The sequence below is a fragment of the Equus quagga genome, chromosome 3, assembly GCF_021613505.1.
Source record: "Equus quagga isolate Etosha38 chromosome 3, UCLA_HA_Equagga_1.0, whole genome shotgun sequence".
NCBI lineage: Eukaryota > Metazoa > Chordata > Mammalia > Perissodactyla > Equidae > Equus > Equus quagga.
The window spans coordinates 76,223,379-76,291,565 of record NC_060269.1 but is presented as its reverse complement, the minus strand read 5'-3'; the positions used below and the strand labels follow the sequence as shown (position 1 = coordinate 76,291,565).

General features: G+C 40.1%; 1 protein-coding gene across 1 annotated transcript; it reads right to left on the bottom strand.

Annotated features, from left to right (window-relative positions):
* Nucleotides 1-16,131: 16,131 nt before the first annotated feature.
* Nucleotides 16,132-33,003, bottom strand: LOC124237657 (alcohol dehydrogenase E chain). Its single transcript, XM_046657588.1, has 10 exons — nucleotides 32,825-33,003; nucleotides 31,648-31,837; nucleotides 28,905-29,006; nucleotides 27,890-28,028; nucleotides 25,790-25,877; nucleotides 25,476-25,695; nucleotides 23,288-23,548; nucleotides 20,029-20,164; nucleotides 19,300-19,438; nucleotides 16,132-16,865 (listed from the first exon to the last, which is right to left on the bottom strand). The coding sequence occupies exons 2-10, from the start codon at nucleotides 31,789-31,791 to the stop codon at nucleotides 16,841-16,843; spliced, it is 1,254 nt and encodes a 417-aa protein (XP_046513544.1). The 5' UTR covers nucleotides 31,792-31,837; nucleotides 32,825-33,003; the 3' UTR covers nucleotides 16,132-16,840.
* Nucleotides 33,004-68,187: the final 35,184 nt, after the last annotated feature.

Below are 68,187 nucleotides of genomic sequence, written 5' to 3'. Positions count from 1 at the left end.
AAAGACCTATACAATGAAAATTACAAGGCCTTTCTGAGAGAATTGGAGGATGACATAAGGAGATGGAAAGACATTCCATGCACGTGGACTGGAAGAATAAACATAGTTAAAATGTCCGTTCTACCTAAAGCAATTTACAGATTCAATGTTATCCCAGTCAGAATCCCAATGACATTCTTTACAGAATTAGAACAAAGAATCCTAAAATCCATATGGGGCAACAAAAGACCCCGAATTGCTAAAGCAATCCTGAGAAAAAAGAACAAAACGGGAGGCATCACAATCCCTGACTTCAAACATACTACAAAGCTACAGTAATCAAAACAACATGGTACTGGTACAAAAACAGGTGCACAGATCAATGGAACAGAATTGAAAGCCCAGACATAAAACCACACATCTATGGACAGCTTATCTTCGACAAAGGAGCTGAGGGCATACAATGGAGAAAAGAAAGTCTGTTCAAGAAACGGTGCTGGGAAAACTGGAAAGCCTTATGTAAAAGAATGAAAATTGACCATTCTTTCTCACCATTCACCAAAATAAACTCAAAATGGATCACAGACCTACAGGTGAGACCTGAAACCATAAGGCTTTTAGAAGAAAACGTAGGCAGTACACTCTTTGACATCAGTATTAAAAGGATCTTTTCGGACACCATGCCTTCTCAGAGAAGGGAAACAATAGAAAGAACAAACAAATGGGACTTCATCAGACTAAAGAGCTCCTTCAAGGCAAATGAAAACAGGATTGAAACAAAAAAACAACCCACTAACTGGGAAAAAATATTAGCAAGTCCTATATCTGACAAAGGCTTAATATCCAAAATATATAAAGAACTCACACAACTCAACAACAAAACATCAAACAACCCAATCAAAAAATGGGCTGAGACATGAACACACATTTCTCCAAAGAAGATATATGGATGGCCAATAGGCACATGAAAAGATGTTCCTCATCGCTGATCATCAGGGAAATGCAAATCAAAACTACACTAAGATATCACCTTTTAGAATGACACCTTTTATAATATCACCCATTAGAATGACAAAAATATCTAAAACTAATAGTAACAAATCTTGGAGAGGTTGTGGAGAAAAAGGAACCCTCATACACTGCTGGTGGGAATGCAAACTGGTGCAGACACTATGGAAAACAGTATGGGGATTCCTCAAAAAATCAAAAATAGAACTACCATAAGACCCAGCTATCCCACTACTGGGTATCTACCCAAAGAGCTTGAAGTCAGCAATTCCAAAAGTACCATGCACCCCAATGTTCATTGCAGCATTATTTACAATAGCCAAGACATGGAAGCAACCAAAGTGCCCATCAACAGATGACTGGATAAAGAAGATGTGGTATACATATACAATGGAATACTACTCTGCCATAAAACAGAACAAAATCGTCCCATTTGCAACAACATGGATGGACCTTGAGGGAACTATGTTAAGTGAAATAAGCCAGTTAGAGAAAGACAACCTCTGCATGACTCCACTCATATGAGGAATTTAAAAATGTAGACAAGAGAACAGATTAGTGGCTACCAGGGGAAAGGGGGGTGGGGGGTGGGCACAAAGGGAGAAGTAGTGCACCTACAACACGACTGACAAACAATAAGGTACTACTGAAATTTCACAAGATGGTAACCTATCATTAACTCAATAAAAAAATACTAATAATAATAAAAAAAGCACCTAATGATAACAACAAGACTAACAGCTAATACCTTTGCTGCTTTCACTATGTTCCAGGTACTTCTAAACGCTTTGCATTTGTCAATCGTTGAAGTCTCAAAATACCTCTGTGGTAGGTTCACTATTATCCCCATTTTCAAGCTGCATATTTTTCATTAAAGACACTTTTTGGGTTTCGTAGTACAGTTTTCTAGAAGACGTCAAATTTCCTTCCGTCACGTTGCTTGAGAGAAGCGTGTTTTCCAGCCAGAGCTGAGGCAGTCCTGGACATCATTGCCAGACGCACTTCCTCCTGGAGTCTTTGGCTTACTCCGTGTGGGCTGGCGCACTGCCCTCCAGGAGCTTCCCCACCCTTGCCCTGGGAATCCCTCAAGCTCTGCAGGGTGACAGCATCAGCTTCCTAGACCCTATGTCTTCCTCTTGAATAATTTATCGCTTTGGGGGAACTTCATCAGGTAGCTTCCTGAGGAAAGGGAAACTTGGGGGGGTAAGTTTCTTGAGATCTTTTAAGTTTCTGTTGGATTTCCATTCCTGCTATGATAACTTTTAATTCTCAAGACCTCTTTTTTTATTACAAACTGTCCTTATTTCATGCATGCAATATCTTTTTCTCACTTTTAGGATAATAACAACTTTTTTGAAGATGTTTAAATTTTTTGTTTGCATGGATCATTTCTTTCGATTTCTTCCCTCTCGGCTTGCTTTGTCCTCCCTTACTTTAGAAAGCTAGACTCACTTCCGATGCCTGGTGGTTCTGGGTTGTCTGCTTCTGTTGAGGAACGGGACACAACCACGCTGTGGGGAGCTCTGAACACATGGATGGTACTTTTGACTGTGGGATTTGCTGTGGAACTATCTGGTGGGTTTTATTCTTAGGGAATATGCTGTGTCAGTTTGTTGAGCTCTTTTCTCTTTGGGCTGGTCAGATTTTTCAGAGAAGGGTTTTCTGATTTTCTGTGTGCAAGGTACATGCCCAGCAGCCACCATTCTGGAGTCCAAGAGGCAACTGAAGGTCCAAATAGAAGCCCCTTGAGAGAGAAAGGGCAGAATCCAGGACCATGCAGGTACCTCCAGAAAGTTTGTTTACATTAATCTCGTATGACTAGAAGCCAAACTTCTGTTAGACCTTATAATCTCATGTTTAATACCTCTAAATGGTTTCTTTTAAGGCCGGTGAAAATTTTCAAATATCTAACCTTATGTATCTGATAATCTCAGGTTCCTAAATGATCCAGTAAGAAAAACATGTCTATGACCCTATGAGTAATGTGCAAAACGGACAAAGAGTTTTGAAACCTTCTAAAGGTTTTAGAGACATCTCAATATAGTTCATAATATTTTGACAATTATTTGGCCAGAGCGTTTTTTCTTAAGCGAGAACAAAAATCACAGTAACCTCAAGTTATTTCAAAATTACACAGGACTGTGGGCAGCTGAAATCTTTATTTCATTTCTTTGCAGTTTCTTTGGGGGTCATACAGTCCTAAACCTCACTGTAACAAGTGAAACCAAACGGCGGCAGTGAGAAATTTGACCTAGTTCTCCAGCGACCTTCAGTCCCAGGTTTCTGAGGGAAACGGCCTGTTTTGGACATTTCCTCATCGTTCCCCAGGCTCATACCAACCTATACGCCAATAAATGCGAGTTGTTTTGCTTTGTTTTGGTCTTTCACAAAAATGGGATCATACAACACACGTTACTCTGCTTTTTACATGTAAAGATATATCATATTCACCCCACTTCAAAGATATAATGTGTTCTTTTAAATATTCACTTAACATTCAAAATAAAGATTTATCATTCTTTATTCTGTCTGTTCGATTGTTCAAAGATATTTTATTTATTTTTTCTTCTAAAAGCAAGGCTGCACTAAATAACCTTTTCTTTATATCCGTGCTCCCAGACACTGTTATTTCCATGGCGTGGGTTTCCAAGTGTAGTACTCCTGGGGAGAGGACACTTATGTTTTAAAATTTTGATGAACAGTACCAATTGCTTTTCAGGAACCCACAGCAATTCACATTTTGTCAGTAGTGTAAACTAGTAGGTGAGTACGATGTCTCATTTGTTTAGTTTTCTCATTTGCTGACCATTATGAAGGTTCAGAACCATCTCATATGCCTGTTGGCCATCTGTATTTCCTCTGCTATGAATTCCCATTATTACCCACCTACCTATTGAGCTGTTTGTCTTCTTTTTAATATACTCACGCACTTGGATAGTAGAGATATTAGTTCTTTGTCAATCATATGCATTGCAAATATTTTCCTTGTATATTATTTCATTTTTGACTTTATTTCTTTACACCAAAATTTCAATTTTTCTCTATGCTCAGAATTTGATTTTAAACACTTTCATGAAATTATTGAAGTAGATCTCCCATTTTATTTGAATTTATATACCTCATGAGAAAGCAAAGATTCAAAGCAATATATTCTCACCTACCATGCACATTTCTCCTCTATCCTCTTTGCCCCATGCCTCTGTTACTCCTATAATCCTCTGTTTAATACCCATGACACCTGCCTACATCTGCTCCCTTTCTGTGGGAATACTCAATTATAGACCTAGCCAATAACTTTTGTACTGGAATTCATATTTATATGTAAATATAATCTCTTGAACTATTTAATCAGTTAGCCCCATAGTAAAAACTGATTTATCCAATATTCTTGACAGTCTTGAAGAGAGGCATGGCAATCGAATTGCTGTCAATCACATTCTTTAGTAATTTTTAAGAACTTGATATTGAGGGTTTCTAGTTCTGAATTCTGTTGTTGTGTTGTGGTAGACAGAATTCTACGATGGCTCCCAAGAATCTTGCCCCTAGCATGCACATTTTATATAATCCCCTACACTTAGTGTAGATGGAAGCTTTGAGTATGGACAAGCTAGCCACTTCCTTGGTTGGGTTACGACATATGGCAAACGGGGATGGGAATTTCACTCCAAAGATTATGTCACGTTACATAAGGCTGGAGGGGGATTGGAAACCAGGAGATTGGAAGCATGAATGGACATACAGAAGGAGCCACACTAAGATTCTTCCCGGCCTACAGCCAGCAAGAGAGTGCAAGCCCTAGGGACTGAATTTGGCCAATAACCATGGAACTCAGAAGAGGACTCCCAGCTCTGGAAAGGAACGCAGCCCACCTGACACCTTGATTTCAACCTTGAGAGACCCTGAGAAGAGTAAACTGTCCCAGACTGATGACCTATAGAAATGGTGAGATAACAAAGGATGTTGGTGAAAGCCGCTAATTTTATGCTAATTCGTCACATAGCAATTTCATGTTTTCATGTTTCATGTGATTATGAATCACCTACAACTGTGTTTGTTTTTTCAAGTACGTTTTCACAAATTTAGAGTACACTTTTATGTAGAATCAAGGGAGATCTTTAGAAAGGGAACACTTTCCCTTAACGAGGACAGGCTCAGGGAGGAGAGGCAGTTCTTGGAACTTTTTGAATGATGTGAAGGAGGAAGGACACAGGGGAGTAGGGAAGGGAAAGTCACTGGGGAAGGTTGTGACCTGTGGGAAGGCATAGAAGAAACTAACAATAGAATCCTACTTGCTAACAGTGATTAAAAATGGGAACTTTAATTGAAAATAGAAAAGATTATGATACAAGAATAGAACCAAGGTCCAAGATAATTTAGAAAGTCCAATATACTGGCTAAATGTTAAAATTATTTATTTCTACTTCTGACATTTATATAAAGGCGTTTTAAGTGGAGTATTTAAGCAACAATTTTTGGAAATGTAAAGAGACCCTAAGCACTCCATTAACAGTCAGGGCCAGAGGTCCCTCCCGCCAACGATTACTAATGGTTGGCCCTATAGCAACTGTTCCTCAATTCCCCCAGTGTATCTAGAAGACCAGGCAAGGGAAGGGGGAATTGTCAGAGGCATGAGTTTGGTCCCAGGGGAGGGTGCTGCCCTTTCCCCTCCCTTCCTCTTTCCCAGCCTGTGGAGGGAGCTGTGAGACACCTGCTCTCCCAGAGGGTTGCAGAGACTTCTCCTTCTGCAAGTGAGGCACATCACATATTCATGACAGCTAAGTATTGCAAAAGTGCTATAAATCCTCAGATGTTGGAAGTCTATTATAGACATTTCCTCTCCCCCAAATGTCAGAAATAATTGAATATATTAAGTGACTTCTTTCAGACTCAATGACTGACTTCTCAGTTAATGTTTAATTTGGCACCGGCTGGAAGACTGTGTTTTGTGGGTCATTTTTCCTTGTTTCTCAATTTTCCAGTTGCCCAGGTTGTGGACTAGTTCATACCAAAAAATAAAATCATTTTTTCTTCACTTAGCAAACTAGAAAGAAATGTAATTCCTTTTTGTAACTGTTTTAGAGGAAATAAAAACTTTTGGTTACTTGGCAAGAATTCTCCTATCTTTAATGGTGTGTGGAGAACCACAGAATTGAGTGGAAATACACAACCTGGGCAGCAACAAGGCTCATTCCTGGGCTTAAACTTTAGTCTCAGTGTAATGGACATGATGAAATTTGACTACTCCACATTTATGTTATTTATTGCTGATTGCAGTGTCTACGTTGGCAAAAGATCATGATGCAAATCAACATTTACTGCTCCCCGACTATGTGTATTGCAGTGCGGTAGGTACCGGGGGAATTAACAAAACAAGGTCTTGACACAATAAGACACAGCCCTTGAAAAGTTATCTAGTAGTAAGAGATTTAAGTAAAAATTAGACATAATTCAGCATAATATTAAACATAATAAACATTATATTAAACTTAAGTTAAACATAGTATTAAAGTTCTACGTAAAGCACCATGTGAACACTTGACATATAAGCTGTGGAACTATCTGTTGAGGAGTCAGAGGAAGAGAAATTTCTTACTGCCACATCTTGTGATGTCCATGTTCTCATTGTTGGGCAGCCCTTGTTACAATAAAGGAGCTCTGGTGTCTCTTACAGAAACATTTTAGTAGCTCAGTTTGTGTTCTCACTTTTCTGTTTCTCGTCGCACGTTGTTGATGGTAATAATAACAGCAATGATTTAACAGTAGCTTCCTATGTGCAGGCAGTGTGCCGTGGCAGGGCCTTGGATGGCACTTCGTGTCTGGCAGGCTTACGTGAGGGAGGAGGAGTAGGCTAGGTAGTGGAGCTCAAGCTCCAGTTTTGGTGTGAGGGTTAGGAAGTCTAACGCACCCCTAAGAAGTGTATTGGCTGGAAATAGATCAAAGGCAAATAACCCAAAACCTGACTCAGTGTGGACTAAACACCTAGGGGTTATTTTCTTCCTAGTAATCAGAAATTGGAGGCAGGCATTGTCCTGAATGTGTTCAGCAGCACGATGACATCAAGGCCAGTGTTTCTGATATTACCGTAGCCTTTCCCCTGATTATTATCATTGGTTCCAAGATGGCTGCCTCAACTCCGGGTTTGACAACTACGTTTAAGGCAGGCAAAAGGGGGAAGGAGGAAAAAAGGGATAGTGCTAATCTCACTTGTTTCCTTCAGCCAAAAATGGCCAACTTCATCCCAGAAGACTCCATCAGAACCTTGCTGTGTCTCTATTGGCAAGAAGTATGTCATAGGGCCACTCTGAGCTGCAAGAAAGGCTGGGAAAGCGAGTATATAGCTCTCCTAAGCCCTATGGGGGAGACGGCAAGGTGGAAGTGGTTTGAAAATGCGTGCTGGTGTAGCAATGGATATTATGCGTCATGGGACAAAGAACTGCTGGGGCGAGAACATGTGATTTCCATGAACCGTCTCATTTAATCATAGCAACAATGTTGTAGATAGGGACTTTTACTATCCCCATTTTACAGATGAGAAAACAGAGGTTAGCTAATATGTACTAGCTATGTGCTAGTTTTTAAATTAGAGAGTTGCTGGAACCCAACCTACTTGTTGAGATTCAAACTTCTTCTGTTTTTTGACTGCAGAGTCCACGCTCTTATTCATTTGCACTATTACTGAGAACTTTAAAACTCAGATGTCACAGACTCTTATCACAATGCTTAAAAAGAATTCCTAACATATTTTGAGCAATGGTAACATGACTGGCATAAATGCATAATCTTCTAAAGATGATAAAAAAGCACCTTGTTTTTAATATGGTCACTTTTCGCACTTGGGAGAGAATCAATGCTGATCTTCTGCAGCACGCTCAGGGCAGTGGCTGCAGGGAGATCTGGCAGGATGGTGAGAACTGACCACTGGATCCTGAGGCCCCATAATCCTAGGAGAAAGCACTGCCTGAATCTTTCTATAAGGAAACTGGATGGATGGCACCCGTTGCCAATGGTCTCAAAAGGCTTGTAACATTCGTCGGATAGGAAAGAGTATAGGGTGTCATGAGGTTGGGAACAATTCGCTTTTCAATTTTTTGGGTAAGGTAAACATACATAATCTGACTCCACTGCATTCCAGTGATTTGAGTTGTGACTGTTTTCCTTACTTGCCTTTGAATCATGGTCATTTCCTGATGGATTTAGTTTAAATGCCAACAGTATAGGAGAAAGAAGGCTATCTATGGTCCTTTTGAATTTACTTACTTACTGATGGACCTCACAGAAAGAGCATCACCGATATGGTAGGTCCAGTGGGCACACTGTTTAAGCCGTGTGCCTTTAAACCCCGAACCCTCTTTGATTTAATGTATATACAAATCAGAATTAGAAAGAGTCGTTCCTTGGGAGTTGGTCTATTTCGTGTGAAATATCTCACTCCCTTTTTTATAAAAATTGGCAGTATTCAGGAATTCATAAAGATGGATGCTCGGCTGGCAAATAAAAATTGTGAGTCTTCTCCTAGGGTCTCCATGAGCCATTTGTTGGGCAACTAATCAGTGGGTTGCACTGAAATGTTATAACTGGGTTCTGCAAATGGATAGGTAAGCTCTTTTTCCCACATCCGAAATCTGCATCCAGACTCTCAGAATCCCCTTGTCCACTTGGTTGTCTATTCATGTACCATCCTGGACTCATGTTTGTTATGTGTACCACCCTCAGGAAGGCTTACAACTGAAGGTGCTGTGTCCAGGGCAGCAGAAAGTGATCCTCACTGACATCAAAAGGATCCACATCTTGTGCTCTTACCCTAGGATGTAGTATTGTGTGATGTATAACTGCAACATGTTGTTGCAGGTGTGGTAGGTTGGTGACTACTGTGATAAGCAATCATCTTAGTTATTATTTTTTAATTTAGCTGTGTTAATAGCTCACAGTCCAAAATTTCCACCTACACTTATTCAGATCCAGTGGCTCCATGAGGGGGCAGGATAAATTTAATAAGACAGCTGCTACAGGCAATGTCCAGTCCACACATCATATTTTGGAAGTTCCCTTCTAGGATGTTTGGAATTTGGAAAGCTCTTCTCCATATGTGTAAATTATGGGGAAGATTAATCCCATATAAAAGATTTGCTTCATTATCTCAAAAATCTCCTTGTTCACATTCCTGGCTTTTATGTCTCTTGTGTGCTATATCCATCTCCCGTGTCTTCTGGGGCAATGTAATCTGTTATTCTTTAAAGTCTTTCATTCATTTCTTCTCTACTGCACTGCCATGTTCATTTAGCCCTAAAAGGAACGTCCTCTCGGGCCTGTTGCTACTGCTGTTTTAGTCTGTGTGTCTCCCTTGTTAACGTTTCCCACATTTGCCTGTTTCTTCTGACAGCTCAACCCTTGCACTTCAGTGTTTATGCTGCTTGCTCCTCCTGGTCTCCTCTCTTCTCCAGAACTGCCACTTTCAGAGGTCAAAGGGAGGTCTTCCTCAGTTCTTGGTCCTCCATAACCCAGGGTCTCCTGGTCGTCTTCCTGTCTCCTCTGGCTACTCCTTCTCTCTCCTCCCCCAGAACTTCCTTCTTTCACTTCAAAGATGGGAATATATCCTAACAGTGGTCCTCTGCTCTCATTTTTATTTTCATGATTTTTACTATGACCTTTACCTGGAAAAACTGCCTCATCTCTCGTGCCATCTGGGACCTCAAGTCTCACGTCTCCTTACTGCACATCTTTAAAAGCCTCCTGTCACCTCAAAAACTCATTTTTCTAATAGATGGCCCAGTTTTTTAATCTATACCCCCATCTTTTTTGTTGCTCTCTATATGTCAAGAAGATTATCCTTCTTCACCACCCCTCCCCTGATGTCTAGACTTATGGTCATCTTTGGCTTTTGTCTCTCCGAACCAGTCTCAACGATCCTTCCTTTACAGTGTTTTGCATCCATCTCCTGTGATTTCCCCCTCATCTACCGCACTCAATGAAATTCTCTCCTAGTCGGTCTCCTTATCCAGCCTCAATCTCTTCTACTTACTACAGTTACCTTAATTTTCCAGCTTGGCACATTTGCTAAACCTTCATTGGCTCCTTTCTGTAGGAAAGGAGTCTGGCACTGAGGGTCTCTCCATAGTCTGTCTTCTCTCTTCAGGGCAGTCATATCTCCGAGTTCTCAGTCAACTGATTTACTCATGGTGCCGCAGGTATTAGTGCAAACACTTCTGGCCCTTGGCTGATACTTTCACCCTGACTGAAATGCTCCTTGCATTTCTCCTTCTATTTATTCCCCTAATGTCTTACTCTCTTTCCCTGGGCAATATTATCTATGCCCATGGATTCAGCTAACACCCCATTCTTGTCAAAGTGTTCATTGTTATAGACAACAGAGTCCACTTAAGCTCGTTTACCCAGAAGGGATTCTTGAAGGAGGTATGTAGCTCACAGAATCACTGAGATGGTAGAGCAAGCAGACTCTCGACTGAGCTTCCAAAAATGTCAGAACCTGGCTTTCCAAGGAAGCTGTGCCCTTGTATTGATCAGGGAGCTGCCAGGACAGCTCCTGACTCCCTCTCCAGGGCCTTTCCGCCCTTGCTGTAATCGGCACCAGCAGAATGGATGCTCCATACCCTGCCTCTGTTCACCAAATGCAGTTCTCCAGCATGGGCTCTGAAGAGTGTTTTTGATCGGCAGAGCTTAAATCACACTTTTGCGTCTTGTAATTCTTTTGGGGGGGGGGGGCTGTGGGAGAATTCAATGCTAGGGAAGGAGGACTTTTATGGCGAGGAATTATTAAAATGGGAATCAACCCCAAATCTGTACATGTATCTCAGAACTTGATTCTCAGCTGCAGACGTGTATAGACAACTCCATCTGAAGATCTCAGAAGCACTCCACATTTGTCAAATCCAATATTAAACTTAACGATCTTCACCACAGATACCTGATCAGTTCGTTGATCCCAAACTGGTGAAGGGGTCAAAAGTCCCCACCCAGGTGTCATAACAGACACTTTGGAATCAGCCTCAATTCTGTCTCTTTCTCCCTTGCACCTGTAGGGGAGGAAGACAGTTGCTTTACCCACTCTGGGTACTTCTGGCTGGGCTGCGAATTAAAGCGACACGAGACAGAAAAGCAGGAGGAAAATCCAACAAGTTTAATCACGTGATACATGGGAGAAACCCAGGAAGACTGAGCAACTCGGCAATGTGGCCATCTTAATATTTAAGATGCCACCTTAAATATTATCTTCAGTTGAAGGCAAAGGAGGATGTTGGGGGTAGTGGTCTGGGATTTCAGAGGGGAGGAAGACAATTTACATGGAGACAGGAATGCAAAGGTTTCTTAAACGAGTTTTGCTGGGCCAAGAATGGGCCTGTTGGTGCCTTTCTCTCACACCTATTTTACATTATCCTACAACTATCTTAGGGTATTAGCTCCTCCCTGGAACACGCCTTCCAGGTTAAATTCTTTTAGGCAGTTTTGGGGAGGATAAAATGTTCTCCCTGAGTCTTCTGAGCCTTTGTTGTCCTCAGCTCGAAATAATCCACATACCAGAGTGGCACATCTTGGGGCGGCCTGCCCCAAACCCCGTCACCCCCTGGACTCCCTCAGTCTTGGGACCAAGTCACCTATACTTCCTATGAATAGGTCATTTATCTGAGCTGCTCCTTCCCCTTTGGCAGTGTCCTGAAACAGGCTCTGTTCTCTCTCTCTCTTTTTTTTTTTTGAGGAAGATTAGCCCTGAGCTAACATCTGCTGGCAATCCTCCTCTTTTTGCTAAGGAAGACTGGTCCTGAGCTAACATTGTGCCCATCTTCCTCTACTTTATATGTGGGATGCTACCACAGCATGGCATGCCAAGCAGTGCCATGTCCGTACCTGGGATCTGAACCACCAAACGCCAGGCCGCTGAAGCAGAATGTGGACACTTAACTGCAATACTAAATGTTGATAATTCCCTAAACACATTCTGCTTTTTCATGCTGATCCATTTGTCTGGGAAGCAGTGCCCTAAATCTGCTTCTATCAAACTCCTCTTTATCCTTCATTAAGGCATAAATATTTAGCTCCAGGTAACAATCAACATAATCATAGAATGCAAGGTTCAGGTTAAGCTTTGACAACTTCTCCTTTAGGTATCACTTTCGGCTGTAAGTGCTATCGTCTCCCCTTTCTTCTTCACTCCCTTCTTTCTCCTCAGGACCACTGGAGAGAGGAAGAATGAATAGCTCAGAGAGCCTCAAATCTCTCTCACGCTCAAAAGCCAAACAATATATTCTTCATTGTTCAGTCTTTGAATGTCCCTGAAGAAGGGGAAGGATCCAAATGTAAAATAAATGGCCGCTGACAACTCTAAATCTTTTCTGCTGTTCATTATAGTTTGAAGAGTTTGGAAAGATAAAACCAAATGCCTTAGTATTTCCTTCCATTAGTGATGGAATTTACTTCACTCTAGCTTTTCTTTCACTTCTAATTTTCTAAGGCTTGAGTTAGGGTTCAAAATGAAATAGAGACTAAAAAGAAAACAGGAAAGATCAATGAAACCAACAGCTAGTTCTTTAAAAAGATAAACACAGTTGCCAAACCTTTAGCTAGACTCATCAAGAAAACAAGAGAGGGCTCAAATAAATAAAATCATAAATGAAAGAGGAGAAGTTACAACTGATAGCCCAGAAATTAAAAGGATCCTAAGAGACTACTCCAAACTATTGTATGCCAAAAAATTGGACAATCTAGAAGAAATGGATAAATTCCTAGAAACATACAAGCTTCCAAGACTGAACCAGGAAGAACTAGAAAATCTGAAAGACTAATTACTAGTAAGGAGATTGAATTAGTAATTAAAAACCTTCCTACAAATGAAAGTCCAGGACCAGATGGTTTCTCTGGTGAATTCTACCAGACACTCAAAGAAGAACTGATACCTATCCTTCTCCAACTTTTTCAAAAAACAGAAGAGGAGGGCACACTTCCAAACGCGTGTTTTGAGGCCAACATTTCCCTGATACCAAAACCAAACAAGGACACTACCAGAGAAGAAAATTGCAGGCCAATATTCCTCTTGAACATAGATGCAAAAATCTTCAACAAAATATTAGCAAACAGAATTCGACAATACGTTACAAGGATCGTACAACCAGATCAAGTGAAATTTATTCCTGGATGCAAGGATGATTCAGCATCTGCAAGTCAATCAGTGTGATACGCCACATTAACAACATAAAGAATAAAAAAATCACACGATCATCTCAATAAATGCAGAAAAAACATTTGACAAAATTCAACATCAACTTATGATGAAAACTCTCAAGAAAATGGGTATAGAGGGAATGTACCTCAACATAATAAAGGTCATATATGACAAGCTCACAGCTAACATCACACTCAATGGTAAAAACCTGAAAGCTTTCCTGCTAAGATCAGGAATAAGATAAGGAGGCCCACTCTTACCACTTTTATTTGACATAGTGTTGGAAGTCCTAGCCAGAGCAATTAGGCAGGAAAAAGAAATAAAAGGCATCCAAATTGGAAAGAAAGAAGTAAAACTGTTACTATTTGCAGATGACATGATAGTATATATAGAAAACCCAAAAGACTCCACCAAAAAACTGTTAGAACTAATAAATGAATTCAGTAAAGCTTCAGGATACAAAATCAATATACAGCAATCTGTTGCATTCCTATACATTAATAATGAACTATCAGAAAGAGAAATTAAGAAAACAACTCCATTTACAATTGCATCAGAAAAAATAAAATACCTAGGAATAAATTTAACCAAATAAGTGAAAGACCTAAACGCTGAAAAGTATAAGTCATCAATGAAAGAAAATGAAGGCACAAATAAATGGTAAGATATTCCATGCTCATAGATTGGAAGAATTAATATTGTTAAAATGTCCATACTACCCAAAGCAATCTAGAGATGCAATGCAATTTTTATCAAAGTTCCAATGAAATTTGTCACAGAAATAGAACAACCAATTCTAAAATTTGTATGGAATCACAAAAGACCCCAAATAGCCAAAGAAATCTTCAGAAAGAAGAACGAAGTTGGAAGCCTCACACTCCCTGATTTCAAGCTATATTAGAAAGCTACAGTAACTAAAACAGGATGGTATTAGCATAAAAACAGACACAGACAACAATGGAACAGAATAGAGAGCCCAGAAATAAACCCATGCATATACAATCAATTAATTTATGACAAAGAAGCCAAAAATATGCAATGGGGGAGGAACAGTCCCTTCAATAAATGGTGTTGGGAAAACTGGACAGATACGTGCAAAAGAATGAAACTGGATCACTGTCTTCCCGAAACACAAAACCTAACTCCAGGTCCACACTCCTGACCCTCAGTCGCATCGAAAGAGCGTGTGGCCCCCAGTATAGTGCTCCCATTCCGCTTTTATTCTGGCCCCACTGATTTTAACTGCTCTTCTTATGCAATAGCCCATTTCCTGAATATTGCTAGGTATTTGACAAATAGTGTTTAATGTACTTCAGTAAAATTGTTGCTTTAACATTTTCAGACAATACTTAGCAGCAGTTATTTGTGCAATGATCATTTGCTAAGAGAATTAGGTAGTCAGTTTCTAAGGATGAAACTGTCAAATATAGGTTTGCTCTCACTCTACTTCAACATCTGAGTCATTTCCTAATAATTCTGTCAAAATGGCTTTCTTCCTAATCCGAGGGCTGCTTGTGTGATCTGTAAAGCAGCAAAGGGTGAATTCAGAGTTCACTTACATCACTTCTTGTTGTTCATGTCCTATTTCCAGAGGGGCTAAGCTGTTGTATCAGAGCTATCACTTAAACCATCAACGTGAAATTCCCTTCAAACTTTGAAAATGTTCCTTGTTTCGACTAAGCTTCTCAGAGCTGGCTAAAAGTGAGTGCAAGCTGCAAACATTCACAGCTACATTGTTTTAAGGAGACCAGCAAATATGGAAATTCTTGTTCTAGAGTCAAAATTTTCATTGCTGCAGGCCAGCAGGACGCCCTGGCCATGTGCGCCATTACAGGGCTAACAAAATACCAGCCACTCTGTGGTTCCGTTTTTCTTCTTTGATTTCAACCTGCCTCCTTCTCCGTCAGTGTCAATGTAAACAGAGAGCCAGCGCTGGGTCAGAGGCATCCACCCCACCTCCCCACACAGCCCTGGAGGACCGTGCCCCTCTGTGAGGGCACCGACAAGCCCACCTCCAACCTGCTGTCAGCCTACTCCCCACAACCCGAGAGGAAGGAGGGTTGGAGCTGGATGCAGGCCTCTGCACAACCTGCAGGATTATATGCCCGCTAATGTGATGTGGGCATTTAGGACCATCTCTTTATCCTCTGGATCTCACACCATCGGCACCAATATATAAACATCGGAGCACCCAGCAATGGGGGACCCAGAGAGTCCCATGATGTTATCTCAGGGGCATTCTGAAAGCTGCTTTGATCCTAAATATCTCCTTCAGCACTTTTGAAAAAACAATCAAACTATTCCCTACATTTACAGGGCACTTCACAGTTGACAGCGCCGTTTCAGTAGCATCATCTCATCTAATCTCCGTGAACCTGTAATGGGTTCGTAGAGCAATCTTTAAAACAAAGGATGGCGTCGGCTCAGAGAGGTTGAGTAACTTACTGAAGGTCACAATGAAGTGGTAGCTCACTTGCTCTAAGTCTGCACTCCTTCCCACAGCATCCAACAAATCATAGACATAGAAGGAACCCTTTTAGAGAGAGCTAAAACTCCTTAAAGCAGCAAGCTTTCGTTATGTATTTAGAGACAAAGCTCAAAATGCAAATCTTCCCCTGAGAATGGGAGAGCACTAACAAATGGGTACCATAGGCTCTCACACATCCAAGAATTAAACCAATTCCAGAGTTATCGACTTGATTTAAGACACGGTAGCTCATAGAAAAGTTCTAGATTGAAGATAATTTTTGAAAAAGTATACATCTTTAAATGCACATGCCTCTATTTGGAAAGTATATTGCTTTGGACATTTGTGCTATTTCTTGGTTACCCATTTTACAGGCTGTGTCCATAGCTGCTTCATTCCCATCCCTACATTTAAGGCCACCACATTGCTTTTTAATTACCTTAAGACTCATTTTCAGTTAATTGTAATAATTAAGATTGTTTAACCAATAAAGCACTTCCATGAATAAAAATTACGGAGTTTTTAATACGGCCCTTTTCAAATTTAATACGACGTCGCATGAAACTGCTTTTATTTAAAAGAACGATCATATATCCACTGCCAACAGTATAAAAGCGATAAAGACACTTCCCTCCACCTTATAAAAATGTATGACATTTTCCTAAGAAATTCCCTGCCTTTAGAAGTTCTAGACCTGCTCCACTTATTAATCTGAGTGTATCTTTTCACAGTCTGTATTTTATTGTACGGCTTTGGTACCTTCATCAAAAGGCAAATACAGACAGTGGAAATGCATGTGGAAGGAGAAGGCTTAGAGCACAATAGCCCATCACGTGTATGCTGAGGGGCAAGTATCATGAGGACCCCCACCCCGGGCTTCAGTACTAAGGGTGCCCAAGACACAAATCGTGCAAGAAGTCAAAAGAAGTGCCTTCCCTCAACGGGAAAGGTGACAGGATTCAACGTGAGGAGAATGATTAAGAAGGAAAGTTTGTGGACTCAGTTACCCAGCTGATGGTTTCTCTAGCTCTCACTTGGATTTTAAACGTTTGCTTGAAAAGTGACTTCACATCAATTTTTGTTTCTTTTAGAAAGCTCCCAGCAGTAACTATTAATAGCATCTTTGAGGAACAGAATTATTGATGTTGTTTGGCTGATGATCCAGAGGATAGAGGAGCCAGAAGACGGCTACAAGTGCAGACATTTGTATGGTCTCAAAACGTCAGGATGGTACGGATACTGAAACAGGAAATAAAAGATGTCAATGGCTTTAACGTTTAGATCATTCAGTCTTCTGTGTGAGAGTCCGAGAGCACTTGACATGTCTCAGTGAAAAAGTGTCTGTTCCCGCCACTCCTTTCCCATGCCTTTGCACCCAAGTTGAGTCAAGTAAAAGGGCAGTTCATCTTGTCCTGGCTCTTGCTTGTGTTTTCCCCAACCCTAAGCTCAAGAAAAACATCGTGAATTTGATGGCCATTTAGGCTTCTTTATATAGTAGCATCCTCAAAAAATCATTATTGAGCACCTACACGCCTGACATAATATTGAATACAAAACTACAATGGGTGATGGTATGGAAGCAGTTCTTGCTGTCTTTCACACACTCTGCAGATGCTTTTCATGCATTATGTCTTTTAAACCTCAAACAGCAATACTATGAGGCAGGTTCTAATATGATTTCCACCTTTAAGATTACAAATACTGAGACCTAGAGAGCTTTGTAACTCGCTGTAGGTCACACGTCTAGTGTGGGATGCTGGGGTTTAAACCAAATACAAAGTTGTACAAACTACAAGATGAGAGGTCATTTGCTTGAAGGAACCGATAACGTAACAAAGTTAAACTATGTTGGAGGTTTAATAGAGCTTTGACAAAGAAATGTTTCAGATTCTTAGAAGCAGATGATAAAGTTGATTTGTATTCAGAGAGGCTTCATTCTTGGGCAGATCAGACATGTAACATTTACACTAGAACCAATGTCCTTTCCAAAAACCATCTTCTGATGGAAAAATACTTTTATAAAATGAAGGTCTTTGTGTCTTTAAGAAATTATATGTCTGTATATACAGACATATGACAGGAGAAATATATGTACATAACTTAGAAACTCCAGGACAGTGTAAAGAAGAAAGTAACAGTAACCTGTAATCCCACAACCTGGAGATAATCAGTGTTAATATTTTCTTGAATTTTGGTCAACATTTTTCTAGACACATGTAAATTTTTAGTGCTATTGTTGAAAACTTGGTATCATACTGTACATATGTTTATTTTCTCTATTCTACAACCTAAACTTACATCATGAGACTTTCCCACTTTTATGAAAGCGTTTCTTTTTGATGACTTCATTGATTTCTAGTACAAGGCTGGAACTTATTTAAGCATCTCCTTCATGTTACGCTTTCAGGATGTTTCCAACTTTTGATATTATAGATGATAGAGGAACATACTTAAATCGATGCGTGTTTGCATTTCTGACTACTTCAGTAGAAAAGAGTCCCATAAATGGAACCCTGGGACAAAGGATCTAAGTTTTTTTAAGGTTTCTAATACAAATTACCAAATTGCTTTCCAGAAAGGATGGAATCCAGTGCTCTTTGGATCCTAGTTTCTTTCCTTCCTCAATCATATTCATCACACTAAGCATCTAGTGTAATGTGTTATGTGTGTGGCTGCTTAAGAAATGCTGTTTAACGTTGAAAACCTCACGAGAAGAAGTGTGAGGCAGCGGAAAAGCAGGGACTCTGAAATGAGAAGGTGGAGTTAGATAGAACTGCCTTTTGCTAGTTCTGCCTTGTATGTTAACACAGGTGACGCAATCCTTCCTTTTAAGTGGCTGTAAAAGTTAAATGTCACAGGTAGGAATTGGAATCAGCTTAATTTCCGAAGCTTTGAAGAAAAGACTTCAACATTTAAAAATAGCATTTTGTACCCTTCCTCTCTAGAGTAATTTTTTTGTGTTTTTTTCGTGAGGAGGATTGTCCCCGAGCTTGCATCTGTGCCAATCTTCCTCTCTTTCCTATGTGGGATGCTGCCACAGCATGGATGATGAGCAGTGTGTAGGTTCGTGCCTAGGATCCAAAGATGCGAACCCCAGACCGCTGAAGCAGAGCGTGCAGACTTAACCACTACACCACCGGGCCAGCCCCCCACATACTAATTTTTATTTGCGAAAAATTCTTTGTAAATGGAAAGAAGAATTAACAACAGACTGTGATTTTTTTCTGAAAAAATTGTGGTATCTGTATAAAAAGCAATCCCATTGTAGCTCCACTTACTCCCATAGTGAACTTTTGGGATGTCCTGAATAGAATTTAAATTTATAGCCATTAATGGTCAACCTTTCTGGTGGCCAGGCAGAGGCTGCCATCACTCCTGGTTATAATTATGACCATGAGTCTCTGATTCTTTTTCCTTGCCCAGGGTGAGTGTTTTCTTGTGAAAAAGGCTGAGTGGCTCTGATCGTTTAGATTTGCTGTAACCAACATAATTTGGCTTCAGCAGAACAGGAAATGCAAAGCAACTGTTCTTGGCTTCTCACCATATAGTCCTAAATGTTCTACATGCAAAGATTGAACTGGTAATGGAAAACCAAGGCACTCTGTTTTTCTCATCCTTCCATCTTTTTTCTCTCTTGGTCAAAACCCACCATAAAAAGAAACTTAAAACCTACCTCTTTCCAGAGCGAAGCAGGTCAAATCCTTCATTTATTTTTTCAAAAGGTAAAACATGGGTGATTAAAGGATCCAGTGCAAACTTTTTAGCCATAAAATCGGCCACAAGTTTGGGGACAGAATCTTTACTCTTAAAACCTGAAAATAAAGTGACATAGTTGTTGGCTTCAGCCAGGGGTAAGAGGAGAATTGGAGAGGAGACTTTCCAAAAAGAATGTAAATGAAAGTTTATGAAAAGTGCGGCATTCCACAAACCACTCTCCTGAGCGTCATAAGAGTGTGTGCGTCAATATCCTTTCACAGTGGTCTGGCCTTTATTTAAATCGGGTCCTGGTTGTCAGTTCTCTCAGAGAGAAATTATGGTACAGACGGGCACTCCCACAGTGAAGGAGCAAATTTAGCAATTGTCTAAATGTGGGCGATGAATGCAGACATGAATTATTGCTGTGGGTTCCTGGGTCTACTAGGTATTCCGGTGCCCTGCGCAGTCTCGAGTATAGAAAGAGGTGCTCAAAGCGCCTACTTAGTTCATGGGGACACCAGAAAAGTCTATGTCGGGACCTTCTGCGTGCATTAGTTCTACATCTAGTTGATTTGGAGCCTATAGATACAAAGGAATTTAAATTTGCTTTTAACCAGGATACTTTTTAAAAACTGACCTTGCCACTTGTAAAAGGGAAGAAGTCCTGAGGTTAATAAGAATTTGGCCCTCTAGCTTAACAACATACCACCAAAAATAGCTCCTTTCCAGGTACGTCCACTCAGTAGCAACATGGGATTCATAGAGAGATTTTGGGAATCAGGAGGTACTCCTACGATGACGCTCACACCATATGCTTCTTGACAGCATGACAAGGCAGCCACCTGGAATAAAATCAATCCATCGCACCATCAAATTGGATTCTCTGGTAACCCCCACTCATGATGCACAGTATCACGCAATATTGATTTTGCTAGATCGTGAGTGTGTGGAGGGAAGAGATTGCATCTCTTGTTCCTTGGTTTTTCATGATTTCTTAAAGCCACTAGCTGTGGCTTTAGAAAACGCCCAGAGAATATTTCTTGAATAGGACAGTGGATGAATGAATTTGTGTGACCTTAATTCTTTCTTATAAAGTAATAAAGAGGCAAAAATCGTTACAAACATACACATAAAATCTGATTGCTCAAATAAAGCTAACGTTTATCATCACATGACCGTCAAGCAATTTCAGTTGGTTAACTCACTTTTCATTTATTTATTAAGTAGATATTTTGAACTCAGTACTTTGAAGCAGGTTCTTTTGGGGGGTAGGGGGTGAAAGATTAGTCCTGAGCTAACATCTGTTGCCACTCTTCTCTTTTTGCTGAGGAAGATTGGCCCTGAACTAACATCCAGGCCCATCTTTCCCTATTTTATGAGTGGCACGCCTGCCACTGCATGGCTTGATAAGTGTGTGTAGGTACGCGCCCAGGATCCGAACCCGACAACCCCGGGCTGCCGAAGTGGAGCGGGAACTTAACTACTACACCATGGGCAGGCCCCTGAAGCAGGTAAATTGATAGTGAACAAGATATAAGGTCAATTACATCATCAAAATTTGTTTCTTGTCCATTTGATGGTCTCCTTTTTTAATGCATCCCCTTTCTACCATCCATTGCTAAAATGTACATGTTTTTCTGATTTATGTATTTTATTTTTTTCCACCTTTTTGAGGTATGGTTGAGAAATAACAATTGTATGTATTCCGGTTGTACAATGCAATTGTTTTAGGTTGTACAACGTGACAATTTCATATACATATGCAGGGTGAAATGATTACCACGGTCAAGTTAATTAACACACCATCACCTCACATAGTTACCATTTGTGCCTGTGTGTGTGGTGAAAACACAAGATCTCTTCTCTTAGCAAATTTCAAGTGTACAATACAGTATTAGTAACTGTACTCACCACGCTCTACGTTAGATCCCCAGAACTTGCTCATCTTATAACTGAAAGTTTGTTCCTTTTGACCAACATCCACCCATTACCCCTGCTCCCCAACCCCTGGCAACCACCATTCTACTCAATGGTTCTAAGAGTTTGACTGTTTTAGAGTCCACATATAAGTGATGTCGCACAGTGCTTGTGTTTCTGCATTGGGATTATTTCGCTTCACATATGTCCTCCAGATTCACCCATGTTGTTGCAAATGGCAGGATTTTCTTCTTTTTTATGGCTGAATAAATTGTTTATCTATCTACCTATCTGTCTATCTACACCACGATTCCTTATCCATTCATCTGCCAGTGCACATTTATTGACTCCATGTCTTGGCCCTTGTGAATAATGCGGCAATGAATGTGCGGTGCAGATATCGCTCTGAGAAAGTGATTTTATGTTCATTGCTTATCTACCCAGAAGCGGGATGGCTGGATCATCTGGTGGCTGCATTTTATATTTTTTGAGGAACTTCTATGCTGCTTTTCATAATCACTGTACTGATTTACATTCCCGTCAAGAGTGCACAAAAGTTCCCTTTCCTCCACCGCCTCCCCAACACTTATTATCTCTTGCCTTTTTGAGAACAGCCATTCTAAAAGATGTGAGGTGGTGTCTTGTGACTTTGACTTTCATTTCCCTAACGACGAGCCATGTCGAGCACCTTTTCCATGTAGTTGTTGGCCTAAAACTGACAGGTTTTAAATGTGCTTTTACCTCCCCAAAATGTTCATTGGTTTTACTTTAAACCATACCTCTTACTCTGGAATGTTGAAAGAAAGCCCTCCTCCTCCAGTCATGTTTTTACACATGTCCATCATAAGAAAATTGTTTAGGATGCCCTAGCAAGATGTAGTGATCTGTCCTTTGATTTTGAAGTATGAGATGTGGAAGACCAGATCACCTCAGGACATGTGGCATTGGACACTGGCGTCTTCAAATAAAGTAACAATCCAATTCCACGTCAGAAAATGCAGGGGAAACCACAGCAAAAGGGCATAAGGAGGAAAGATACAGCCTGGGAAAAGTTGGGTTCTCTTGGAACCTCAGCCACCCACGGCATATCGTCCCAGCTCAAGACCGCAAAGAGCTTCACTCTTCCTGTTTCTCACCGACACAGCTGGGATTTGCTGGAGAACCGCAAAAGAGGGACTTGCTGGTCTCTGGGGACTTTTTTCAGTAGGATTCTAGAGGCTTCTGATTAGTGGAATACAGCTGGAAATGTGTTCCCTCTTGCAATTGATGATATTTGTAATTATTTGAAAGTAATATCATGTATATTCCAAAGCTGCTGTAAGCACTGCAAGACTGGGAACAGTGTTTCATATTGATAACACCCACTGACATTTGTTAAGCGCTGACCACTTGACAGGTGGCACTGTGCTAAGAATGTTACATGTATTATCCATGGAATTTGGAAACAATGCTAGGAGATAGCTATCTCAAAGATTTTCAGTGCAAAACTCTGCTGACTTTTTAAAGCATTCAGTGCAACACCCAGGTTTGGGTGCTCGCTAGGAACCACTGCGCAGTCTGCTGTGGTAAAATAACACATATTTTCTGTTCATAAAATGATTCAAAGCGTGAAATTGCTCACTATTTTCAGTGGCCAAAGTACGATATGTGGGAAAAATCAGAATTCATTAAAACAGAAAAATTGTTAAACAATTATTGTTCAGAAAATGGGGAAAAATCAAACGTGCCAACTTGAGAACAGAATTTATATCGTATATATTTGAGTTTGAATTTTTTAACTAAAGATTAACAAGATAAATTTGTAACAGCTCAATAAACAAACCTCCTCCCTGTACTAAGGGAAAAGATTAGTTATAACAGTTTTGCTTAACTGATGGAATGAAAGATTTCTCGTGATGATAAATTAAGCAATCAGATAACAAACAGGAGCTGGAAAATCACCACTCATAGCTTTAAAAATGTTCCTTGTATAGAATGTTTCTCTTCTGCGGCCTGAAAGCATCCTCCAGAACGCAGAAGCCGAACTCAGGGCATTCTGCAGTACATACCATAGTGTCGAGCCGACCAATGACTTCAAAGGAAAAATCCACACCTCCATTGCTCATTTCTGTCAGCACCTCCTGGATAGGTTTCTTGTAGTCCTGAGGGTTGACACACTCAGTGGCACCCACTTCTTTGGCCTTTGCAAACTTGTCTTTGTTGATGTCCACCCCAATGATCCTGGCCGCTCCGGCTGCTTTACAGCCCATGATAACGGACAGGCCCACTCCTCCAAGGCCAAACACGGCACAGGTGGAGCCCTGGGTGACCTGTGTTTTCAGAAAATGCAAAAATGGATCAAGTAATGATTGTTGGAGAGCTCCTAAGCTGTGGAAAGTGCTATGCCTTGTCTGTTTTCAGGAGCTGCTCAGACTATGTCCAACCTGCTGTCAAAGCCTCTTTTGGCTTCAATTGTTTCAGTGTTCAAGCTGAGGGCTTTGAACTAGATCTTTGCTGGACATTAGACATTAGACCCGGGGAACTTAAAAAAATCTCAATGGTCACAGCCCATAACCAATTAAATCAGAATCTGGGCAGGTGGGACCCAGCCCCCAGGTGACTCCAATGGAAAGCCCAGGCTGTGAGCTGGGAGCTTGGATGATCTTTGAGCTCTAAATGCTGGTGACTTCCCTCTTAAAGAGAGTCTAGAGGCTCAAATCTCTTGACAGCCAGCTTCAGCACATCACACATACATAAACACAATTTTTGGGAAATGAGATAATAAGTGTAAAATGTTATTCCAGGAGACTGAAAAAAATAGTCCAATTGAACCCTCAATAATTAACTCCTTGGTTGATTAACTTTCAGTAGTCATAACCAGTAGAATGAGAGCAGAAATTAGCTCTGAAACATGGAAGAATTATCCTGAGGTTAACACAAAACCTAAGGCCAGGGGAAGCTCACAGGTAACTTTAAGATAACACAGCTTGAGGCCAATGTGATCTTAGTGGGTCTTTCTCCCTGCTTTTTAACATACACTAAGGGACGATAATGCAGTGAAAAGTTGGTCTATGTTAATAACGGATGAAATCCATTATTATGAGTGCCCTTGGCTGCTGCTCAATTAGAACACCTGCTCAAACAGATGATGCCATTGCACAAGGGCCTTCATGCAAGCACAGAAATTTGGAAAACACGTGCTCTCAATTGATTAAGGTGGCTAGGGACAGTTTACTAACCCTCGTCTGCTAGAGTCAGGCTTCAGTGAGGGTAAAATGCTCCTCCCGTACCGCGTAATCATTCCCTGGGGTACGGCTCCCCTCTTTGCCTTACTCAGGAAAATAAGAGGCTTGTGACCATGACTTAAAAGTGCTAGTAATTATGTGTTACGATTTATGAATCAGCAGGAGTCTTGAGAGAGAGGTTCATTGCAGCTCTCATACGAAGCAGCTGTGAGATTTTGGACAAACAGCTGTATGTCTCTGGGCCTCAGTTTCATAAAACGAAAAGATGCTGGATTTCCAACAGTTTGCGGAAAGGAGCCTTTAGAGAACCTCTCCTTAGAATCTACCACTTCAGCAGTGTGTGTGTGTGTGTGTGTGTGTGTGTGTGTGTGTGTGTTCATGGCAGAGGATGAGACACAGCAGTGGAATGAACGCATCACTGAAGCTTCCTCGCTTTCCTCATCGGGATGCACAGAGTGGGTGTGTTGATGGCCCTCGGTTTGGAGGGGTAGCAGGTAAGGCTTTGGAGTCTATTGTTAATCCTAATCCTGGGTGTGGAGGATCCCTGGACTAGATACTCCCCAAAGGCAACCCCTTCATTTCATTTACTTTTGCTGCCTCAGAACCCGGCAGACCCTACCGTGCCTGGTGCGTGTTGGTGCTGTCTCACTGTAGAATGAATGACTGAACGAGCGGCCAGCTCTAGAGTTTAGACATCCCAAAGAACAAATAAACAAGCATAATTATTGAAAACGACACCTTTACTGTTTCGTGACTAATTACCAACTGCTTTTGCATCAGTGATAAACAGATCAACGTTCTAGGATATGCTCTCCATTCCTTCCGAGGGCATTTTCCTACTCATCTTCGATACCCTCAATTCTGTGGAGTACGTCAATGTTCTTATGGGAGCAGGGGGAAAGCTACTAGTAAATGTATGAAGAATGATCTCTGATTCCTGTGAGAATCTGCTTTCCTTTTGGTTCCTGACAGTCTGAGTGTAACCGGTTTTATCACCCGTTGTCATTCCTACCTTGGCAACCTTGACTGCAGACCCATAACCAGTAGAAAATCCACAGCCAATGAGACAGACTTTCTCCAGCGGTGAGGCCGCATCGATCTTGGCCACTGAGATCTCGTCTACCACGGTGTACTGAGAGAAGGTGCTGATGCCAAGGAAGTGGTGGATGGGCTTCCCTCTGCAGGTGAACCTGCTGGTACCATCCTGCATGGTTCCCCGAGGCGTGCTCAGACTAGTCAGTGCAACACACAGACACACAAGGGCATGAGACGGGCATAACCTACGTGCAAATCTATGGCTGCATAAGGAGAGTAGCAGAAACTTACTCATTTTTCAAGCAGAAGTTGCCTTCAGGGTGCTTACAAACCCTGCATTTTCCACACTGGGGAGTAAAGAGTGGGATGACTTTATCACCTAGAGGAGGATAAAAGAAATTCTTCTTAAACTTCTATCCAGGAATTAATAGAGCAAGAAGTTAAAGTTTACGCGTGTGTATTAGAGACATGTCTTTCAAAAGTGTCCAAGAAATAGGATGCGGTCAGCAGGGTGCCATTGGCCATTGCCTGCTGGCATTGTTGATTTGGGTTTATATGTGCCCGAGGGTTGTCAAAAAGGAAGTGCAAGTGTGGGAAAACCATGGATGTTTAAAAGCGGTTCCACTGTATTAGTCGTTATCCTTTATTGTGTGCCCTTTCTCTCGGTGGTGTTATACATATCATCTCATTTAATCTTCATTAAACCTTCAATATTGTCACTGTAAGTATAAACATAAATTTTAGTTGTGAGTAGGCTGCCATATTTCTGCCAGATGTTGGGGAATCTAGTACTTTGTGATAGTTTGGGGTACAGTAAAAGTGAGAATTTTGACAACCATTTCTTGGCTTTTCAAAGTGACTATGCTTATCTTTACTATGAAATGAGTGCTTATCTTTGAAATTTTATTCATTTTTTAAGGAAACTAACAAAAATGGGACAAAGAAGAATTCAAGAAATTCCTTTGAAAGCCTCAGTCCTCAACAATGAGTTGGATGCTTTCTTTAGAGTAAGAACCGCCTGTCAAATGTTTATGGCTGATCATTTGTGAATCATCTATTTCTCCTGCTACTGTGGAGGGGACAGGGGTGGAAAGTAAGGGCGTCATTCATTATTAATTGATTTCTAACTGAAGCAGATACTGAGAGCTAAAATGCAAGGCAGATAATTTATTTTATTCTTTTCTGTCCACATGGCCATTAAGTATTTGGTTAAGGGGGGAGGTTGAATATACTGGCTAAAGTCATTTTTTAGAGTTAAACACAATTTTTATTGTTAATCATCTATCCTCTCTATCCACAAGACCCAGAAAAATGGTTGGCCATAACATTTAATAGGTTAACTTTACATGGAGAAGATGACACAGAAATTTTCTATTTATTCACCCTTTACCTTTAAAAATATTTGCCTATACTATTATACAATAAAATTACGATAAAATAAATGTTAAAGATGAAATAGTACTTTGTAACCAGTCACATTGAACCCTGGTTAAAGATAATAAAACTGCTAGGTCTGCTAGGTCCCTTTCCTTTCCTTCCAAGTGGTCTGTTTCATTCCTTCTGGGTTCAAGAAGGGAGGCCAGGGCCAGCCCTGATGGCCTAGTGCTTAAAGTTTGGGGAGCTCCACTTCCCCACCCGGCTTGGGTTCGGAGCAGGAACCATACCACTCGTCTTTCAGTAGCCTCCCACAGAGGAACTGGAAGGACTTACAACTAGAATATACAGCTACTTACTGGGGCTTTGGGGAGGGAAAGATAAAGAGGAGATGGGCTACAGATGTTAGCTCAGGGTGAGTCTTTACCAGCAAAATAATATTAAAAACTCAAACAAACAAGAAGGGAGGCCATATTGGAAGAGGAAGCCAGTGGAGGGACTTCACTTCCAGCTCAGCAGAGATCGCACTATGATTCAGGCTTAGCCTCGTGGCCCCATTCTGTGAGCTGCTGGCGGCACAGAGCAGTTTCCACACACTGATCCAGAGGCTCAGGATGTGGACTGATGTCTTTCCCTGGTCTCGTTTGTGGTTCTCTTGGGCCATGACTGGCCGTGCTCAGCAACACTCAAATGGCAGTTGTTTGATTATGAACTTCGTTCTGGCAGGCACTGCGTGTCTTTTGGTCCTCACGCAGCCCAGGATCCAACCTGGCACCTGACATCTAGAAAGCACTCAGTAAACGCCTGCCAAGGAGAGAGCGTGGGAGAGCATGCACACACGTGTCAGAGCGAGGCAGGCAGGGAGGGGAGGTGATGGGGACAGCCTCCGTTCGAGTCCCAGCTCCTCTGAGACCGTCCACAGGGCCTTCACCTCTCATGGCTTCAATTTCCTCATCCAGCCTGGATGATCTTCGGGGCCTGAACCGAGTCACACCCCCCCAAGTGTGAAATCTGTACCTGGTCTTACTGTAGTGACGCCTTCTCCGATGCTCTCCACAATGCCAGCTGCCTCATGGCCTGCGATCACAGGAAGATGTGCGACAAGGGTTCCACTAACCACGTGGTCATCTGAGCGACAGATTCCTGCGGCCACCATCTACGGGGAAAGGGAGGAGGACTGGATTCAGTGAAGACTGTGACCCTCACGTGGACTTATATCCACTTTCCTGAAATTGGGCTTCTAAAGTGTTTTCATGATTTTGCCGATAATCCCTTCTCTTCCCAGATACAAAACTTGCGGTTTATCCCCAAGATTATTCAGTCTAAAACCCTCCTCCATGAGCCTTTCCTGCATTAAACAATTTGGAATAATCTGTGAAATGATTGTTTCTGAAATATTTAAGTCTTATAAATATACAACAGCGCATCCTTTTTATAGAAGTAAAGATAATTCAGATTAGCATCAGAAAAGAGTCACTTAAGTTCCACCATCTAATACCAATTGATTTTGAAATCTTGATATAAATCCCTTTGTACTTTTCTTCTGTACAAATAAGTACATTAATTTTTTTATGTTATTAGGATTATACTGTATATATTCTTTCGTTTCTTTTTTAAAATGTAGCTATTTATATCTTTCCTTGACAATAAATATAATTCCACTCTCTGGATGACCATATAAAAACTGCCTCTTGGGGCTGGCCCAGTGGCCTAGTGGTTAAGTTCAGGTTAAGTTCACATGCCCCGCTTCAGCAGCTGGTTCCGATCCTGGGTGTGGACCTATGCACTGCTCATCAAGCCATGCTGTGGTGGGTGTCCCACATAAAATAGAGGAATATGGGCATGGATGTTAGCTCAAGGCCACTCTTCCTCAACAACAAGAGGAAGATTGGCAGCTGCTGTCAGCTCAGGGCTAATCTTCCTCAGCAAAAAACCCGAATACTGCCCCTTAATGGATTTTGGTTCTTTCCAGTTTTCCTGTTTTATTAATTTTCTAAACCTAAAATTCAGTACAAGTGGAAAAATGTTTCACCTTTATACGGACTTCATGGGCCTTCGGGGGTGCAACCTCCACCTCCTCGATGGAAAATGGTTTCTTTTCCTCCCACAGCACAGCCGCTTTGCATTTTATTACCTGGAAATCGAACACAAAGATGACACCAGCTGTTCCCCACTCTTGAAGTCAAGGATTGAGTCTTTCATCTTTTTATGTGTGACATCTAGAGTCATGTCTGGAACCTACGTGTTCCGTAGAAATGAACAACCTCTGGTTTGCAAAGAGAGTAAAAATACCTTTATTTAAAAATGTGGAAAGCAAGAACATAGGAACAGAGAAACAGAATTAACTCTAATGACACATTGAGATAAAATGGAATATCTTCTTTTAGGCCACGCTTATGTTGTTTTTCTCTCCAGGTTGTTTATTGCTGATATTTCCTAAGGAGGTGTTGAAATTGCTTGCTTACCCACAACTGTTGGCTGGCACTTAAAGTTCTGAATCTCTGTTATTTTGCTGACAGATTCTGTTCATGTGAAATCTATTGCCCTCTTGCTCAATTCTCCGCTTAAGCACAAGCCATCGGACACATGATTCCCGTTCTCTACTTGCCTGCCTGCCTAGCAGACTTCTTCTCGATTTGCCTGTTCCCCTCCTTTGATTTTCTCTCCTGCTACTCTGTGTGCTGCTTGTTTGCACCACTCATATGAAAGTTCACTTCGGCAGCTCTGTTTCGTTATCATCTTATGTGTAAAGATTCCTTCCAGATTAGATGTGAGCCAAAAATTTTAGAAATTAAAGCCACACACACACACACACACACACACATGTATTTTGAAATGGGAGAGCTGTGTGTTTGCCTTTCCAGCTAACATGGCTTACCCACAGACATTCTTAAAAATAAAAGTTGAACACATATTTTCAGTGCCTGGGAATGTAATATAAAACCTGTCTTGATTGCTGTAAATGTATGTAGTTGAGAATGTTTTTCTAGAGAGAATTGACATCACTGCAAATATGATAAAAAATTCAACTGAAATTTATCTAACAATTCATTTTCATTATTTATATGTCAAATCGTCCCACTTTGCAATGTGCTTGTCGTGGTCAATGCCACATGAATGTGAGCGTCCTTGGAAGTAATACACCAGTGGTAGAGAGGTGTGGCTTATCGGGCGCTGTGATGCAGCAGGCGCATTGTGGCCTGTGCTGGGTGAGTTACATGCTCCGTCTGTAAACCTCACCGGGCAGTATTTTTGAATTATTGGTCTTATTTTACAGATGAAAAGATCGAGGCTCAAATGATGCAGAACTTGACTGAGCAATTTTCCTAAAGTAACGAAGCTGGCTGTCTGGAGAATTGATATCAATCTACCTTTATCTTTTCACTACCTCATGCTGGTGAAAGATTAACAAAAGGTAACACAATAATAACAACAGTGATAGCGGTCACTAACATTTATTGAATTATTTCTCTGTAGCCCGCACTATTCTTACTGCTTGCCGGTATTAATTCATTACATTCTCACAACACCTAATAAAGGAGTATTATTGCTGTTGCCATTGAGCATGTGAAGACGATGTAGCACAGGACAGGGAGACATCAAGGAAGCGTTGTGACGGAGCTGGAAGTTAGGACGTGGCAGCTGAGGGGAGGATTGAGTGCCTGTTACTTGTTGTTTTCATTACTACATTGGCTTTACCGTTTGGCTTTCTGAATTCATTGTTTCTCTTAAGCTGAGTTTTGGCAATTTTAATTTTTCTTCCCCCTAGTTAATCTTCATTTGCAATGTAAATGCCATTGTAAATGCTAATCAGTAACGAATGAAAATAAGACAGTTGGAATGAGAAAACTGGAAATTGGTTACCCATGTGGTTTCCATCCAATCTTCCTGATACAGGCCTGTTGTGTCACACAGTGTGTGTAGAAATCTCAGAATGTTAAACTGAGTTATCAGAGCAAGATGTTATAATGCGTGATTCTCTCCTAACACAACAAATGTCCTGGGAAGAGTTGACAGGCTGCTGTAATTGAGCAGGCAGACGGGAGGAATTGACGACACTGAATGACCGCCTGCCTCTCTGGGCCTGGAAGCACTGAACACACACGCTGACTCTGCAGAAGACCCAGGGCCCAGTCTCTGTGTTCCCAGCGCTCCTAAGTGATTCAAACTGCACTAGTATTAATGATTGTGTGAAATCATGTTGACTTTTGTACATAGAAGATAGTGTTCTGGAGGATTTCTCTGGGAGGGTCCTGAACTGTGCCATAACAGGACTCTTAGGTCGGAATTTGCATGTTGAACTTGGCTGGCTTACCCAAGATCATTCTGATGCTTTAGTTGGATCAAACTTCTGTCAGACTCAACTTTACGTATTCATAAAAGATACGATTATAAAGAATAACATTTAAATTATGGTTTCTTAATATAAAGATAACTTTCTTAACATACAGATGACTTCTTGACTAAAAACGTTTCCAACTTTTAGATTTGCGGATTACTCATGATCGGCTGTAACCACAGCACATTTATTTAACAGAGCACATAGAGACTTTGTAGGTACAAATGCTGCACATTCTGGCTGAAGATATTTAGGAATAGCCTTTTCCAATCGTAGTTCAATGTGTGTTGTGTAATGAAGCATACACTCTATGCTGTATTTCAGTATATATTGCTTCTAATTTAGACATGTATTTTAAATTGTTCATTAAACATTATCTGTCTGTGTATTATATTAATGAGAATAAAATTCTAAAAGTAAAACATTTTTCACTTACTTTTCCTGCTGTGCTCATGATGCCGTTTTCCCTGCAGGCCAGGAGTCTGACGAATCCTTGCGGAATCCCCTTTTGAGGACGTAAGCAGATGGACTGCACGGATGTTTTGTTTGCTTCAGTAACGCCCAGTTCCACACGTGTCATCTGGGGTCTTTAAGCCATGCCCATCAACGTTTTCTCATCCCAGGTGCTATCAGAATCAAAAGGCCACTGAACCAGCGCTCAAACATTGACTTTGTTTGCAATACGCTGATTTTAGATAACATTGTGATTTCATTAGGTTAAATATTTCCTTACACATCTCCCTTTTTCCTGGATTCCATATTTCTCCTCTCTCAACTCCACCCAGGGTGTTCAGAGTTCTGTTTTCTCTTCGTGTGAACTAAGCCCCAACATTTTTTTATTGAGGTATAAGTGACATATAACATTATATTAGTTTCAGGTGTTCAACATAATGATTCCATGTTTGGATACACTGTGAAATGATGACCACAGCTAATCTAGTCACCATCTGTCACCACACAAATTTACAAGAATTTTTTTTCTTGTGATAACAACTTTTAAGATTTAGTCTCTTAGCAACTTTCAAATATGCAATACAATAAAGACTTGAATGTGAGACCTGAGGCCATAAAACCCCTAGAACGAAACATAGGTGGTGAGCTCCTTGACGCTGGTCTTGGCAATGATTTTTTGGATCTGAGTTTAAAAGCAAAGGCAACAAAAGCAAAAATAAACAAGGCAGCCTACATCAAACTAAAAAGCTTCTTCACAGCAAAGAAAACCATCAACTTACACAACTAGAAGGACATGCAACTAAGATATACAACTATATGCCAGGGAGATTTGGGGAGATAAAGCAGAAAAAAAAAAAGAAAGCCATCAACAAAATGAAAATGCAACCTACTGAGTGGGGGAAAATATTTGCAAATCATATATCTGATAGGAGATTAATATCCAACGCATGTAAAGAATTCATATAACTCAATGGCAAAAAGACAAACAATCCAACTTCTAACCCACATGATGAAGTTAGACCTGAGGAGGAGTGAAAAAGGAGCAAAAATGGACAAGATCAGAGAGAGCTACAAGCCAGAGGAATGTGTTTGCTCCGGCACTTTCCTCCTCTTCATAGCAGAGAAGTCAGACAGCAATCAGTCATAGGAAAGACACTCACCATTCCTGGCATTTCTGCTCCACTCAGTTCCGATCAGCACTGACTAAGCATCTCCCTGTTCCAGGCAGTCACCTGGGCAGGGTAGGGTAGCAATGATGGGTAAGAGACGTCCTCTTCCCCTTCCTAGAGGCAGTATGGGGCAGTCGTTATGCCATGGCCTTGGATTCAGGCAGACCCTATTCTTACTAGTTGTGTGAACTTGGATTTATTATTTAACTGTCTTTGGCCTTAGTTTCCTTATCTGTGAAGGGAGGGTGAGTAATAATACCTCCTGAAAGGGTTTTTTGATGAGCAAATGAGATAATCCTTTTAAAGCATTTATCAGGGAGCCTGAAATAGGACAGCCTTCAATAAATATTAGCTGCAATGATTATCCATAAAAGTAAGCTCACAGTCTATGGTGAGGGGAGGGGGGGAGAGGCAGGTGACCCAGTCAGACCACCTGGGATTTCTCCATCACAGTGAGCGCATTCTGATTGAAGGACTCAGAAGAGGCTTTGTAGAGAGAAGACATTTAAGGTAGAAAGTAAACAACAATCATTTTGGCAAATAGTGAAAAAAACCCACTTGTGCATTCCTGTTGTTCCTCGTTCAGGGCCATGAGTGTGAGGAAAAGTGTGAGTTTGATTTTCAATAAGTCTCCAGTCTTTTACCAACCTTTTACCACTCAACGACTTAAGTAGATATGGTCTGTCAACATGTGTATGTTAACATAAAGGGTAGGTTTCTCTAGAACTATCAACAGAACAAAACCGTTGTCTGTTTCCAACTTTACTAATGCAGGTGTAGAGAGCCGTCCTGGGGCTCAGAACATCCACCCAACAGAGAGGCAAGAAAGGTCTTCCATCTCCTCACGATGGTCTTACGACCACCCAGCAGGCACCACTTCTTGACAAGGGCCACCGCCCTACTCTCCCCACCCACCCACCTTAACCTGTGGACAGCAGTGCAAAGAAAGGGAGTCTGGCACTTTTCAGAGACTGGTGGTATCAGGGGGCTCATATGTCCCAGTCAATTTGAAGGACTCATCGGATTGGTGTGTTTATAGAGTGACGGAGGGATAGGGTACCAGGAATGACTTGAATTCTTAATAAATTGGTGGTTTATTTGGGAGACAGAAATTTACAGGAAGCTAATGGCTGTGATTTATTAAGCACATACTATGTTTCCAGAACTCTACTGGTGGTTTTTCATACATTATTACGTATCATCCTCAGAGCAATCCTACAAGGAAGGTACTATTATTATTCCCATTTTACAGATGAGGTAAGAGAAGCTCAGCAATTATAGATCCCTAAATTCCTTTCCGAGTCAGAAGTGTTGGCTTCAAGAACAGCAAGGTTTCAATAGATATGTGAAAAGACGTGGAGGAAACAGTCATCAAATAGTTCTTGACCACACTCCTAGTGTTTACACTATTTGCCGTATGAATAGGCTGAGAATTCTTCAAATCTTTAAATTCTGCATTCAGCCGTCTCTCCTGTCTGGCATCTTACTATAAGCCATGAGGAGGAGCCAAGCTGCACTTTTACATTTTGCTTATCTGCTTTGCTTGGAAATTTCTTCAGCTGACTATCCAATTTCAGTGCTGGCAAATTCTACCTCCCACAAGACACTAGAGCACAAACACCATTCAGCCAAGAGCTTTGCCACTTCATAACAGGACTGCCTTTCTTCCAGCGTCCAAAACATGTTTCTCATGTCTGTGTGAGACCTCAATCAGACCTTCCTGTCCATGTCGACAAGCATTCCGCTCATGATTTCTCAGATATTCTCGAAGAAGATTGAGGCTTCCTTTTCAGCTCTCCTCTTTTCGTTCTGAGCTCTCATCGGAATTGCCTGTAAAGGTCTATTCATGGCAACCTAGGCTTTTTCTGGCATATACCTCAAAACTCTTCCAGCCTCTGCCTATTCCCCAGTTCTAACGCCACTTCCATACCTTTAGGCATTTGTTACAGCAGCATCCCTGCTTCTTGGTATCAATTTCTGTCATTGCTCCTTTGGGCTGCTACAACAAAAGCAGCATAGGCTGGTTTAAACAGCAAACATTTATTTCTTACATATGCGGGTAGCTTCGGTGCCTGGTGAGAAGCCGACTTCCTTGTTTATGGACAGCCATCTTCTTGCTGTGTTCTTACATAGTGGAAGGGGCAAGAGAGCTCTCTGGGCGCTCTTCTTAGAAGAGGATTAATCCAATTCATGAGGGCTCCACCCTCATGACCAAAACATCTCCCTAAGGCCCCATCTCCAAATACCATCACTTTGGGGATCAGGTTCAAACATATAGCGGGTGCCCAGCCTGGGTTAGGTGTCCAGCCATGAAACAATCTGTTAAAAACCGAAGGTTGAGGGACTGGCCCAGTGGCATTGCTATTAAGTTTGTACTCCACTTGGGTGGCCCGGGGTTTGCCGGTTTGGATCTGGGGCATGGACCTATGCACAGCTCTTCAAGCCATGCTGTGGCAGACATCCCACATATAAAGTAGAGGAAAATGGGCACAGATATTAGCTTAGGGCAAATCTTCCTCAGCAAAAAGAGGAGGCTTGGTGGCGGATGTTAGCTCACGGCTAATCTTCCTCAAAAAAAACACAAAGGAACCCCTAGATGCTTGAGGTTATGTAGCTGTAGAGAGCTACACCATCTTCAATGGTGTCATGAAGCTGGAAAGTGTCAGTGGCAGAATCCTAAGACACATCTGTCCACTTCAGAAGCTCATATTTTTTCCACTACACTGCAAAAGGGGAGGAGGGCAAACAGGATTTGAGTAAGACATTCAGCTATCTACCCACAAGGGTAGCCCCCACATTTTATAAGACCTAAAGAAGAACACTGCAACCAGCAGGGAACTCAGAAATCATCCAGTCCAAATTCCTCATTTCATAAGCCAAATGACTTGGCAAAGCAATTAATATTTATTTATAAGATGTTTGGAAAGGAAAAAAATGTACCTGTTCTCATGAGTGCATGAGTAATCCAGTGGTTTATAAATATTGTGGGTTTTGGAAGGGTAAGGAGGGAGGTTAGTAATAGCTAAACACTTAAGTTGCTAGGGTGATATGTTTAATCTGCCCAAATCCAACATCACAAATCAAGTATTGACTTACGTTTTACTTTGACATTGAAGCCAAAGTTAGTGAGGCAATTAAAGTTATCTCCTTTTCTCCAAAGTTAGAAAATATTTTGGCAGCCTTCTCCGCTGATCCGGACATAAAGGGCATGTGTAGTGTGCTTGAAATGTCTGTTCATAGGTCTACTGTGAAAGGCCTTGGGAAAGAGCGTCAGGGGAGCCCAAAGCCAAAGCCGTGCAGTATCCTTGGCAGTCTTCTCTGAGCACCAAATTCAAGTAATCTGAATGATAGCAAACACTGGATTAAATGTTACGGATCTGTACAATGAACTGCTATGCAAATCCCACAATTTCAATAATATAAAAAGATGTGCCAGGGAAGGGTTCAATCTATAAATTGAAAATAGTTCTTTAATGATGAAAAATCTATAGTGCTTCTCCATAGGATGGTGTTATTTTCATTCATCTCTGCATTATATCACTAAGAATAGTCAAATATTATTAAGTGATTACTTTATTAAGTGCTTGCTTATCTCATTTAACTTAATTCTGTTAGGAAGATATTATCATAAGTCACTTTTTATAGATAAGAAACTGAGGATAAGAGGTAAAAAAACTGCCTGAAGTAAGATTCTAAGAGGTTTTATCCAGCATTAACGTTTTTAATAAGGACTGATAATGATAATAATAATGGTTAACAATTATGTAGATTAAGTATGTGCCAGGCACTGTTCAAAGTGCTTTACATTTACCAAAAGATTCTCAATTCAACCCTATGAGGTACAATTACATTCCTTTTTATAGAGGAGAAAATCAAGGCCCAGAACGAGGTCCCCCAGCCAGTGTGTGGCAGAATCAGGATCAGAAATCAAACAGTCCAGAACCAAAGTCCTCACTCTTGTCTGTTTATGGCTCTTGTCCAAGGGCTTAATGAAAATAGCAAAAAAGAATGAAAAGAGAAAAATGAAAGTACATATGATAAATCAAAACCAACTTAATGTTGCAGCCTGGATGAGTGAGAGAAAAGTGGTTTTATTGACTAACAGGGAAGGTTGATTTCAACATGTTAAATTTTAGGTAACCTTGGAACATTCTGAGTGGAAAGTCCAGTTGGGAAACATTGGGATGTTACAGTAAAAATAAAATGACTCAATGTGTAGATTGGAGACTAGAAAAAGAGAGGTAAGAGAATTTCTCGGTTCTGGCAGGGAAGAAGCTTGGAAGGTCCCACTCTATTCTAACAAGCAAAATCCTGAACAAACTGAGAAATCAACAACTCAGCTTAGATCTTGTCAACTTTAAAAGGTAAATTGGCCAGTTGTTTTACCTGCAAAATGAGTTCATTTGGGAACAATCAAAAGAATTGTAATTCAGGATATGCAGGCTATGGCATACCATAGGCAAATCCAGAGAAACAAAGCAAAAGACTTGCTTTATAGAGAAAAATGGGGGGGCTGGGGAGGAGCCATAATATGCAGAGTCCATTGGAGGAAACTGGGAGTCCAAAGTGTACAGGGTTTCCACTGGTTGCATTGCTACAGTCTCTCATTGGCTGGGCTGTTGCCAGGCAGGGAAATCTTCCTTCCCTCTGCTGCATAGTAATGTAACAAACACGTTCCTGTCGGAGGTGCATGCAGACATCTCTTTCTGTTTGGAGTAATTGACCATGTATGACAGAGCATGAGACCTCCCCTTACAGGCCTTCCTGACTCCGATTTAGTTGAGGTTTGTTTTATTAATTTCACATTTCTCCCTTTGGATTAAGATCTTTCTCCAAGAGCATCACTGGTCAAGAGTCAGGTCTTTTGAGTTTGGTAGCCTTTGTCCCTCAGTGCCAGGAAGGATCTTTCCCAATTGTCATGTCCCACATGGAAGAGAAAGTGCACAGTCTGAGGCCACATTTGAGTAACAAGGAAAGCTATCAGGGAGAATTCTCAGGCATTTCTTAGCCAGAGTCCATATTCTTCTGAGGTTGTAGGCATTGGAAATCATCTGGAGGTGCTGAGCTAGCATCACCTTATTAGGTATGTCATCTTTACAAAGGTTCAACAGGCAACAAGTACAGAACTTTACAACAAACATACAAAGCAAAATCAACAGCAATACTATAAATCCAGTTAGCAGGATAGTTCCAAACCAAGCCCAGACCTGAAGGTAACCAGCTGAATACATCCAAAGACAGTGGATTTTCAGATGAAATTTATTGTAGCCAATGTGCCTGCTCTCTAATTTTATGTAATTAGGTCTCTACCTCCCCAGAGGCATTTATCTACGTGCAATAGGAGGTGTTTGCTATTGCACAGACACCTCCTTGCTCAGTAAGCGTATAATTAAAGTCTATACAATTATTCAAAACTACCTTGCCCAATGAGTTAAGCAAGCGTTGCTGAGCTGAAAATTCCTTGGCTGCAGAGTTGGCCAACTCTGCTAGTGTCAGGGTAAGATTCTTGATCATTTGTTGACTGGCAGTCACTTCAATACATGGAAAGAAAGTTTTCTACACAGAGGCAAACCCAGAATCATCATGCCTCCTGGAAGTTCTTATTTAAGGTGATTATAGAGGTTTAAGGTGATGGAGCAATGAGAGGCTTCACGTAGAGAGAATAGAACAGTGAATACAGCAAAGGCACACTCTCCTTATATTCTTCAGCTGTCAAAACGATGAGTCAGCCAAACATAATGGCCATTCCCCAAACTTTCACACAGGAAGTTGTAACCATAAGGCTCCCACATAAGTGATGGTATCTATGGACTCATTCATTGGCATAAAGGCATTAGCATAATTTAACCAAAGCTCAGGCGTTATGTTATTACATACTGAGAGGTTACCTAAATATAAGGGTCTGTCAAGAAGTTTACAAATGGCCTGATTTACATTGGTGATCCCAGAAAGTTTCTTATATGGCTATTCGAGAGGTCTCATTTTCCCATCCTAGGGGTGGGTTAAACTGAAACAAGAAACAAAGTGAAGTGGGCTTAGTACCCTAACTTCATAAAGTAGGTCTGTGGAACAATTGAACCATATAGTAGCACTTGGGATTCCAGTAAAAATACTCTGTGGGAACTAAGAGGTCATTTCTGTCCTAGATAGATTAAGATTTCTGATGACAAATCCAACAATGGGAGAGCTTTCTACCTTTCACCAGATATTTGGCAAATGCAGATAAGAGCATTGTCGTCGCAGGAAAGAGAGAGAGAAAATAAGGTAAGAAGCAACATCAAGTAAACAGTGTACAGGCCTGGTCCAGTCATTTTGGGAAAGCTGTCTGCCTCAGATGTTAGCTGCTTCTCCTCCAATCCATTGTATGAATGTCTCCAGTGTTGGTACAGGACCAGATGTCAGGTGGAGCCTTCTTTATCTGTGAGCTGTGTACCCAAGGCATGAGTCCCCAAAGTCTGGCTTCCTCCCGGTATAGTCCCTCCTCAAGAGCTTTCAAGGACAGTGAAAACTGGAAATGGTAGTTTGGAAAGTTGTAGCCAGACATTTAAGGAAATCGGAAGAATTTAGGATCCAGTCCAGCTTACAAGTGTATCACAAAACCTTAAAGACAATTAATAGAACTAGAACTTAATATCTATGAAGGGACAAACATAATTTCTCTCTCCAGAATTACTCCCATTTTTTCTTAAAGATAATGATAGTAAAACTAATTTGTTTGTATTAAATTTGGCCTAGTTATTTATATAAATGCAGCAAGAACAGAGATTGACCATAGAAATTCTTTTTAAGGTTGCTTTGTTAGAACCTTGTAGGCAAAGTACTAGGCCTGTTTTTTCAAGCAGTTTCTAAAAGCTGTCTGGTCATTTCTGAGTCTATGTACGTCTTTCTTGACTATGACAATCTTTCAAGGCCTTGGTAATATAGCCATTATTTCCATTGTGTCCTGTTTAAGGAGAACAGGTTCTCACTGAATTTATGGAAATACATATATTGTCATGAAAAGAATACTTAAGAGATTCTGAGATCTGGAGAGATCCGGTAGAGAAAAAAAGATAAATTCTTCAGCCCTTGTTGTGGAGATACAATTTGCCAAACTTCTGTAAGTTATAGATAGCTTAAAAGAGAGGAGAAAAAGGTGTCCTTTACATCTGAAAGCAAAACATTAAAGCAATCAGTTTTCCATTCAAGTGTTAGAAATTCTGACCCAGTTCAGTGCTATGATCTCAAAATTAGCACAAATCTTTATTCTGGAGCACTTGTCAACATCTTTTCCCTGAATCTCTTTGAAGATGAAACATACTTGTAAAAGCATCAGAATAAAACAATAACTGTCTGTAACTGAAAAAAGACTTCTGAAAAAGGCAATTGTTAAGGATTCGATGAGAGTTCATTATAAATCAACTGACAAGGAAATTTGAGCATGTTTATGACATACATTTTTAGGTAGTAACTAGAATTACAGGTGATAACATTATATCTATTTCACCAAAGTAACAATAAAAGATTTCAAAGCCAAATACAAAACGTAACATAGTTGTAAACAAAATTTAACTCCTTTAACATTAAGAAGACTAAGTTTTCCTAATTAAGGACCTGATAAAAACAAAACTGAAAATCTTTTGAGAAAACACAAATCTCTGTCTTCTAGGCATCTTATTTAAAAGGTAAAGAATCTTTCACAGTGTGTTATCAAAAGCAGGCCAGTAGTCCAAGCAAACCTTGTTTTTGTAGGAGAAAAGAAAGCCAAATTTTAATTTTTGCATCAGCTTACGTTTGATATTAAAACTCATTCATTCCAATCTTACCTTTTCCTGCCCACACATAAAATTCCTTTCCCAAAATACCTTTCTATAAACCTCCCTCAACTTCATTTTTACACTCAGACTTTGTCCTAGTTTTTTCCCTTCCTATTCCGAAATAACAAGTGTCTCTTTAGGAGAAAATTGCTTTCTTTCCACTCAAAAAAATGCATTTCCATTCCTTATACCTTCATTTACTGAAACACACATCCTATTTTCCTTCCATATAGAGATGTTTCCCTTATTTCTAGAGCTTTAAACAATTGTAAATGGTCTGCTACTAGAAAATTTATGCATACATTTTATAATTCCTACAAGAATATTTCCCTTATAGAAAATTTTCCAATATAGCACAAAACAATTGCCAAAAAAACCAAATATCTTTATTTTCTTTGTAAAGGAAGCCAAAAGTGGATGACTATGTCCAGTAATTAATGTTTTAGTATCTTATCTTGTTTATAAAATGATCCAGATATTAAATGAAATTTCATCATTAAATTTAACTTAGAAAAACTCTAAAGTGTCAAGTTACCAAAAAGATTTTAGAAGCTATTTTTCAAGCACACATACTATAGAACATAATTATTGCACTCAAAAACTCTTATCCCATTTTCATCTGTCTAAATCATTTATTCTCAACAATTATGTTTAGCTTACTCATAAAATCTTCATGTGGCATTAAAGCAATTAGCCATCATTTTAAGTTATCATTATTTTTCTGACAAGTTTTATAACAGAGATAACATGAACTTAATAAATTCAAGTAGAATGAAAGTTGTATGTCTGCATTATATTCAGTGTTGATAACTCTGAGGACATGCCTGTTTTAATTACATTAACAACCTTAAACTAACTTCTATTTACATATGTTAATCCTACATCACATAAACTTGAAAATGATTTTGGGTTAGTTTCTATTATATTTCCGAGATTAGAGAATACTTAGTTTATAAGCACTTCATCTCAAGCCAATTAAATAGAGTGCTCTTACAAATTAATTTTGGTAGTACCAAGATAATCTGGTAATCTGGAAATTAAAAAAAAATCACATATATATATATACATCATATATCCATAGACACATACACAGATATAAACAGAGATGTTATAACTTTTATGCTAAAAATTTTAACCATGTCTCAGGTACAAAACAAAAGAATAGTGAGATTCAAGTTATGTTTCTGGAAGATGGACTAAATTAAGATTACTTGCTGAAATGGCTAAAGAGCTTTGTGGGGATTTTTTGTTATTTACTGAAGATTTTTTATTTGCACACCATCAAATTCTAGAATCATTTCCTCATTTTTGGAGAAAGAAACAGCAGGTTATAATTTTTCTAGGAACTCTCAGCCTAGCAAATGAATAGGAGTGGAGCTGCAAAAGAGAAGGAGGAAGATGGCATAAGGGGTGGAGCCTGAAGCAAATACATTGAGAAAGACAAACAAGGTGGCATCTGAGACAAAAATTGGGGCGAGGGGGGCTCAAGGAACACAAGACTTCCAAAGCACTGTTGTTCTCCTTCAGTTTCTTAGTTAATTGGGCTAATTCAGATATGGTGCCTTGTAGTGAGGAAATTTTAGAGTTTTGTGCACATTTGGAAGCCTCCAGATACCAATTAAAATACACATACCATTTATTTTGTTTAATTTTAGAGACTTGAATTTGGTTTTAAGAAAAATGAATTTGGGCAGATCAAAAGTTCCCCGTGATGGCCATTGTAATTGCAAACTAATCTTGATCTGTTTCACCCACTTCGTTAAAAATCCACAAATAGGGGCCATAATTCTTAAACATAAACCCGGCCAGGAGGGCTACCCTCAGGGCATTTAGATGCCTGGGATCCCATTTCTTAAATTCTTCTGAAAACCCAAGACAGTTGCTGGAGTCCTAGCCATGACTCTGGAAGGAATCTAAAAACAAAGGAAAGCACCTGGATTCCAGCTAGCCCAATCCCCAAAAGGAGCCTTGCTACTACACACTTCAGAAAAGAACTGAGTACTACCCAGGGATGAAGCCTCAAACCCAAGGATAAAACCTTGAACCAGAAAGGATAAAGCCTCTCCCAATCCCAAATGACATCAGAGAGCTCAAAATGCAAAGCGAGTACAGCTCAGAATCTAAGAAGAGAGTCAAGGAACTGAAAGTAGGCAGCAACTCATGGAAGCAGACTGCAAGGGGTTTGGTATGGGTACTTTGCTTGATTCTGGGGGTCACTCTCCTGGGGGGGGTCTCCTCCTTCGGATTCCACTTCTGACACCAAATATGTCAACTTAAAATGTAAATTGACCACTTGCTTTACCCACAAAATGAGTTTATTCAGGAACAAACAAAAGAATTGCCTTTCGAGTTAGGCAGTCTACTTGAACTATAAGCAAGTGCAGAGAAACAGAGGAACGTGCAAACCCCATCCTGTTTGGAGCAACTGACAGTGTACAACAGGCCATGAGAGCTCTCCTACAGGCATTCCCGACTCCAACTTAGTTGAGGTCTCTTCTATTAATTGCACAATCCGTAAGAGAAATGAAGTCTCAGGGCAAACTGCTGCCCCCATCATTGGAGAGACCAAGAGGTGAGTATAGAGAATCACAACTTATTGGAGCAGCAACCACCATAGGAACCAGTGCTGTGTAGGAAAACCTGAACTGCAATTGATGAATCGCTGGAGGCTCAGTGTAGCCAACTCTGAAAGTTAAACTCCAAGGGGACCCGGTCATAACAGAGCCCCAGCACTTCTGTGAGTTTTAATTCCTGGATCTCAACCAGGCTCTCAGAGTTATCTGCTTTATCTGTTCTTTCGTTCTGGAGCTCCGATACTCACATTTTGAGTGTCTTAATTTGGTACTCTCCTTTGCTCTCCTTCTGCCCTTTCTCCGTTTTTCCATCTCTTTGTATTTTTGCTGCCTCCAGCTTCAAATTCCTTCTTAAAATGAAGGCGCAGGTGGCATAGTCAGTATTTGCACAACCCGGCACAATCCTCCTAGGGTTGAGAGTACCTAAAAGGCCAGCGCTGGCACTTCATCTTTAGTTCCGGTGGTGGGAAGGGAGATGGGTTGCAATCAAAGCCTGTAGCAATGCCGTGCAATAGTGCACCAGGTCAGAGAGCCCTACGGGATCCCAGCAATGAAAACTTGATTGCTAGGACCAAGGACTTCTGCTTTTGCCAGTCTCCCCCATTGATCACCTTGTGAATTTACGCATCTTATCTTCATGGAAATAGGGGCCCTGATGTTTTGCTCACCATGCCTATTAGCTTCCTGAGAGATTATGAGTGATATTCACATGATGATTGGTATGTTCGTGGTCCACTTAAAATCTGTGCTACACCTCGGATAATAACACATCTCGGTTTGCCAGAGGCAATGAGTGCTGTCCCGGAGTAATTATTAACAGCTCATGCTTCGCTTTCGAAAGTGTTCTAGTTCAGATGATTAATTATGTGATGAGCCTCCTTACACCTGCGTGTGAAGTAGAACTGGGCCACTTGGACACCCTGGATGAAACCTAGATTTAGTTAGCTGCAGAAGGCTTCCTGGGAATAGAGACAACCTGAAAGTTTCAGGAAATAGAACTTCATGTTACTAGTTTAACCAACAGTTCTGGTGGTGGTGACCTATTTCAGCAATATTGTAACAATTGAAAGAGTTATACAGAATACCACTTAACTAACCTTTACTACTTTATGAATCATACAAGCTAGTCTAGGGTTAGGAAGAGCAAAGGCTAATGTAACTTAACAAATTTGATAGACTCATAAGAAAATTACTCTCAGAAGCTGAATTAGAATGAATCAAAGTCTATATTCAATAACTACATGGTATTTAAATACTCGATTTCATTAGGAAATGATCATTACAAAACCTCAATGAAGTGTTCACTGAAAGGTTTGAAAATGGTGATTGTACTGAAGTCCATCAAGTTTGATCTGTATGCAGCTGGCAATAACCTGAAAATGGGCCATCGCATAAGAACGGTTAAAATTATTGTGATAAGAGTGAGTGAAAAGTACAATAGTGATACTACAGCTTTAATCAAATCGGTGTTTGAAGAGATTGATGGCCATTTATGTGGCCTTGGTTTCTTTTTTCTTGGATTTATAACCCAGAAGACATTCTCTGTGTTGCTAGCATGAACATCAACCAAACCAGACCTTGGTTGTTTTCCAAAACTGCAAGCTAGGTGGAAATAAAAAAAGTCCTGATTTGCACAGCTGTCTGAAAGTTTGCCCAGGCAAGCTACTTAAAGTGCCTACCATGTCAATAAATGTTAAGAAATTTTCTTTTCAAGAACACAAATCAGAAAAAGGGCAGGATGAATCTCATTCTTATGTGTTATGTTTCTTGTCCACCTGTCACTCAGAAATTGAGGAGTTGCAGTAACCTTGCTGGTATGTAGTTGCCTTGCAGTAGATCACTGTAGTCTCCTAAGGGAAGTGATGTTCGCTTACTCTAATGTCAAAAGTAAAAATCTTCCTAGGATGCCTTGTCTGGGACCTGAGTTGCAAGGAAGGGAGCGAAAGATGCTGAAAAAATAACTTCAGGAATCAGTATTTCTCCTGAGTCTAAATTCAGGCCTTGGGCAAGTAGAAGGTAAAGGAAAAGCTGGAGTGCGGTATATTCCTTTATCTATAAAGAGAATTCAAAAGCATTCCTCCCCACCACCCCCTCAAAGCTCCAAGAACAGTAAATAGCAGAAAAGATTTGCAGGCGTCAGGAGCTATTTCTGTGACACACAGTGCTTTCCTCTCCTACAGGGAAATCCCAAGGCATGCAACACTCAAGCTGTAGACCATTTCCAAGTCTGAGGAGCTCTGGGGCTTTTCAAGCAGTTTTTATCTATTTTAAAATTAACTTTATTGCTGTCAACCTTACACACATAAAATGCACCCATTTGAAGTGCACACATCAATGTCTTGACCAATGAATGTATCTCCAAGTCTACCACCACGAACCAGATCTGGAGGATTTCCATCTTCCCAAAAGTTGCTCGTGCCCCTTTGTGGTCAATCTACCTGCACACCCAGCCCCAGGCAACCGCTTGCCTTAGTGATCTGCTTGCCTTAGTGAATGTTGCTTTGCCTGTTCTATCATTTCATGTAACAAAATCAAGCTAGTACAGACTATTGTGTGTTTACCCTCCCTCTTTAGCATGATGTTTTCGAGATGAAAAATGTTGTGTGTATCAGTATTTTGTTCCCTTTTATTGTTAGATGGCAGTCTGTTGTATGGATCTACCATAATTTGTTTAGCCATTCACCAGGAGACAGGATTTCAGTTGTTGCAAAGTTGGCTAGTATGAAAACAGCCTTTGTAAACACCTGCGGACAAGTGTTTTTGTGGACACGTGTTTTCATTTCTTTTGGATAAATGTCTAGAAGTGGAATTGCTGGGTCACATTGTAGGTTGCTGTTGAACTTTATGAAACTCAGCCACACTGTTTTCCAAAGTATTGTACCATTTTCCACCCCCACAGGCAGTGTATGTGAATTCCAGCTGTTCCACATCCTCACCAACACCTGATATTGAAAGTCTTTTAAATTTTAGCCATTCTAGTGGGTGTAATGTTCTTTCCATGTGGTTTAAATTTTCAATTACTTCAAGGCTTATGTTGAGCATTTTTTTCATGAGCTTATTGGCCATTTGTATATTTTCTTTTGTGAACTGTTTAAATCTTTGACCTATTTTTATTGTTCTGTGTTCTTACTATTGAGTTATAAGAGTTCTTCATACTTTCTGGATACAAGTACTTGTTAGATATACGTGTGAGAATATTTTCTCCTATTCTGTGGTTTGCATTTTCATTTATGTAACGATGTTATCAGAAGAGCATAAATTTATAATTTTGATAGTCTTATTTATCAATTTGCTCTTTTATGATTAGTACTTTTTATGTCTTGTCTAAGAAATCTTTGCCTAACCCAATAAGCAGAGCCTTTTCCTATGTACTCTTCTAGAAATTATATAGTTTCAGCTTTCACATTTAGGTCTATGATCTAATTTAAGTAAATTTTTGGTGATGGTGGCATGTAGGTGTTGAGATTCATTTGTTTTCATATGACAGCACTGATTCCAGCACCATTTGTTGAAAAGCTCTCCTTTCCCCCATCATATTACTTTGGCATCTTTGTTTAAAAATACACACACACACACACTCATATGTGTGGGTCTCTTATTTCTGACTTCTGGAATCCCTATCATGTTCTATTGCTATTTATGTATCTAGATTTCATTGTATGATTCTTGTTCATATTTTGTTCATTTCATCCCTAAATACTTCATGTAGTGAGTGATATTGTAAATAATAATCATTTTCCAATTTTACATTGCTACTATATTAAAATACAATTGATGTCTGTATGTTGACCTAGTATTCACTAACCTTGCTAAATTTGCTTCTTAATCCTAGAAGCTTTTTGATATATTTCATAGGATGTCCTATGTATACAATCATGCTATCTGGTAATAAAGGCGGTTTTAATCCTTCCTTTCTAATAACTAGGCCTTCCATTTGTTTTTCTGGCCTTAATGTACTAGTTTGGACTTCCAGTACATTGTTGAATTGGTGAGAGTGGAATTCCTTGCCTTGGTCCCAAACATGGCCATACGGTCTTAACATCAAGGATGCTGCTAGCTTTAGGTTTTCTTAGTTAGCAAAGAGATCTTTAACCATGCATGAATGTTGGATTTTGTCCAAGGTTTTCACCTATTGAGATGCTCATATGACTTTTCTCCTTTTGGAATTACACTTACTCTGTGCTGAATTACATTAGTATTTGAGTGTTAAACCAACTTTGCATCCTTGGGGTACATCTCACTTGATCGTAATCTATTATCAATTTTATAGATTGTTGACTTTGATCTACTAATGTTTTGTTAAGGATTTTTGTGCCTATGTTCAGAAACTCTGTAGTTTTCTTTTACAATATTTGTTCAGCTTAGATATCAAGGTAATGCTGACTCGATAAAATGAGTTGGGAAGTCTCCCTTCTTCTATTTTCCAATGTTACTTGAGTAAAATTGTTATTATTTCCTCCTGAAGCATTTTGGGGAATTTACCAGTGGAGCTACTCAGAAATGGGGTTACTTTGTGGGAAGATTTTTCACTGAGAATCTCAGTTAAAAAACAGACAGGAGGGAGGCACAGGATGAAGCAATGTGCCTGAGCCCTTGAATCAGAGTTGACTGGTTTCTTCCTACTCACAATCACATGATCAGACTAATTAGTTAACTAATAAAGTTTAATAGCAGGGTGTGTTTTGGCACCTCATCTAGAATAATATTTCCAGGAGTCTGAAAAAAAAAGAGGTTCAGTAAAATCAACCATGAGACCAGGTTATAAAACTCTTCTAAAAGCAATAGATAATTGAAAAGAATATGTGTGTAAGCTTATTGCATAGAGCATGAAAATAATGTTAGGAAGTAGAATTAATCAAAATAATATAATGTTTTCTCTTTCTACCATAAAAGTCTGACACCTGCTTCCCCATGTTTATTTTATAATCTCAGAATTGCATAATTAGTTATTCTGATTTTAATGTCTACATTAGATGACATTCCATTAAGAATATTGTGAATTCGGGGGGCAGGACCAAGATGGAGGAGTGAGAGATCTTCTTTGTCTCTCCCCCATTGAATCTACAACTAATTGGACTTTCACCAATTAACAAAGGATATCAGATAGCATCTCAAGACGCCTAAAAGTCTCATGCTACTACACATCAGGAGGCGGACGGACTTGCCCCCGGGAGGAGGTGGAAATAGGTGAAAACTCTCCGACCCCTGACCTCTGACCCCCAGACAGCCTAGTTCCTGCAGGAGGCTCTCTTCCACTGGACTCCCCCATAGCATCACCACACACCAAGGGCAGGAGTGTGCACTCACCAGCAGAGCGACGGTGGAAACAGGTGACAACACTCCTACCCAAGCCCCCAGCAGTCTCACCTAAGACCAGGGGGAATTCCCCAGTGTCCCGCAGCCACCGTCCTGCTCGCCATTAGCAGGGAGGCCCCACCCAGAAGACAGAACAAAGAGAAGCTTTTGGTGGGCCTGGCAGGGCACCAGACCGCAAGCTGCCACTGAGCTCACGGTCTCCGGCGCACGGCTCAGTGCAGGGGGTGCCCAGACTTCCCGTAGACGTGCTTGAGGACACGGTTGGAGCTCCAGCACCTAGCTCTATGGCGCGGGGGAAGGCTTTGGGGTCCCACACCTCCCCGGCAGGGAAAGCCTCTGCTCACCATTAGCAGGGAGGCCACGCGCAGAATCCAGGACAAAGGGAAGCTCCCGGTGGGCGGATCCCCCGGAGCAGCTCCAGACCGCAAGCTGCCACTGGGCTAACTTTCTCTGGCACACGGCTTGGTGCAGGGGGCGCCTGGACTTCCCATAGAGATGCTTGGGGACACGACTGGAGCTCCAGCGCCTGGCTCTGCAGCACGGGGGAAGGCTCCAGGGTCCCGCATCTCCCTAGCAGGGAAAACCTCTGCTCGCCATTAGCAGGGAGGCCACGCCCAGAATCCAGGACAAAGGGAAGCTCCCTAGAGCAGAATTCCCCACAAGGCAGCAGCTTACAAGCCACCGCCAGGCCCACGGACTCTGGCCATGTCCCAGACGAGGCAAGGGGTTCTCAGAGATCCCGTGAGAGTTAAGTGGGGCAGAGTAGAGCTCTGGTGAAATGGCTACGTAGCCCATGGGGGAACTCCAGTTTCTTACAGCAGCCTCAGTGAAAGCCTCTGCACAGCACTAGTGGAGAGGTCCCGACTGGCAATCGCAAGGCAGGAAGGCCCTGGGGCAAAAGCAGCACAGCTAGGTGAGCTAACGACAGACTGCAGAAGATACCCATAGCTCTGCTGGGACCTATAGTGGACAAGTGTGATCTGGTGGGCTCTGTTAGGGACAAATCAGAGATTATAGGTGATCCTGCTCCTGGCTGATGGGAAAGCCAACAACACCGCTGCAGACCACAAGGAGGGTGCACGTCTAGGTGGGCTGCAGCAGTAGGCACCAGCAGCCTGAGGCCTTCTTGCGATTGCCCCCACAACTGACGAAGGACCCCACAGGACCACTGTGACTACAAGGAGGGGTCCAGGCCCAGTCAGTAACAGCTGACAGGGTTCCTGGTTGGGGCAGTCTAAACAGCTGCCCCCACCCCCCGACACCAGTCACAACAAGTGGAAGCAGTAACTAAACTCTATCTCTATGCGGAGGCACAAATCCATGCCATCAAGCAGTATGAAAAAATATATTAAATCTCCAGAACAGAAGGAAAATGATAAGCACCCAGAAAACAATCCCGAAGATAATGAAATCTATAACCTAAATGACGATGATTTCAAAACTGCCATTATGAAAAAACTCAACAACCTAAAAGAGAATTCAGATAGAAAACTCAATGAGTTCAGGAGCTGTGTCACAAAAGAGTTTGACACTATAAAGAAGAACCAATTAGAAATATTGGAGATGAAGAACACAATGGAGGAGATTAAGAAAAATCTGGACTCTCTGAATAGTAGGGTCGATAATATGGAGGACAGAATTAGCAATTTGGAGGATATGAATATAGAAATGCTGCAGGCAGAGGAGGAGAGAGAATTAAGACTAAAAAGAAATGAAGAAACTCTCCGAGAATTATCCGACTCAATTAGGAGATGCAACATAAGGATTATAGGTATACCAGAGGAAGAAAAGAAGGAGAAGGGGGCAGAAGGCCTGTTCAAAGAAATAATAGCTGAGAACTTTCCAAACTTGGGAAGAGAGATGGAACTTCACGTGACAGAAGCCAATAGATCTCCAAACTTTATAAACGCAAGAAGACCAACCCCAAGACATATAGTAGTGAAACTAGCAAAAGTCAATGACAAAGAGAAAAGACTAAGGGCAGCCAGGCAGAAGAAAATAACTTACAAAGGAAACCCCATAAGGCTATCAGCAGATTTCTCAGGAGAGACCTTACAGGCTAGAAGAGATTGGAATGAAATATTCAAAACTCTGAAGGACAAAAACCTGCAGCCAAGAAGAATACTCTACCCAGCAAAAATATACTTCAAATATGATGGAGAAATAAAAAGTTTCCCAGACAAACAAAAGTTAAGGGAGTTCATCACCACAAAACCTCCTCTTCAAGAATTGCTCAGGAAGAAACTCATTCCCAAAAAATCAAAAAAAGGAAAGGGGTTACAAAATCCAGAACAAAGGAGATAAGCAGAAGGACAATAACACAAAGTAACAGCTCTCCATCAGGACAAAATGCAAAAGAACCGGAAAACAAGTGATAAAATTGCAACAGTAGGCCCCCACGTTTCAACAACCACACTAAACGTGAGTGGATTGAACTCTCCAGTCAAAAGGCACAGAGTGGCAGGATGGATCAAAGAACAAGATCCAACAATATGCTGCCTCCAGGAAACACGCCTCAGCCCCAAAGACAAACACAGACTCAGAGTGAAGGGATGGAAGACAATACTCCAAGCCAATAATGAACAAAAGAAAGCAGGTGTTGCCATACTTATATCAGACAAAGCAGATTTCAAAGCAAAACAGATAAAGAAAGACAAAGAGGGGCAGCATATAATGATAAAAGGGACACTCCACCAAGATGACATAACAGTTATAAATATATACGCACCTAACACAAGAGCACCAAAATTCATAAAGAAACTATTAACAAAACTAAAAGGAGACATCAACAGCAATACAATAATAGTAGGGGACCTCAACACCCCATTAACACCAATGGACAGATCATCCAGACAGAAAATCAACAAGGAAATTATACAATTAAATGAAAAATTAGATCAGATGGACCTAATGGATATATATAGGACACTTCATCCAAAAACAGGAGGTTACACATTCTTCTCAAGCACGCATGGAACATTCTCAAGGATAGACCATATCTTGGGAAGAAAGCAAGCATCAATAAGTTCAAGAGGGTTGAAATAATATCAAGTATCTTTTCTGATCACAATGCTATGAAACTAGAAATCAACTACAAGAATAAAGCTGGGAAAGGGCCAAAAATGTGGAGACTAAACAACATGCTACTGAACAAACAATGGATTATTGAAGGAATTAAAGAAGAAATCAAATATTAACTGGAGACAAATGAAAATGAAAACACACTGTACCAAATTATTTGGGACACAGCAAAGGCAGTCCTAAGAGGGAAATTCATTGCAATACAGGCTCACCTCAATAAGCAAGAAAAATCTTACATAAACAACCTCAAACGACACCTAACGGAATTAGAAAAACAGGAACAAACAAAGCCGAAAGTCAGTAGAAAGAGGGAAATAATAAGAATTAGAGCAGAAATAAATCATATTCAAACAAGAAAGATGGTAGAAAGGATCAATGAAACAGAGAGTTGGTTCTTCAAAAAAATTAACAAAATCGACAAACCCTTAGCCAGACTCACTAAAAAAAAAAGAGAAGTCTCAAATAAATAAAATTAGAAACGAGACAGGAGAAATCACAACAGATACTGAAGAAATACAAAGGATCATAAGAGAGTACTATGAAAAACTATATGCCAACAAATTGAACAACCTAGAAGAAATGGATAAATTCCTAGACTCATACAACCTACCCAAACTGAATCAGGAAGAAATAGAGAATCTGAATAGACCAATCACAAGTAAAGAAATAGAAACAGTAATCAAAAACCTCCCCAAAAATAAGAGTCCAGGACCAGACGGCTTCTCTAAGGAATTCTACCAAACATTCAAAGAAGATTTAATACCTATCCTTCTCAAACTGTTCCATAAAATAGAGGAATATGGAGCACTCCCTAATACATTCTATGAAGCCAACATCACCCTGATCCCCAAACCTGACAAGGACAACACAAAGAAGGAAAACTACAGGCCAATATCACTGATGGACATAGATGCAAAAATCCTCAACAAAATTTTGGCAAACCAAATACAACAATATATCAAAAAGATTATACACCATGACCAAGTGGGATTTATACCAGGGACACAGGGATGGTTCAACATCCGCAAGTCAATCAGCGTAATTCACTACATTAACAATATGAGAAACAAAAACCACATGATCATCTCAATAGATGCAGAGAAAGCATTCGACAAGATCCAACATCCATTTAGGATAAAAACCCTCAATAAAATAGGTATAGAAGGAAAGTACCTCAACATAATAAAGGCCATATATGACAAACCCACAGCCAACATCATACTCAATGGACAAAAACTGAAACCCATCCCTCTCAGAACAGGAACAAGACAAGGGTGCCCACTTTCACCACTCCTATTCAACATAGTACTGGAGGTGTTGGCCAGATCTATTCGGCAGGAAAAAGAAATAAAAAGAATCCAAATAGGCAATGAAGAAGTAAAACTCTTGCTGTTTGCAGACGACATGATCTTATATATAGAAAACCCCAAAGAATCCATAGAAAAACTATTGGAAACAATCAACAACTACAGCAAAGTTGCAGGGTATAAAATCAACATACATAAATCAGTAGCATCTCTATATGCTAACAATGAACTAACAGAAAAAGATCTCAAGAACTCAATCCCATTCACAATCGCAACAAAAAGAATAAAATACCTTGGGATAAATTTAACCAAGGAAGTGAAAGATCTATACAACAAAAACTACAAGACCTTCTTGAAAGAAATCGATGATGACATAAAGAGATGGAAAGACATTCCATGCACATGGATTGGAAGAATAAACATACTTAAAATGTCCATACTACCTAAAGCAATCTACATATTCAACACTATCCCAATCAGAATTCCAATGTCATTCTTTACAGAAATTGATCAAAGAATCCTAAAATTCATATGGGGCAAGAAAAGACCCCGAATTGCTAAAGCAATCCTGAGAAAGAAGAACAAAGCTGGAGGTATCACAATCCCTGACTTCAAAACGTACTACAAAGCTACAGTAATAAAAAGAGCATGGTACTGGTACAAAAACAGATGCACAGATCAATGGAACAGAACTGAAAGCCCAGAAATAAAACCACACATCTATGGACAGCTAATCTTTGACAAAGGAGCTGAGGGCCTACAATGGAGGAAAGAAAGTCTCTTCAACAAATGGTGCTGGGAAAACTGGACAGCCACATGTAAAAGAATGAAAATCAACCATTCTTTTTCACCATTTACTAAAATAAACTCAAAATGGATCAAGACCTAAAGATTAGGCCTGAAACAATAAGTCTCCTAGAAGAGAAGATCGGCAGCACACTCTTTGACATTAGCTTCAAAAGAATCTTTTCGGACACCATAACCCCTCACATGAGGGAAACAATAGAAAGAATAAACAAATGGGACTTCATCAGGCTAAAGAGCTTCTTCAAGGCAAGGGAAAACAGGATTGAAACAAAAAAACAGCCCACTAATTGGGAAAAAATATTCACAAGTTATTTATCCGACAGAGGGTTAATCTCCATAATATACAAAGAACTCACACAACTCAACAATAAAAAATCAAACAACTCAATTACAAAATGGGCAGGGGACATGAACAGACATTTCTCCAAAGAAGATATACGGATGGCCACTAGACACATGAAAAGATGCTCATCATCACTAATCATCAGGTAAATGCAAATCAAAACTACACTAAGATATCACCTTACACCTGTTATAATGGCAAAAATATCCAAAACCAAGAGTGAGAAATGTTGGAGAGGCTGTAGGGAAAAGGGAACCCTCATACACTGTTGGTGGGAATGCAAACTGGTGCAGCCACTATGGAAAACAGTATGGAGATTCCTCAAAAAGTTAAGAATAGAAATACCTTATGACCCAGCCATCCCACTACTGGGTATCTATCCTAAGAACCCAAAATCAGCAATTCCAGAAGTTCCATGCACCCCTATCTTCATTGCAGCGTTATTCTCAATAGCCAAGTCATGGAACCAACCTAAGTGCCCAGCAACTGATGATTGGATAAAGAAGTTGTCATATATATATACAATGGAATACTACTCAGCCATAAAAAAGGACAAAGTCGTCCCATTCACAACAACATGGATAGACCTTGAGCTATTATGTTGAGTGAAACAAGCCAGACAGAGAAAGACGAACTCTGTATGACTCCACTCATAGGTGGTAGTTAACATATGGACAAAGAGAACTGATCGGTGGTTGCCAGGGGAAAGAAGGGTGGGGGGAGGGCACTAGGGGTGAAGTGGTGTACCTACAACATGACTAATAATAATGTACAACTGTAATTTCACAAGGATGTTAACTTTTATAACCTTAATTAAAAAACAGAATATTATGAATTCTAAGTTCTCTGCCTCTTGAAAATGTGAGACCCTCTGCTCTATAAGGCCTTTCTGACTCTAAAACTCTGTAGCAAAAGAAAAGCATTCCCACTGCACTTTGAGATCTTGTTACAAACATTCTACAATTGGATGGGATCACTTAGTCTAAGTTGTTTTCCACATGATAAAAGCAACGTCCTCTGAGATTATGCAATTTATTCAAGTTGCGCATAGTTGAGGAAATATCTGGAATGGGAACTCCATGCATTTTCAAGTGTACTTCACTAATATGGGGCTCTGGCCACAAGTTTCTTAGTTCTCTAGGTTATTGCACCTTTGGGTTCAATAACTGGGTTAACACGATAGGAGAGTAGCCATGCCTGCAGTGCCTCCATGCAACAAAACCAACAATGCTACAAAAAAGAAAAAAAAAATGACATCCACAGTAGAAATTCAAAAGGCCACAGTCGGAAAGGATTTTCCATTTGTATTGAGAAGCATATTTTTTGAGGTATACCACATTCTTAAACCTTTGAAGCAGATTGGAACTTTGAGGAAATAGAGAGATATTTTGTTTTCTCTCTCTTCTCTCTGTGAAGGGTGAAGGGCTGTACTGACCACTGGGACATTTGGCCATTCCTGAACTATAAAGTGTTGTCATTGCCTGTTCAAATCTCTCTACTCTCCCTAGCCGGATGCTACGTCACTGCCTCCATTTCTCCATCCAGAGTTTTCCGTGAATGCAATGTATTCTACGAAAGGTGCCTGGGAAGGCACATGGCATCCTGAGATGTTTAGTGACCTAACGAAAAGTGTTGCAAATGTGGATAAAGTGTGGGAAGAATTCGTGAGGAGGTCTAGTCCCATGTGTTATGTCGTTCAAGTAAGAACTGCACGCTGCTTGGCAGTTGCATTGCTAGTCAATGTAAAATGAGCTAGGAGCTGTGCACATCAATTACATCTTTAGTTTTAGCTACAAAACAAGCTCCAAGAGCAAAGGATGGAAATTGAAGACTGTCCCACTCATCCTACCTTTTGACAAACATGGTATCCGTGTAGATGTCATTTTGAAAAAAGTAAACAAGAAAAAATGAAAATGGGGCATATAAAAGGATAGTTCAGCATGAGGAAAGGCACCAACACCCAAAAATATAAAAGAAAATAGCAACATAAGAAACATATTATAATTTTAAAAAGGAATTGTTTCATTGGTCTTCACCAGTGAAGTGTAAGAATAGTATAGGCTCCATGAAATGGATGCTTTGGCAATTAGGCTAAGATAAAGCCTGGGGTCCAAGTGGTGTCTGAGTTAATGGGAAATTTTTGAAATAATTCCCTCAAAATAGAAGCAGTAAAGAGTAGAATTGACACTTCTGACATGAAATCAGCAATCTGGAGAAGAAACTGGAGGTTCTCATCAAGGAACTGTACAGTGGATAAGTGGGTAAGAAAAAAAATAGGCACTTCTTAAAAGAAAAGATAAAGGTCAAAATAAAAGAATAGATGATGATGACTTCATTCAATTTATTTTTATTGAGCATCTATTATGTTTTAGGCATATTGGGCAAACTCAAGCAAAAGGAAATCAAGATAGTTTCATATGGGGCCAGCCTCATTGCCAAGTGGATAAGTTCACACACTCTGCTTCGGTGGCCCAGGGTTTCACCAGTTTGGATCCTGGGCACAGACCTAAAACCTCCCATGAAGCCACACTGAGGCAGCATCCCACATAGCAGAACTAGAAAGACCTACATCTAGAATATACAGCTATATACTGGGGGGCTTTAGGGAGAAGAAGAAGAAAAAAAAAGATTGGCAAAAACAGATGTTAGCTCGGCCAATCTTTAAAACAAAAACAAAAAAGGTCATTTGATAAATACCATTCAGAGTAGAGTTCAAGGCAAAGAAGCATGAGACCAGACAAAGAGGACCATTTTGCATGGATAAAAGGAAAGCTGCATTGCCAAGAAATATTCCTGCATTAAATAATATAATATTTTAGAAGTTAGGACCATGGAAAAATGAGAGAAGCAAACACTTAGTGGGGACTTGGCAGAACTTATCTAGTCTAAGGGGGAGGAATGCAGAGAGGTGGGGACACTTTATCCATGAGGACGCCTGGGCTCCAAGTTACAAAGTACCAATCAACTATGGCTTAAGCCTTTGCTACTCAAAGTGAGGTCCACAGAGCAGCAGGGTGAACATCACTAGGGAGTGTTAGAGATGCAGAATCTCGGGGCCCAGCCCACACCCACTGAATCAGAATCTACTTCTAACGAGATTCCCAGGTAATTCAAATGCACGTTACTCATTCTTATGCACACATATACAGCCATGCGCCACAAAATGACGTTTTGGTCAGTGACCAAATATATATATAAGATGGTGGTCCACATATAAAATGGTGGTCCCATGAGATTATAATGGACCAGAAAAATTCCTGTTGCCTAATGCCCCATAATCATCATAATGTCACAGAGCAATGCATCACTCACATGTTTGTGGTGATGCTGCTGTAAACAAACCTACTGTCCTGCCAGTCATAAAGAGTGTAGTACATACTATTATGTACATTACAGAACACTTAATAATGATAGTAAATGTCTATTTTACTGGCTTATGTATTTACTATTCATAATTGTTTCAAAGTGTACTTTTTCTACTTATGAAAAAGTTTACAGTAAGACAATATGCTACATTATGCCAAGCTGCAGCCTCATATATCTTGTGTTTATCGCATCTCTTGATTCCATCATTTTTTTTTTGCGCTTGATTTAATCTCGTGTTTTTTTGTTCATCATGGCCCAGAAGCATACAAAATCAACTGCTAATGTTGCCAGTAAGAGGCCACATAGAGACTTAGAAATGAAATTAAAAGTTATTAAGGACTACGAAGGTGGAAAATCATTGATGGCTATTGCTCATCAGTCAGGCATGTCCCATTGCACCACAGCTAGGATCTTGAAGAACAAGAACACAGTGACAGAAGCTATTGAAGGATCTACTTTTTTGAAGGTGATGAGACTAACAAAATTTGGGAAGGGCCTAAATCAGACCTGGAGAAATTTCCATTGACCTGGATTGAAGACCAGACACAGAAGTGTAGCCCTCTCAGTACCATGATGATCACAGCCAAAGAAAAAATGTGCACATGGTGTTGAAAGGAAAGGCTGGACTCTACTATCATGTTGAACTTAGTGCTAGCTCTGGGTTGTTCAAATGATTCAAGAATCGTTGTTCATTGCATAACGTGAAAGTGAGAGTTGAGTCTGCAAGTGCTGATGTGAAGGCAGCTGGAGAATTTTTGGAAACTCTAGATTAGCTGATTGTGGAGGAAAATTACTTGCTAGAGCAAATATTCAAAACGGAGGAAACTTCCCTGTTCTGGAAATGGATGTCTAAAAGGAGTTTCATCCATAAGGAGGCCAAGACAATGCCATGTTTCAAGGCTCCTAAGGACAGGATAACAGTCCTGTTTGTGGGGCAGTGTCACAGGGTACAAACTGAAACCCTTTGTGATCTGGCACAGAGAGAACCCCAGGGCCTTCAGACACAACAGTAAGCTCACACTGTCAGTGCACTACAGGAGCAGTGAGAAGTCATGGATGACCCAGCTCCTCTTCTAAGATCTTCTCAGAAATTGCTTTGGAGAATAGAGAAGTATTGTTTAGAGAATAACACACCTTTCGAGATTTTGTTTGTTGTTGATAATGCTCCTGGACAGATTTCTTTTACTGGTGATCTTCATCTTAATATCAAAGTGGTATTTCTCCCTCAGCTTCTTTCTAATTTTTATGGATAAATAAAGGCAAATACATGTGATTTTCTAAACAAAGTGAGAATTTTAAAGAGATAAATGAACTTGACATGTTTACTTCTCTTATTGCAGACATTTAATATTTGTCAGAAAAGCACCCAGCCCTGGGCAAACTTTACTTAAGGACAATATAAAATAAAAAGTATTAATTACATCTGTCCCCACAAGGAAAAAAAAAATTATGTAGTTGTGCCGGGAAGTCTTGGGCTCCATTTAGGGGATTTTCCTAAGCAATTCCAAGAATGACATTTTAGGACCTAGGTCTTTGTCCTCAAGAGTGCTTGAACATCTTTGGATTCTTTTACATGGGGAAGAGGAGTGCATGCTCATTCTGGCCTTTAGAATGCTCATTATGTTTGCCTGTTTGGTGAAGACTGGATTAGACAGGGATGATGCTGGAGACCAAAAGACCAATTAGGTGCCTACTGCAGCATCACAGAGGCGAAATTGTGACAGCCTAGATGAGGAGGTGACCTAAATAAACAGGGGTGAGGGTGGAGATCAACAGATGTTTTGGAGATGAAACTGGCAGGAGTTAGCAATAGGCTGGACATTGGAGGTGGAAACAGAAAAATGTAGAATGATTCTCTGGTTCTTGCCACTTGTAGAGGGATCACAGAAGTAAGAGTAGGTTGGGAGAGGCGGTAAAGGGTTCCACTATGAACATGTGGAGTTCAAAGTGCCTGATGTACATCCAAATGTAAGTGCCCAATAGGCAAATATACACAAGGGTCTGGAGTTCCAGACAGAGGGCTGGGCTGGAGGTGCAGATTTGGGAGGCTTTAGCACAAAGCACTTGTGACCAGGGAGTGACTAAAAGCACCATCAAGGAGAGATAATGATAAAAGGATATTAATGAACAATATTAAAATAATATTTTTAAGTTAAAACAATGGAAAGAGAATCAGATCAAGTCTTAGGTCAAATCTAAGATTGACATCCAAGGAGTAGGGAAATTTTCTAGAAGAGCTATGCAGCAACTGGATATTATCGGCGCAAAGATCTGTGACTTCAACTCTAGAGGCAATAGTGAAGTCAGTTTGTGTGGTAAAAATGGAGGTTTCCTCCTTTAGAGGAAAGATTTAACCGTCACAGAGGATAATGCGGGAGAGAATATGTAATAGACTTTGTGGGTTCTTGAGTCCTAGTGACTCATTTGTTGGATTTTGGGGTCAAAAGCTCTATCAGTTAACATTAAGATGGCTCTCTCTTCCCCTATTGTCCCCTACACCTCACTTTGCCTCTTCTTTGTGATTTCCTTAAAATCTCTGGGTTAACAGCTCATGTGCTCTTCTCGTGACATTTCCTTTCACTTTCAGTTTGTCACTAATCAACCCACTCCATCTTCCTCCTGAGGTTTTGAGTGAGTCTGGAAGGTAGGAGAGGAGACAAAGGTGAAAGCAGAGCTGGTAAACATGAGAGCCAGGTCCTGTTGGGCTTTCCAGAGAGCCGTGTCTTTGTGGGATACAGTAATCTGTGTGGGAATTGTTAGGTTGGGAGCTATGGTTCTCTATCTTTCATTAAAGCTTGTAAAAAATCCCAAGTGGGTGAGAAGGGTGAAACATGGAGGAAGGTGTCACCTTTTCTTTAACAAATTCAGTTCAGTCAAGTCTTATTACTCAATGGGAGACAGATACAAAAATATCAGCATGAACTAGATGCTCTCTGCTTTTAAGGAGCTTAAATTGCAGATCATACTGTAGGGGAAAGTTAGACAAATCCTTTGTTAGAAGCATAAAAAAGAATTATCAGATAAGTCAAACCAGTGTGATTGGGACATCTCCATAGAGATGATCTTTAAACCAGTCTTTAAATATTTTGACAAGTGGGCACTGGAGGGCAATATAATTCCAGATGGAGGAATGCCTTGAACAGAGAGGGGCAACGCAGGGCACATTTAGACTGGAGGTAAAGTGTCTGAAGGGATGCAGCCTAGGGGGGTAATTTTAAAAATCAGGTAGGATTTAATTATATATTACTTCAAACACCATTTTAAAAGTCTGCATGTCCTTTTACAGAGGAAGGAGGTCACTGAAAGTTCTCAGGATTAAAGTGAGAGGATCAAAGCTGTATTTGGTAAAACGCCCCCAGCCTTGTACAAGAAGATTGTGAGGTGTGTCTGTGTGGAGGGGGGGAAGTAGGACTTCTTCCAGTAGAAATATTCCTTTAAATAGGAAGATATAAATATTCAACATTAGAGTGATGGAATCAAAACAGAATTGAAATGGAAAAGGAGACTGTGCTCAAACTCCTGATTATTATCAATGCATTTTAATGTTGGGGTGTAGGCAGCAGTGCTTTTCTTAGGTGGAAGAAACGGGTGATCAGGAAAGGGAACTAGAACTTGTTGAGAGTTTACAAGTCACTCACATTTCACAAATACCACCACTGAGTCCTCACCACATACTTTAAAGTAGTTGTAATTTTTCTCCATTCTCCAGATAAATTGGAGCTCAAGTAGATTCAGTAACTTTCCTGAAGTCACATGGCTGGAAAAGAAGGAAAGCTGAGAGTCAAACTTAAATCTGCCTAACTGACAGGTTATTATTATAATGTTAAAAATATTGAAATTCTTTCCAAATGGGAGATTTTTCTTTTTTGAGCAACAGGGCTAGGAGATGGCCAGAAAGAATAGGGAGACACAGCTGTAATTTATTCCAGGTTTACAGTAGTTTCCTGTGAATGCTAGTTTATAGGCAATGTTAATTTCCTCCTCAATAATCAAACACAGTGTTAGTTTTCTCCTATGGGCAGTATTCATTAAACAGACTACTGTAGCATACCAGTTTTTGCTTATCCAAGTAAATACTTCACCCTGCTTATCTTAGGTAGCTCAGGCTGCCATAACAAAATTCCCCAGATGGGGTGGCTTAAACAACAGGCCTTTATTTCCTACAGTTCTGGAGACTGGAAGTCCAAGATCAAGGTGCCGACCGATTCCATTCCTGGTGAAAGCTCTTCTCCTGGCCTGCAGATGGCCACTTTCTTACTGTGTCCTCACATGGCGGAGAAAGAGTGAGCTCTCTCGTGTCTCCTCTTATAAGGACACCAATCCTATCAATAGGGCCCCACTCATGACTTCATTTACCCTTAATTACTTCCTTACTCCAAATGCAGTCACATTGAGGGTTAGGGATTCAGCATGAATTGGGGGGGAGGGGACACACAATTCAATCCATAGCACTACATATAACAAAGTTCAAAAATAATTCTTCTAGTATGTTCATTATTCAGCAAAACGAACAAAACAGCCATGGCTTAAGGGAAAATACACCTAAGGAAAACTAGACAATATTATCATTTGATTGTGAAAGTTGCCTTATCACAATTTAAAACCAACCATTCAAAACAAACTCGGACACTACGCATCATTTCCAGCCAGGTCGGGCCAGCAGCAGACAGTATTCTCGGCTAATGTCATGATGGAAATTATGAACACAGTTCAAAGCTTTCTTTATTAATATGACATTGGATTTTTGAAAAGTAATACATATTTATTGTAGAAATATAAAATACTGATAATAAAAAGAATGAAATACAACAACCCAGAGATAACCATGAATAGCATCTGGATGTATTTTCTTCCAGAATTTTTTATACACATAATTTTATACAATTTGTACTCTTCATTACTTTTAAAATTCATGTCACAATAGTTGTGAAAATATTTCATGTTGGCAAATGTTCTTCTATGACATTTTAAATTGCTTAAGGCTATTTTATAATATGGATAAACCATAACATAAGAAATATGTAAGAATCTCTGTTTCCCACATTCAAGCCCAAATTGAGTATTTTCAGTCTTTAAAAATCTTTGTTTATTTGATTGGTTTAATTTTCATTTCCTTAATTACTGAGGCTTAATTTTTATGCACTTATTGATCAGTTGTTTTTCTTCCACAGATTTCTAATTCATTTCCCTTGCCTATTTTTTGAAGGTTTTCTCTTTTTCTTACCGATATGCAAGAAATAATTGCAGAAAATATATTAACAATTTATATTTAATTTGCAAACTTTTCCAAGCTGTCATTGGCAGTTAAAAATTTTCTATGTCATTTTTTTATCTTTAACATTAATCTTCCATCACTAGTGGAGTAGATACATATAAATCCTAACCTTTCTGGTACTAAATGCTAAATACTAAATATTTAGATATATGGAATGAGGTAGGAATATGATCAAGTACCCTAGTACAAATTATTGACTTATCTGTCTTTTTTACATTGATTAAAATGTCAACTTTATTATATACTAAATTCTTATGCATATTTGGGTCTATTTATAGACTCCCTAAATTTGTTCTGCTGGGTGGTCTGCCTATTACTAAGAAAGGTAGTTTTATTTTTAACTTCATTTTTCATTTGTATGTCAATGGAATACAGAAATATACTTCTTTATTGACTCTGCATCAGTGATCTTTCTAAATTCATTTATTAGTTTTAATAATTTGAAGATTCTTTTAGATTTTCTACATATATGGCCTCTCAGAATAATGAAAGTTTTATTTCTTCCTTTCTAATTCTTAAACATTTTATTTCTTCTTTTTACCTCCTTGCACTGACTAGGGCTGCCAGTAAATGTTGAATAGAAGTTGTATTTAAATGAGTCAACCTCAATAATCGATTATTGAGTAGGATGTTCACTGTGGGTTGATATATAGATACGCTTTATCAGAATAAGGAAGTTCCTTTGAATTCATGTTTTGTTAAGAGTTTTTTTCATAATTGAAATTTGAGTTTTATCATGCTTTTCTGCATCTATCAAGATCATCATATAACTTTCTCCTTTTTTTGTTAATGTGATGAAATACATTGATTTTCAAATACTTAACCAACTTTGCGTTCCTGAATAAATCTACTTAGTCATGGTGTATTATCCTTTTTATATTATGCTGAGTTTATTTTGTTTAGAATATTTGCATCTATTTTTGTGAGCATATTGGTCCCTAATTTTCTTTTTGTCTGTGATGTGCTTACCAGATTTTGGTATTATTATAGTCATGCTGGTTTCATAACATGAGTTGGGAAATGTTCCTTCTTTTTCTGTTCTCTGGAGGAGATGTGACTAAGCATCAGAAAAATGCAAATCAAAACCACAAAAGATATCACTTCACATTTATTAGGAAGGCTATTGATTTAAAAAAAAAAAGGAAAAGACAAAATAAGTGTTGGTGGGGATGTGGAGAAGTTTGAAACCTTGTGTACTGCTGGTGGGATTATAAAATGGCACAACTGCTATGAAAAACAGTATGGCAATTACTCAAAAAATTATAAATAGAACTACCATATGATCCAGCAATTTCACTTCTGGATATATATCCAAAGGAATTGAAAGCAGAGTCTCAAAGAAATATTTGTACACTCTTGTTGATAGCAGCTCTATCAGGTGGGAGCAAACCAAATGCCCATTGACGGATGAACAGATAAATCAAATGTTGTGTACACATACAATGGAATACCATGCATCCTTAAAAAAGAAGGAAATCTTGTCTACAAGATGGATTAACTTTGAAGATATTATGCTAGCTAAAATAAGCAAAGCGCAAAAGGACAAATACTGTATGATTCCACTCATATGAGGTATCTAAAGTAATCAAATTCATAGAAATAGAAAGTAAATGGTGGTTACCAGGAGTCAAAAAGGAGTCATTACTTAATGGGTATAGAGTTTCAGACTTACAAGATGAAAAAGTTCTAGAGATCTGTTACACAACAATGTAAATAGACAACACTACTGAACTGTGCATTAAAAATAGTTAAGATGGTAAATTTTATAATATGTGCTTTTTATCACAATAAAGAACAGATTCAACTTTTTGTCCCAGCAAACTTCTAGATGTCTAAGATGAAAAATTCATTGGATGGGATTAACAGCAGATTAGATGCTACAGAAGAAAGATTAGTGAATTAAAAGAAAAACCCAAGAAAAACTATCCAAAATTAAACACAGAAAACAAAAATAAAGAAAGCATTAGTGAGAGGTGAGGTAACTTCAAGAGGCCTAATACATGTGTAATTGTCACCCCAGAAAAAAAAAGTGGGGGCAAGATATAATTTTTGAAGACATAATGGTTGACAATTTTCTATATTTGATGAAAACTGTAAACCTACAGATCCAAGAAGTTCAGGAAAAAAACCCAAGTACAGGAAACATGGAGAACATTATACCAAGGTAAATCATAGTCACATTGATCAAAATCAGTGATAAAGGGAAAATTTTGAAAACTGCTGGAGAATAAAATTGGTCTGTTCAGAAGACCAGAGATAAGCAAGACATCAGATTTCTTGTTGGCAATAACAGGAGAGAATAAAGTGGAGGAATGTCTTTAAAGCATTAGATGAAAAAAAATCTTTCAATCTAGGATTCTATACTCAGTGAAAATATCTTCCCAAAGGTGAAATAAATAGTATTTTCAGCACATAAAGGCTGAAAGAATTAATCACCATCAGACCCAATATTAAAGAAAATCCTTCAAGCAGAAGGAAAATGTATAGTGACAGAAACAAGATCACTGACTACATCAAATGGAGGACAGGAAGGGGTAAGAATGGGGATTATCAAGGAGCACAAGAGTCTTTCGGGGATTATGGATACGTTTTTATCTTGACTGTGAATATGTATAAAAACTTATCCAATTGTACATTTTATATCTGTGTAGTTTATTGTTCAATTGTAATTCAAAAAAGCTCTTTAAAAAGGCTACATACACATTATGTGGTTGATCAAAGCAGTCTTTCTTTCTTACTCCTCTAACAGTCATTGGGTTGGCTTTATCTTCCTGTATTCAGCTGTATCCATAGTTCCATAACAGAGCAAAGAAAAAAAAAACAACTTTAGTCTGCAATAAGAACATCTTTGATTAAAGCATGGAATTGTAAACTCAGCTTTTTAAAACATTATAAAATTAAACATCAAAGAGGCAATCTTTCTTATTTCCTTTACAAAGGAAAGAAAATTTTTTTATACGTGACTTAAGAAGGCACAAATGAGTTGTGGGAATGATACTAACTTCCACTGTGTGGAGAAAGCCAGATTTCAGTGAAGGAAAACAAAGTCAACTTGTGCAAAGAAGCAGATAAAACAACAAAGGGGAAGTCCACGCTGAGGCCAAGTTCCATTCCTAGGTCTTATTATTGGCAAGGCCTAGGTGCCTTCTTACCCTGTTCATTGGTTGTTTATCCTTCCTTGAATTCCATGAGTTAACAGATTCTCAGTTTGTCATGGACATCTGTTTTATTTAATCTAGAATATTCCACTATTTCTTCTTTAGAAATTAAATCCCCTTCATTTGGGAATTACCCTTCCCTGACTCCATTTTTCTCCAAAGGAGCTGCCTCTGCAACACCTTGCCCATGGAGATGAGCATAAGACCCAGACCTGGCCAGTCACAGCATCACCTCCTTCTGGCCAAGGATGTTGGCCCAGGGTTAGGTGCATGAACCCAGCTATGCTTGTTTGAGCTATTCTTTGGATTTTTAAGCAAAGATTCTTAGAGAGGGAAGTTTTCTTTCTTCTGGGTCTGCTATGCTTGGATGACATGAGTCCTGAGCTATCTGTATCCTAATCACCCCCTGCACAGGTAAAGCAGGCCTGCAGTGGGAGGGAATGACAACCAGATGGAGAGTTGGTGAAGAGACACTGAGAGTGGGTTTCTCTCACTCTCAACTGGAAAGATCTCACCGTCTTGACAGATTGTCATCAGAATGCCACAAGATAGTTACTATTATAAAACTTTTTCCCACATGAAGAAATTGAAGCTAAGGGAGCTTAAGTAACTGTTCCAAAGGTCAAACAGTTAGTGGCAGAATGGGAATTTGAACTCTAAACCCACAGTTTTCCCGTCATACCACCTCGCTTCCCACAAGTTCATTCCAGATGAACAGGGTGTGTAATACACCTTGGGCACTGTTTTAGGAAAAATCCCTGTCCCTGTGTGACTTGCATCCTACTGAGGGCTTACAGAGGAGAAACAAAATAAACAAGTCAATTACACAGTAAGTTAGTGATACATTCTGAGAAGAAAAATAAAGCTTGGAAGGGGCACAGAGATTCCTGGGAGAGGATGTGCATACAATTTCAAATACAGTGGTTAGGGAAGACCTCATGTAGAATATTCTGCTTCAGCATAGACTTGACAGCGTTGAGGGAGAAAGACCCAAAACTCTCTGAGGGAAGATCATTCCAGGCAAAGGGTACAGTGAGGTGGGAGTCTGCCTAGCAGGCTCGGGAGTTAGTGAGGGACCGACCGGTGTGGATGGGGCACCCTGAGCGAGACAGGGAGTGAAAGGGAGGAGGTCAGAGAAGCAATAGGGGTGTGGTAGTGTGCGTGTTGAGGCCATGTGAAGATTTCAGCTTTTACTCTAATTGAGACAGAAAGCCACAAGAAGGTTTTATGCAGAGGCCTGAACTGATCGAACAGATATTTTAACAGGATCCTTCTGTCTTTGGTTGAGAATAGACTGCATGTGTGTTGGTGGGGAGGGGAGCAGGAAGTGGAGGAAGCAAGAGTGTACGAGAGCTGAGTCAGGGAACTTCAAACACAGGAGAGAGTTGGAGACTGTGATAACTCTGACGCTAATTTTGTGATGGAAACTCAGGGAAAGGAGAGACCGATGTGAACTGGAGTGTTCAGAGAGAAGCAACTGGCAGGGATGTGAGGAAACAAGACTCTAGCTCTGCAAAGAGAAGAGGAGCAGGTGTGAGGAGCCAGGAGAGGTAGAGGGGGGCACAGTTGTGATCATCTCTCCCACACACAGAGTGCCTGCTCTGCATCAGGCTGTCAGCTCAGCACTTGGCAGACGTAGTCTCTAATAGCCCCACAAAGCTATTGTTACCGTCATTTTATAGATGAGGAAATTCAGACTCAGTAAAGCTGAATAGTTACCAAAAAAATGGAGAACATAAGGACCCTTTCATTTCCCTTATAGGTAGAAAATCATTACTATGCTTGGTGCTAAACTTTTTTAAACCTATAGTGAATCCTATAAATTCAAATTCCTTAATATTCTGCTTATTTCTAAATGGATTTTCCATTCAAGACAGCAGGAGTGTCACAGAGCACAATCTGCTGGACCTCCACAGACCGTGCTGGGATGGGTTGCCATCTCTGCACCCTGCTCAGCCTGGTCAGAGTCCAGGAGTCCTTGATGGAACTGGGACGTTTACTCTGGAGAGGAAGAGGCTTGGGATGAAGGTGGGGAAGACAGTTGACAGCTAGCTTCAACCATCCAAAGAAGGGCTGGCATGTGGAAAAAAGATCAGACTTGTTTTTTAGGGCCTTTGAGGCAGAGCCAGGGCAAAGTGAGGGGTTAGAAAGAGGCAGTTCAGCTTGGCATGATGAACAACTTCCCTAGGCTGGCTGTGGAGCAGTAAAACACGCTTATGGGCAGGTTGGGAGATGTCCTGGCTGAGATTATGCAACCCTTTGGCAGATCGCCGTGGGGAGAAGTCCAACACCAGATGGGAGGAGTGATCCCAGTAGATGATTTCTAAAGCTC

Coding starts and splice junctions, on each gene's coding strand:
- LOC124237657 (XM_046657588.1), bottom strand. CDS start 31,791: ATGACACGTGTGGAACTGGGCGTTACTGAAGCAAACAAAACATCCGTG. Junction 25,878..27,889: donor CGTCACTACAGTAAGACCAG/GTACAGATTTCA, acceptor ATCCTCCTCTAG/GTGATAAAGTCATCCCACTC. Junction 16,866..19,299: donor CTGCTTCGCTCTGGAAAGAG/GTAGGTTTTAAG, acceptor TTCCTGTTTCAG/TATCCGTACCATCCTGACGT.